The sequence below is a fragment of the Hoplias malabaricus genome, chromosome 15, assembly GCF_029633855.1.
Source record: "Hoplias malabaricus isolate fHopMal1 chromosome 15, fHopMal1.hap1, whole genome shotgun sequence".
NCBI lineage: Eukaryota > Metazoa > Chordata > Actinopteri > Characiformes > Erythrinidae > Hoplias > Hoplias malabaricus.
In genome coordinates, this window is record NC_089814.1 from 3277909 (window position 1) to 3349997 (window position 72089).

Consider the following 72089-nt stretch of genomic DNA (forward strand, 5'->3'; position numbering starts at 1 on the left):
GGCTAAGAATAACTAATGAATATATGGGAAACTATGGTGGCAAGGGCCAGAAGAGTGCAATGCTATAACTGTGCAACAAGAAAGTAGATACTTAAGTGTCAATACGTCAACACCTAGTATTCCTTTACAATATAATGATTTACATTGTGGGGACCTGCTGGTGGTCCCCATAAAAACAAACTTGACAAATTCTGACATAAACTGGTTTTGGTTCCCACATTTTTATATAATCCTGTTACACACACACACACACACTGCAAATATAAAGTGATATACTGAGATTGGATCAATATATCAATAATTAAAACTGAAATACCTACAACCACTACGTCACACCCTGTTACTGTATTAAATGCTGTGTGTTTGAACACCATTCTTAACAATATCACTTTGTATCATCCATGTAGTTTATATGCACTCGGTATAGTTTATTATACATACATTCGGTACAGTGTATTTTACTTTATACTCATTTAGAACTGTGTACAGGGGTTGGACAGTGAAAGTGAAACACCTGTCATTGTAGTGTGGGAGGTGTCATGGGTAAACTGGAGCAGCCTGGTGGACAATCTTCATTAACGCCACACTGCACCAGTAAGACCATGTGCATCCAATGGTTCAAACATTGTGTCCTGAAGACGGTGCCGTGTATCAGGACGACAATGCACCAATACACACAGCAAGACTGGTGAAAGACTGGTTTGATGAACATGAAAGTGAAGTTGAACATCTCCCATGGCCTGCACAGTCACCAGATCTAAATATTATTGAGACACTTTGGGGTGTTTTGGAGGAGCGAGTCAGGAAACGTTTTCCTCCACCAGCATCACGTAGAGACCTGGCCACTATCCTGCAAGAAGAATGGCTTCAAATCCCTCTGACCACTGTGCAGGACTTGTGTACGTCATTCCCAAGACCAACTGACGCTGTATCGGCCGCAAAAGGAGGCCCTACACCATACTAATACATTACTGTGGTCTAAAACCAGGTGTTTCACTTTCATTGTCCAACCCCTGTACTTTTAAACCCTTCCGGTACCGTGTGCTGCTCACACTAGTGTCTTTGGCTCCATCCAGCTCTAAATACATTATGTCGACTTGTATTTATTGCACTGTTTTTGTGCAATATAATGTTGTTGTTGTTGTTGGTGGGTTTTTTTTTTGTATTTATTGTTCTTTTTAACTCTCTGCGCTGTGTGTATTGTGTTGCATTGTTTTGGGGTTCTTTTTCTGTGTTGCACCATGGTCCTCGAGGAACGTTGTTTTGTTTCACTGTGTACTCATAAATAGCTGAAATGACAAAGCCTCTTGAACTTGAAGCTGAATTGCATGTTCTTTGGACTGCTGAAATGTAGTCAAGGCCCTTAAGGGAGAGGATCAATAGTCTCAATAAAAAAAGAAAATACTTTTGCAAGATCTGGCCATGTTTTTCAGCTGGGTCAGTGTACTTCTGGGTCGATTTAACAACACGGAAACACACTCACCTCGTCTGACCCACCTCCTCTGTCTACACGCATTTGCATGATGTCCTCTTGAACTTCACCCAAATCCTCCTCCATGACTCTACCAAGGCCTCTTATGAAACTGTCCGAGGTCAGTTCAGCAACCTGCTGCAGATCTTTGAAGTCCTCGGACCAAACATTTCCACTTGAGGTGTTTTACCACCTTAAAACACCATGTCTCACTTGATAACACATTAAAGACAAGACATTCTGCTCAATGCCACCTTAAAATCACCACATCACCTGAAAAAAACATCCCACTCAATACCACCTTAAAACACACAACATCCAACACAACACACTACTCTACATCCCCCTGAGCTTAGTCGGCAGTAAGTGTTGTACTATTTAAGGTGGAATGATAAAATACGTATAAAAAGCTTAAGCTTCACAAATTAACTGCTGGCACAACTTAAGGTGGAATGAGAAATTCTATTTAAAAGCTTAGGCTCCAGTAATATAGTTACACCATTTAAGGTGGAATGAAAAAAATAAAAACTTAAGAAGATTACACTTCACAAAAGAACCACTGCACAATTTAAGGATGAATGGAAATTCTATTTAGACACTTCAGCCCCAGAATGTAACAACTACACCATTTAAGGTGGAACAGAATGTTCTATTTAGAGCTTTGGGCTCCACAAACAGAGGGCCACTATTTAAGGTGACATTAAAAATTCTGTTAAGAAGCTTATGCTTAGAATGTGTTTCTTTTTTTTTCACTCTCATTTTCATCACCACATAACACACTACCTCCCCCTAGTGGCTGTCAAAGTGGAGAGTCCTGCAGTGCCCCGTGATTGAAAACTTTGGAATTATGTGGCTTTATTTATGACTTTCTTCAAATTTTTAAATTCTGGAGCAGAGAGAATAGCATTAGAATAATAACAGAAGGCAACACTTGCTGACACTGCAGAAGAGACAGTGTTGTATGCAGATGTTTTGGCACCCACTGCCCCTCTGTTGTACGATTACAATAAGAACCTTAAGGTTCTTAAGGTTCTAGCATCCTTTTTATTCTTTTGAAATTGATAGTTTTACTTCATCTGTCTGTGTGTGATGAATAGTTTCAGCAGAAACTCACTTCTCCACTTTACACACATCCCCCCGGTACCGGACTCGTGAGAGGCTTGGTGTCCGATCCGTTTCTCATTCTCTGCGGCTGGTGGAAATGTTTGAGACTGGGGGAGTCCTAGATTATGGGGGAATTAATGCCAACTTCCTTGGTGTCATTTTCTTTTTTATAGAAGTAAATAAGTACAATGTTTTGGAAAAAACGGCTATACATTTTATTTTAAAAGTCATAAAACAGCAAACAATCTGCTTTAAAAAAATCAGATTTTGGTGAATATTTACATAATGTAAACACTTAGAATAAACCAAACCATCCCTTTAACTGTGAAGAGAACCATTTCTCTTTGAGGAGAAAAAAGAAACACCACATAATAAAGACTTTTGAATATAAATCTGCAGACAGACGAATGTAAACACTATTTTAACGTACACTAAATTCTTAACAGTTTTAAACAACAGAGTATTTCTGGCCCCTTATATGTTTGGCCCTAATGTACCACGCTCTCGGTGGAGTCATGTGTCTCCTTGTGCCTTCACAGACCGAGACCCCTGGAGCCGAAGAGCTCTGAAACTCAGACACTCAAAGGTGAGGAGACCACCATCGACTCGTCAGCGTCATGAACCCATGTGCTCTACCTACTGAGGGTCAGTGTCTCGAGTGACTGTTGTTGTTTTATTTAAAGTAAATAGTGTAACTGCAATGTCAGTGCTGTAGGAGCTTCCAAGCACAGAGAGCAATAGCGGACGCCCTTCAGCGCTCTGTGTTTGTGTGTGTGTTGTTTCACGCTTCTTTAGCTGTGCCTCAAGGACACGTGACTATACCCCAACACTAAACAGAAACACTACTCTGGCATTTCTCACAGAAACAAGAAGAACTCAAGATTAATTTCCAGCTCCTGCTTCTGTTCCATCGTTTAATAAAATCCCAGTGGCACTGCTCTTTAAAACTACAACAAACACCAGTCCATGAGCTCCGAGTTACTGCATTTCTTCATTTCAAAGTTATGACAACGTTGAACAAAGTTAAAGAACATTACACTCCTTCAAACTGTGATTTCAATAAACGTTCTAAAAAATCAAATGGAAAAAAGCAGAGAATCTCTACTCTGTATTTTGCTGCAGTCGTCGGGAGATGAAGAGTTCCCAGGTCAGTCATCTGTACATTTCCTGATGTCTACAATGGCCCCGGCCCTGACTCGTCACTCCAGGTGCTGTCAGACTAACAGAAGGTAGCCGTTAGTGCTCTCCTCCAGGAACGTTGAGCTCTGGCTTCACATTCTCGACTTAGGCCTGTGCTAAGGTTTCAGCTCCTGTTTTGATCTCATATAGAGCTCGCCTGGGGAAGTAGCAATGGATAAAAACCAAGGCAATATCGGCTGAAAATCTAAATTTAAAAAAAGGAAGTAGTGTGAGTAAAAGAAGATGGTCACAGTTGTAAATCTGCACATGTTTCACTCTGTTTCAGAGGCCCTTCCTCTCCCCCCAGTTACTCCATGCAACACTAGCTGACGTAGCTGCTTTCTAACCCAACAGAACTGGGCAGTCGGTGCTCTCCTCCGAGCGTGCTGAGCTCCAGTGGTGATGTGTAAACACGGGGTTGAGTTCCCAGTTTCGAAGCGTCATGTGATAAATATTAAAATGTAACAAAATGAGGGTAAAATCAGAGAGAAAAGTAGGCGAAATGTAAACAAAATGAGGTGAATAAGGTCTGAGAGGCACTTGTGAATAAAGGAGGATTGTCACAGTTGTAGACTACACCTTTCCTGCTGTGCGCTGGAGTTCAGACTAATCCTTGTGTCATAGCTCATCCTTCTTCTGCCTGAAATCTTCTCCTGCTCTTGTTTTCTTACAGTTGCACACAGCGCTGTGGTCAGAGGGCTGAGGAACAAGCTCCATGTCGGGATGGACCGAGGGGTTCCCCACCTGCCGAGCGGCATAGGCCTAAAAAAACAGAAATACATAAGTAAATACATAAGTAATTAAAGTGAAGTGGTGCAGGACGTTCAAGTTTGGCTTCAGCTTTTAATTTCTGTGCTTCACGTGAAGTTAAATTACTCCATTTAATCAACTGAAATAAATATATCGCAAAAATGACAATAATAAATGCACCAGAGTAAACCACTCTGGCATTAAAGGGTTAAAGAGTAAACGTAGCAAACAACATTTCTGCAAGTGAGTAATATGTTTATAAACCGCTGGTCTCATGAGACGACGATTCTAACAGCTCTGCAGCCCCTGAGTGAATGAGTTTATGCTCCACAGAGCGGGTCCCCCACTGAGGGGCGGCGGTGTTCAGAACAAAGTTACGTCATGATTCACTGCTATCCCTGAGAATACCGCTGACTGCTCCTTTAACAGGAGAGGGGCGCGATGTTGGGGAGCGGTGTTCCTAACCTGGAGGACAGTGTTGTAGTAGCAGTAGAGTCTGTGGGGTTGGAGAACTTCTCTGGCCACTGCTTGTCCAGCTTTAGCTATGGACTCCGCCTCAGCATCGTTCTCCTGACAAAAAGAATAGACACACAATGTAAAACTGCTTTGTTGTTCTTGATATACTCCAGTATTATACCGTTGTCGTATCCCCCACCAAAGCTGTGTTCTCTGAACTGCGAATGGAAACATTTGATCCTGTAAGAGTCCAGCCAGGGCTTGGGCTGCCTGCAGTGCCAGCTTTGGCCACTGGAGGGAGGCAAAGTCTACCACCAACTGAATCAATCATCCACTCCTGTTTACCTGGGAACTGAGGAGCTGCGTCTAGAGCCTCTTTGCTTGCGCCCTTCAAGCTTTTTTTTCTCTAAAGCTGCATTTTATCTGTGTTTTTTTTTTTTTTATATAAAAAAAAGGGGGTCTGTCTCCTGGTTCTGCACTTGGGTCTTATTCCTTTTTGGCTCAACTCCAGAGACATGGGTTCGATCCCAACACAGTGTGGGGCACCAGAACCTGCGCTATGCACTTTTGGAGGAGGATAGGAAACCACCTGCTCCCTCACTCCTCCTCCCTTGCCTTCAACACTTTATATACATTATACATGAAGTTAAAGAGTTGGAAGCTGCACCAACATCCTTTTAAAGCTCATCTCTGGAGCTCAACACACTTGGAGGAGAGCGCCGAGTGGTTACGTTAGGGTTATGTTACTAAACCATAACGTGCTCCTGTTAAACCACTGTTGGCTGAAACTGGACGAGTCCGGTTTGTTGTGAAATGACCCTTTAAACCAGTCGAAAGCTGGAGTCCTCACCTTTGCCCACTTTATTTTCTGGATGAGATCGGACAGTGTCCTCTTCACAGGGAGGTAGTGTTCTCCTGGTCTTAGGTGAGTGTAGAAGTGTTCATAATACGGAGAGTCCTGCTTTAACACCACACTGTTCCCCAGCATCAGGTACGGAAACCTGTAAGCAGCCACTGTCCCGTCCACGTTCACCTGGTATTTATACTGCAGAGAAAAACAGCCTTAAACCTGCTCCAGGAGAGTGTAACCATCACAGAACCCGTCAGAACCTGTACATTTTAGAGCTTTTTCATTAGATCTGTGTTAAATCCATACCGGAGTTCAAAGGTTTTCACTGGACATCACTTGAGTGATTAATATCGTAGTTTAATATTTCAGAATTGTTGTTTTTTTTATGTTTTTTGCCTGTGTTTACCTTAAAGAAGTCAAAGAATCCCACGAGCGGAGCTTTCCCCAGGTCCTTTTCCCTCTCTCTGAAGAAGAAGAAAGCTGTGATCCCAGCGTCCAGCAGCTCCGGGTGTTTTTTGGACATGGAGACGAGTTTAAGACGCTCCTCGCGACTGTCTCTGCCGCGGAAAAACGCTCGCCCCGTTTTATTCACCCACGCAGGGCCTAGAGAGACACAAGGGGACAATGACACGGAGGTAAACAGTGATCAGGTTTCTCTGTGCTCTTTGGAGTGATGCAGCTCTATTGAGTTCCTCTGGGATCAGTTGGAGTGAGGTTTCTGATCCAGAACTAAGCTTCAAACGCTTATAATCCTGATCCAAATCACAGCCCCCTTTTCCCCATCAAGGATCAGAACGATCTCGTTGGTTTTGTCCCAGTTTTTCAAAACGTTTTCAAGTTGATCCAGAAATCGCAGGATAAGGATTTCTACATCTGGGTTTTCTGCTCTGAGCTCCTCTATGTGGCCCTCTGCTGGACAAATGATACTTTAGCACTTTGTGATCATTTTACAAACATAAAACACATGTTGGTAGTGGATTGGAGACTCAAAAGTGTCCGTAGGGGTGGGTGTGTGTCGCCCTGTGAAGGACTGGCGCCCCCTCCAGGGTGTGTTCCCAGTGATTCCAGATAGGCTCCGGACCCACCGCCGCCCTGAACTGGATAAGGGTCACAGAGAGTGAATGAATGAATGAGTGAAAAAACTTTATAACTTTATAAAACATACAGGATAAGAGCTCATTTTGTAGTCGTTCTGTGTCGGTTTCAGATTGTTATTTTCGGTATGAAGCTGTATAAATGAGGATCATGTAGATATTAAACTCATGTCTGCACTCGTCTGCTTCTCTTTGGAGACCCTCGAGTTCGTAAGAGACCCGGGAAATTTGTGCTTGGAGTGAAATATACATCCGTTCATGTTTTAATGTCCTCCACAGGCTTTAATTAATACTCTGTCTTTAACAGAGAGCTCACAGAGAAAAGGGAGGTTCTGTGACACAGCGCTGCAGTAAAACACCAGTCCGGTCCCATTCCTTCATTTAAAAACGAAGTGCTTTGTATGAAACAGATGGACATTTCCTTCTGGTCGGCAGCTGAAGCCTCGTCCTTTGCTGGTTGGTGGGTTCAAGAGCGTGATCTGTTCAGACTGATGTCAGATGTAGGTGACATTATAAAGACAGTGTGAACAGCACAAAAACATCAGAATCTTGGCGTGAATTCAGGTTTGGGCCACTTTTACCAGCTGTGTGAATGTAGCATAAGTCATTTCTGTAAAAAGTGTATCCTCAACACTGTCAGTCCACCTTTAATCCACCTCTCAGTGCGAGATAAAATCATCCTGTCATTTGGTATTAATTTCCCAAGATTTACAGCGTTTAATTCTTCTTAAACGTTAGAGTGGATTCCCCAGGACCTAGATCCAAATCTTCAGGATCAAAAACCCAAGTTTGGATGAAACTGCTTTAATGAAGTCAGTCTGAGTGCCATCAAATCCTCACAGAAACTTCTAGGGCAAATCCTTTTAAATGTTTTCTGCAGCAAAGAAAAACAAATTCCCAGTTTCTCCACTGATTCGTCGTCATGTTGTGAAACAGCTGTTATACTGACCCCTAGTGGCCTGGATGTGTCAGAGATTCTGTACTAAGTCTGTTATAAACCTGGACACATTCATGTGGGGGACTCTATGTTCTTTGGCGCATAAAACGTTTCATTCAAGGAATACATCGTTATATATGAGAGTTGCACTTTACAGAAAAGACACTAATAAATAAACGCTTTAATAAATAAGTCAGAGTAGTGTCAGGACGGCATCTTTACAGATGGAGAGAAATGAAGCCCACACCTGTGTGTCCCTGAACAGAGAGCAGGTCGTTAGAAACTCCTCTCATCGTCTCCAGAGTGGAGTGTGTGATGTCGTAGGTGGGAAGGATGATGTCCCGAGTCTCTGTGGAGCCACACCATGAAATTATCGGGACAGGTCCTGGAACGTCGTCCACTTTACGACTCTCCAGTGGCCAGTCACCCACATTAATATAAAACTCGACGTCCGGCAGCTTCACCTGGAAAACAGTAAACAGAGGGTAAATCACTTTCTAAACCACATTTGATTTGATTATAAACCAATCGCACAGGTCCCGCTTGGTCCTGTTCAAAACGGTCAGGTGTTTTAATGTATAAAAAAAAAAGACAGACAGACAGACAGTCACCCGGAGGAAACCCACACAGACACAGGGAGAACACACCACACTCCTCACAGACAATCACCCGGAGGAAACCCACGCAGACACAGGGAGAACACACCACACTCCTCACAGACAGTCACCCGGAGGAAACCCACGCAGACACAGGGATAACACACCACACTCCTCACAGACAGTCACCCGGAGGAAACCCACACAGACACAGGGAGAACACACCACACTCCTCACAGACAGTCACCCGGAGGAAACCCACGCAGACACAGGGAGAACACACCACACTCCTCACAGACAGTCACCCGGAGGAAACCCACGCAGACACAGGGAGAACACACCACACTCCTCACAGACAGTCACCCGGAGGAAACCCACGCAGACACAGGGAGAACACACCACACTCCTCACAAACAGTCACCCGGAGGAAACCCACGCAGACACAGGGAGAACACACCACACTCCTCACAGACAGTCACCCGGAGAAAACCCACGCAGACACAGGGAGAACACACCACACTCCTCACAGACAGTCACCCGGAGGAAACCCACGCAGACACAGGGAGAACACACCACACTCCTCACAGACAGTCACCCGGAGGAAACCCACGCAGACACAGGGAGAACACACCACACTCCTCACAGACAGTCACCCGGAGGAAACCCACGCAGACACAGGGAGAACACACCACACTCCTCACAAACAGTCACCCGGAGGAAACCCACGCAGACACAGGGAGAACACACCACACTCCTCACAAACAGTCACCCGGAGGAAACCCACGCAGACACAGAGAGAACACACCACACTCCTCACAGACAGTCACCCGGAGGAAACCCACGCAGACACAGGGAGAACACACCACACTCCTCACAGACAGTCACCCGGAGCAGGACTTTGTTGTTATTAAGTTATATGTAAGAAGTACATTAAAAGGCACAAGTCTAGAGACCCCAGTCAAACAGTGGACAAAATTAATCTGACATTTTTATCCACACATCTAAACATTTGAAATACTTTATTTGAATGTATTAATTTATTTTTTTGTAAGTGGTTGTCAGCATATAATAAAAGGTGAGACTGACTTTTCGTGCAAGAGAGAGCAGCATTTCGTCGGAGAACATTTTGAAGTCAGTGTATCGCCCGAGGCAGCGGCGGTGAAGCTGGTTGTTGAGGATGGTGTAGTGGATAAGGCCTCCTCTACTGGAGAAACGCTTAGGGACCTCCTCAAGGAGCCGGAGCAGATCCACAGATGGAAACGAGGTGAAATCCTCATCGATCTGAGGCTCTGAAGCAGGACACTGCATCACACTCCGCCAGGAGGAAGCATCCGCCTCGGGACAGTCACAGTACTCGTGATAAAGTGGACCTAAAAAGGAATATTCGATGAGGAAAAACAGTACAGAAATAGGAATGTGCCCAACATTTATTCACAGAACACTCCTTCACAACCGGGCCCTAAAAGAATCAATAAATCACTTTCATCTGCAGTGAGGAAAAAAAATGAAATTTTAAAAAATATTGTAATTATTTCACACCGTGACCTGGACCTTGGAGATAAACAAAATCATACATCGGGAAAGTGTTTACACTGCTGTTAAATTTAAATGTAAGGGGGCAGCATTTGTTTATTGTCTCTGTCCCACAGCTCCAGGGATCTGAAGGTTGTGGGTTCAAGTGATTCCTGATTGGCTCTGGACCCACCGCCACCCTGAACTGGATAAGTGTTACAGACCATGACAAAATGAATGATTTACAATTTTATTTTTACATTTACAAACCGTTTTCTGGTTTTCTCTCAGTGTTTATGAGGGGGATCTGTTTGGTACAGAGCTCATTTACAAAAACCAGAGAAAAGACAGCGATTTTTTTAATGACAATTTTGAAAATGACAGTGGAAAGCTCTCTCTAATATTTCTCAGAGATTTCTGTAAAAACAATGTGATTATTCACCCTGAGCCCCAGCAGATATCTGTGCTTTTTTTAATGTCACTGTATCTGTTTTCTTCATCAATTTTATATTTTCAACTGTAAAATAAACTGTAAAAGCTTGATCACTGACTGTTATCATCCAATAGTCTGAGGACGATCTATGAGCCACGACTGAACCTTCAGCATCTGGGCCTGCTCTCACTTACGGTGGCTGAATACCATCAAATCCTCAAAGAAAACGTGTCTTTTTCCAGTGTAAAGCCTTCCTCGAAGACGCAGCAAAAAAGAAAGTAACTGCTGATACGCTGCACATATTGACACGTGTTGATCTTGTTTCTTGTTCACGGTCACAGCACTGCACTGTTCCTGCCCCCGCCTCCGCAGTGTCCCATATATATATATTTTATTCCTTGCCCTTGCAGCAGTATTTTATCTTTTATTTTTTTAACACCCTCTCTATTGTGAGGTCTACTGTGTTGTGTTTGTTGCTACTGTCTGCTAAATTTCCTCAGGGATCAATAAAGTATCTATACCCTTTGTTTCAGAGGAAAATAAACCCACTGTACCTTTAAGGGTGTATGGAGACTTGGCCACTGGTTTGTCCTTATGGAAGATTTCCACCTTAAGTCCGTAGTCTGAGCTTCCGTACATCCGAAACCTGACGAGGAACGATCCGTCTCCTCTGTCCAGAGGAGGAGGGACGTGGATACGGACGTGTTCCTTCGGAGACAGCGAGGTTATTCTCACCCTGAACGAGTCTTTACCTGAAATAATAAATGAATAAAGATCAATCACTCCCACAATGTTTTAAGAGAAGTCTTTATTGTAAAGACATTGTTGGTTTTAAAGCAAAGAAAAGCCATCGCTGTCAGAGTACATCCTTGTTTTACTTTTTTGTTTTAAACAAATACTTTTAAGATTTTCATTAAGAGAGAAAATATACAAGAGGCCTGCCTTTACTCAAAACAATCAGTTTTAGAACAAAAACTTTGTGTGCCTCATGTATATTTTTAAATCATTCATTAATTCATTCATCTTCAAGCACTTCATCCTGATCCTGACACACATTCACACACTCACTCACACCTGTGGACAGTTTCACACACTCATCCAGTCACTCACACACACACTCATCCAGTCACTCACACACACACACTCATCCAGTCACTCACACACACTCACTCACACCTGTGGACAGTTTCACACACTCATCCAGTCACTCACACACACACTCATCCAGTCACTCACACACACTCACTCACACCTGTGGACAGTTTCACACATTCATCCAGTCACTCACACACACATTCATCCAGTCACTCACACACACACATTCATCCAGTCACTCACACACACACATTCATCCAGTCACTCACACACACACTCATCCAGTCACTCACACACACACTCATCCAGTCACTCACACCTGTGGACAGTTTCACACATTAACCCAGTCACGCACACACTCACCCAGTCACTCACACACACTCACTCACACCTGTGGACAGTTTCACACACTCATCCAGTCACTCACACACACACTCATCCAGTCACTCACACACACACACTCATCCAGTCACTCACACCTGTGGACAGTTTCACACACTCATCCAGTCACTCATACACACTCACTCACACCTGTGGACAGTTTCACACACTCATCCAGTCACTCACACACACATTCATCCAGTCATTCACACACACACTCATCCAGTCACTCTCACACACACTCATCCAGTCACTCACACCTGTGGACAGTTTCACACATTCATCTAGTCACATACACTCACACCTGTGTATAGTTTCACACACTCACCCAGTCACACACACACACCCATACCTGTGGACAATTTCACACACTCACCCAGTCACTCACACACACACTCACCCAGTCACTCACACCTAAGGACAGTTTCACACATTAACCCAGTCACTCATACATTCATCCAGTCACTCACACACACTCACTCACACCTGTGGACAGTTTCACACACTCATCCAGTCACTCATACACACTCACTCACACCTGTGGACAGTTTCACACACTCATCCAGTCACTCACACACACACTCATCTAGTCACTCACACACACACTCATCTAGTCACTCACACACACTCACTCACACCTGTGGACAGTTTCACACACTCATCCAGTCACTCACACACACACTCATCCAGTCACTCATACACACTCACTCACACCTGTGGACAGTTTCACACACTCATCCAGTCACTCACACACACACTCATCCAGTCACTCACACACACTCACTCACACCTGTGGACAGTTTCACACACTCATCCAGTCACTCACACACACACTCATCTAGTCACTCACACACACTCACTCACACCTGTGGACAGTTTCACACACTCATCCAGTCACTCACACACACACTCATCCAGTCACTCACACACACTCACTCACAACTGTGGACAGTTTCACACACTCATCCAGTCACTCACACACACACTCATCCAGTCACTCATACACACTCACTCACACCTGTGGACAGTTTCACACACTCATCCAGTCACTCACACAAACACTCATCCAGTCACTCACACACACTCACTCACACCTGTGGACAGTTTCACACACTCATCCAGTCACTCACACACACACTCATCCAGTCACTCACACACACACTCATCCAGTCACTCATACACACTCACTCACACCTGTGGACAGTTTCACACACTCATCCAGTCACTCACACACACACTCACTCACACCTGTGGACAGTTTCACACACTCATCCAGTCACTCACACACACTCACTCACACCTGTGGACAGTTTCACACACTCATCCAGTCACTCACACACACACTCATCCAGTCACTCATACACACTCACTCACACCTGTGGACAGTTTCACACACTCATCCAGTCACTCACACACACACTCATCCAGTCACTCACACACACTCACTCACACCTGTGGACAGTTTCACACACTCATCCAGTCACTCACACACACACTCATCTAGTCACTCACACACACTCACTCACACCTGTGGACAGTTTCACACACTCATCCAGTCACTCACACACACACTCATCCAGTCACTCACACACACTCACTCACAACTGTGGACAGTTTCACACACTCATCCAGTCACTCACACACACACTCATCCAGTCACTCATACACACTCACTCACACCTGTGGACAGTTTCACACACTCATCCAGTCACTCACACACACACTCATCTAGTCACACACACACACTCACTCACACCTGTGGACAGTTTCACACACTCATCTAGTCACTCACACACACACTCATCCAGTCACTCACACACACCTGTGGACAGTTTCACACACTCATCCAGTCACTCACACACACACTCATCCAGTCACTCACACACACACTCACTCACACCTGTGGACAGTTTCACACACTCATCCAGTCACTCACACACACTCACTCACACCTGTGGACAGTTTCACACACTCATCCAGTCACTCACACACACACTCATCCAGTCACTCACACACACTCACTCACACCTGTGGACAGTTTCACACATTCATCCAGTCACTCACACACACATTCATCCAGTCACTCACACACACATTCATCCAGTCACTCACACACACACATTCATCCAGTCACTCACACACACACTCATCCAGTCACTCACACACACACTCATCCAGTCACTCACACCTGTGGACAGTTTCACACATTAACCCAGTCACTCACACACTCACCCAGTCACTCACACACACTCACTCACACCTGTGGACAGTTTCACACACTCATCCAGTCACTCACACACACACTCATCCAGTCACTCACACACACACTCATCCAGTCACTCACACACACACACTCATCCAGTCACTCACACACACACTCATCCAGTCACTCACACCTGTGGACAGTTTCACACACTCATCCAGTCACTCACACACACACTCATCCAGTCACTCATACACACTCACTCACACCTGTGGACAGTTTCACACACTCATCCAGTCACTCACACACACATTCATCCAGTCACTCACACACACATTCATCCAGTCACTCACACACACACTCATCCAGTCACTCACACACACACTCATCCAGTCACTCACACACACACTCATCCAGTCACTCACACACACACACTCATCCAGTCACTCACACCTGTGGACAGTTTCACACATTCATCTAGTCACATACACTCACACCTGTGTATAGTTTCACACACTCACCCAGTCACACACACACACCCACACCTGTGGACAATTTCACACACTCACCCAGTCACTCACACACACACTCACCCAGTCACTCACACCTGTGGACAGTTTCACACATTAACCCAGTCACTCATACATTCATCCAGTCACTCACACACACTCACTCACACCTGTGGACAGTTTCACACACTCATCCAGTCACTCACACACACACTCATCCAGTCACTCATACACACTCACTCACACCTGTGGACAGTTTCACACACTCATCCAGTCACTCACACACACACTCATCTAGTCACTCACACACACTCACTCACACCTGTGGACAGTTTCACACACTCATCCAGTCACTCACACACACACTCATCCAGTCACTCACAGACACACTCATCCAGTCACTCACAGACACACTCATCCAGTCACTCACACACACACTCATCCAGTCACTCACACACACTCACTCACACCTGCGGACAGTTTCACACACTCATCCAGTCACTCACACACACACTCATCCAGTCACTCATACACACTCACTCACACCTGTGGACAGTTTCACACACTCATCCAGTCACTCACACACACACTCATCTAGTCACTCACACACACTCACTCACACCTGTGGACAGTTTCACACACTCATCCAGTCACTCACACACACACTCATCCAGTCACTCACACACACTCACTCACAACTGTGGACAGTTTCACACACTCATCCAGTCACTCACACACACACTCATCCAGTCACTCATACACACTCACTCACACCTGTGGACAGTTTCACACACTCATCCAGTCACTCACACACACACTCATCTAGTCACTCACACACACTCACTCACACCTGTGGACAGTTTCACACACTCATCCAGTCACTCACACACACACTCATCCAGTCACTCACACACACACTCATCCAGTCACTCATACACACTCACTCACACCTGTGGACAGTTTCACACACTCATCCAGTCACTCACACACACACTCACTCACACCTGTGGACAGTTTCACACACTCATCCAGTCACTCACACACACACTCATCCAGTCACTCACACACACACTCATCCAGTCACTCACACACACTCATCCAGTCACTCACACACACTCACTCACACCTGTGGACAGTTTCACACACTCATCCAGTCACTCACACACACACTCATCTAGTCACTCACACACACACACTCATCTAGTCACTCACACACACACTCACTCACACCTGTGGACAGTTTCACACACTCATCCAGTCACTCACACACACACTCATCCAGTCACTCACACACACTCATCCAGTCATTCACACACACTCCCTCACACCTGTGGACAGTTTCACACACTCATCCAGTCACTCACACACACACTCATCCAGTCACTCACACACACTAACTCACACCTGTGGACAGTTTCACACACTCATCCAGTCACTCACACACACACTCATCCAGTCACTCACACACACACTCATCCAGTCACTCACACACACACTCATCCAGTCACTCACACACACTCATCCAGTCACTCATACACGCTCACTCACACCTGTGGACAGTTTCACACACTCATCCAGTCACTCACACACACACTCATCCAGTCACTCATACACGCTCACTCACACCTGTGGACAGTCACTCACACACACACTCATCCAGTCACTCACACACACTCACTCACACCTGTGGACAGTTTCACACACTCATCCAGTCACTCACACACACACTCATCCAGTCACTCATACACACTCACTCACACCTGTGGACAGTTTCACACACTCATCCAGTCACTCACACACACACTCATCTAGTCACACACACACACTCACTCACACCTGTGGACAGTTTCACACACTCATCTAGTCACTCACACACACACTCATCCAGTCACTCACACACACCTGTGGACAGTTTCACACACTCATCCAGTCACTCACACACACACTCATCCAGTCACTCACACACACACTCACTCACACCTGTGGACAGTTTCACACACTCATCCAGTCACTCACACACACACTCATCCAGTCACTCACACACACTCATCCAGTCACTCACACACACTCACTCACACCTGTGGACAGTTTCACACACTCATCCAGTCACTCACACACACACTCATCTAGTCACTCACACACACACTCATCTAGTCACTCACACACACACTCACTCACACCTGTGGACAGTTTCACACACTCATCCAGTCACTCACACACACACTCATCCAGTCACTCACACACACTCACTCACACCTGTGGACAGTTTCACACACTCATCCAGTCACTCACACACACACTCATCCAGTCACTCATACACACTCACTCACACCTGTGGACAGTTTCACACACTCATCCAGTCACTCACACACACACTCATCCAGTCACTCACACACACACTCATCCAGTCACTCACACACACACTCATCCAGTCACTCACACACACACTCATCCAGTCACTCACACACACACTTATCCAGTCACTCACACACACACTTATCCAGTCACTCACACACACACTCATCCAGTCACTCACACACACACTCATCCAGTCACTCACACACACACTCATCCAGTCACTCACACACACACTCATCCAGTCACTCACACACACTCACTCACACCTGTGGACAGTTTCACACACTCATCCAGTCACTCACACACACACTCATCCAGTCACTCACACACACACTCATCCAGTCACTCACTCACACCTGTGGACAGTTTCACACACTCATCCAGTCACTCACACACACACTCATCCAGTCACTCACACACACACTTATCCAGTCACTCACTCACACACACACTTATCCAGTCACTCACTCACACACACACTCATCTAGTCACTCACACACACACACTCATCTAGTCACTCACACACACACTCACTCACACCTGTGGACAGTTTCACACACTCATCCAGTCACTCACACACACACTCATCCAGTCACTCACACACACTCATCCAGTCATTCACACACACTCCCTCACACCTGTGGACAGTTTCACACACTCATCCAGTCACTCACACACACACTCATCCAGTCACTCACACACACACTCATCCAGTCACTCACACCTGTGGACAGTTTCACACACTCATCCAGTCACTCACACACACACTCATCCAGTCACTCACACACACACTCATCCAGTCACTCACACACACTCATCCAGTCACTCACACACACTCATCCAGTCACTCATACACGCTCACTCACACCTGTGGACAGTTTCACACACTCATCCAGTCACTCACACACACACTCATCCAGTCACTCACACACACTCACTCACACCTGTGGACAGTTTCACACACTCATCCAGTCACTCCCACACACACTCATCCAGTCACTCATACACACTCACTCACACCTGTGGACAGTTTCACACACTCATCCAGTCACTCACACACACACTCATCTAGTCACACACACACACTCACTCACACCTGTGGACAGTTTCACACACTCATCTAGTCACTCACACACACACTCATCCAGTCACTCACACACACCTGTGGACAGTTTCACACACTCATCCAGTCACTCACACACACACTCATCCAGTCACTCACACACACACTCACTCACACCTGTGGACAGTTTCACACACTCATCCAGTCACTCACACACACTCATCCAGTCACTCACACACACTCACTCACACCTGTGGACAGTTTCACACACTCATCCAGTCACTCACACACACACTCATCCAGTCACTCACACACACACTTATCCAGTCACTCACACACACACTCATCCAGTCACTCACACACACACTCATCCAGTCACTCACACACACACTTATCCAGTCACTCACTCACACACACACTTATCCAGTCACTCACTCACACACACACTCATCCAGTCACTCACACTCTAACCTGCGTTGACATTTTCACAGTCACACTACAATCCAAACTCCAAAATCCAGTTCTCATGACATAGGCTTCACAAACACATTATTTGTTTATTGAAGTTTAAATAAACGTGTAACAGTCGTGTTTACCTGGAGACGTAGACATGTTGAGCCCATTCTCATCAACTGACTGGATGTAGAAATACCTTACAGGGAGCACACCTCGGGAATCTAGCCCTAAACCCCAAACTAAACTCTTCCCGGGACTAACCTCGGCTTTTTCCGATTGTAATAGATCTGAGTTTACTTTAATACAGAGGATAAAAGCGATGATACTGACTTTTAAACTCAGAGCCATCACTAAAACTCATTTACTTCCCTGTGGCCACTGACTGCGCCCCCCCTCTTCCTCCTCCCGCTCTGCTTTATTAACTTTAATGTCATAAAAAAACTGTTTCTGAAGTTTAAACCTCGGAGCCGCCGTGTGTGCAGCGGGAAAATAAATCCGACGAGTTTCACTAATCCAGAGAAAAAACGTTCCGCCTGAGAGAGAGAGAGAGAGAGAGAGAGAGAGAGAGAGAGAGAGAGAGAGACAGACAGACAGAGAGAGAAAGAGAGAGAGAGACAGAGACAGAGAGAGAGAGAGAGACTTAATTCCACTTTATTTAACAAATAACAAAAAGATAACAATTTAACAAACTCTCAGTCCACATATTAAACATTGAACACACACACACACACATCACCAAACCATTACATTGCCTGATCAGCACACCCCATGTTAAAAAAAAATAAATAAACAAAAATACATAATGTCCTTCAGATTCAGAACACTCCAGTCTCTCATCCAGCTCAAAGAGCTTGAATCCCCACTCCTTTTCTCCAACAAATGAGAGTCCAGTGGAGATTCCTTAGACGAGTCTGTCATAGTCCGTGTTAAAAATCAGACACAGAGAGAACACACCACACTCCTCACAGACAGTCACCCGGAGGAAACCCACACAGACACAGAGAGAACACTCCACACTCCTCACAGACAGTCACCCGGAGGAAACCCACACAGACACAGAGAGAACACTCCACACTCCTCACAGACAGTCACCCGGAGGAAACCCACGCAGACACAGAGAGAACACACCACACTCCTCACAGACAGTCACCCGGAGGAAACCCACGCAGACACAGAGAGAACACTCCACACTCCTCACAGACAGTCACCCGGAGGAAACCCACGCAGACACAGAGAGAACACACCACACTCCTCACAGACAGTCACCCGAAGGAAACCCACACAGACACAGAGAGAACACTCCACACTCCTCACAGACAGTCACCCGGAGGAAACCCACGCAGACACAGAGAGAACACACCACACTCCTCACAGACAGTCACCCGGAGGAAACCCACGCAGACACAGAGAGAACACACCACACTCCTCACAGACAGTCACCCGAAGGAAACCCACACAGACACAGAGAGAACACTCCACACTCCTCACAGACAGTCACCCGGAGGAAACCCACGCAGACACAGAGAGAACACACCACACTCCTCACAGACAGTCACCCGGAGGAAACCCACACAGACACAGAGAGAACACTCCACACTCCTCACAGACAGTCACCCGGAGGAAACCCACGCAGACACAGAGAGAACACACCACACTCCTCACAGACAGTCACCCGGAGGAAACCCACGCAGACACAGAGAGAACACTCCACACTCCTCACAGACAGTCACCCGGAGGAAACCCACGCAGACACAGAGAGAACACACCACACTCCTCACAGACAGTCACCCGAAGGAAACCCACACAGACACAGAGAGAACACTCCACACTCCTCACAGACAGTCACCCGGAGGAAACCCACGCAGACACAGAGAGAACACACCACACTCCTCACAGACAGTCACCCGGAGGAAACCCACGCAGACACAGAGAGAACACACCACACTCCTCACAGACAGTCACCCGGAGGAAACCCACGCAGACACAGAGAGAACACACCACACTCCTCACAGACAGTCACCCGGAGGAAACCCACGCAGACACAGAGAGAACACTCCACACTCCTCACAGACAGTCACCCGGAGGAAACCCACGCAGACACAGAGAGAACACACCACACTCCTCACAGACAGTCACCCGGAGGAAACCCACGCAGACACAGAGAGAACACTCCACACTCCTCACAGACAGTCACCCGGAGGAAACCCACGCAGACACAGAGAGAACACACCACACTCCTCACAGACAGTCACCCGGAGGAAACCCACACAGACACAGAGAGAACACTCCACACTCCTCACAGACAGTCACCCGGAGGAAACCCACGCAGACACAGAGAGAACACACCACACTCCTCACAGACAGTCACCCGGAGGAAACCCACGCAGACACAGAGAGAACACTCCACACTCCTCACAGACAGTCACCCGGAGGAAACCCACGCAGACACAGAGACACCACACTCCTCACAGACAGTCACCCGGAGGAAACCCACGCAGACACAGGGAGAACACACCACACTCCTCACAGACAGTCACCCGGAGCGGGAATCGAACCCACAACCTCCAGGCCCCTGGAGCTGTGTGACTGCGACACTACCTGCTGCACCACCGTGCTGCCCCTATTCGGAATGTACAATTCGGAAAAATGGTTCTCGAACGCAGATTACCCATAATCCACTGTGATTTGGCTAAAAACTTAAAATACCTGTAGGTGACAAAATATATCATTTACAAGTGTTTCTTACGTACAGTACATGTGTTGTTCACGTCGACATGCGAGTGAAATTTACTGACGCTAAATCACAGCTTAGGAATGACTCTATTAAAGAAACTGGTAGGACATCACATGTAGTTCCAGCTGAAAAACATTAGAAAACGACTGTTTAATGCAAAGGGTGGGTTGTTAACAGTAACAGGGAGGGGTTTAAAAGTCCAAATACTTGTTAAATGCATTTTACTTTACTTTACTTTTACTCTACTTCGCGGAAATTCATTTTTCACGGGTGGGTCTTGGAACGCATCCCGCCAAAAAAATGAGGGATCACTGTACAATATTTCTGTGTCTGTGATGTTAAGAAATAATTGTCTTGAATCCACAGTGACACATGGCCAGCAGAGTCACAGGGTTCCAGGGTCCTGGTGACTGTCTGGTATGTTCTCCCTGTGTCTGTATGGGTTTCCTCCCACGGTCCAAAATCACATGGTAAGTGGATTGGCGACTCAAAAGTGTCCATATGTGTGAGCGAAAGTGTGTCACCCTGTGAAGGACTGGCACCCACTGGAGTTCCCAAGGACTTCCCAAGGCCACAGTTAGGGAGCTGCATCTGATTCAAAATGCAGCAACTAGAACTCTTACCAGAACAAAGAGAACCAAGCGCGTCACTGCACTGGATGCGATTAAACACTGGATTCATTTTAAAGTGCTATTAGTGCCAGAAGTGTATGAACCCAGTAGACCCCTTCAGATCAGTCGGGACTGGTCAGCTTGCAGTGCCCCGGGTCAGAACCACACTTTCGGGCTCTATTCTGCCTGCATCTGGAACAGACTCCTAGAAGATATCAGATTTGCCACAAATATTACAATCTTCAAATCTATATTAAAGACCTGACTGTTCTCCTGTGCCGTTGAGTAGCGCTACACTTAGATCAACATTTAAACTCTATACATTTCTAATTTATTCAATTTTTTTAGTAGTATTTCAATAAATGCATTTTTTTATTTCACTCTTTTATTTGTCTTTTATACTTTAATTTGATTTCATTGTACTTTAATAGCTTTTAAAACCTGTTTTTTTTTTTTTTTCAATGCTGTGGCCCTAAAACTCTGTCGTACTTTGAGTTGCCAATGTCTTGCCTTGCCTTGCCCTTCAGGGTGTGTTCCCGCTTTGTGCCCAATGATTCCAGGTGGGCTCCTGACCCACCGCGACCCGGAGTTGGATAAGCACTTACAGACAATGAATGGATGAATGAATTTTATCCAAAGCGACTTACAAAAGAGGATCTAACATTCGAACTACAGCACAATTTATACAAAAATATCTTGCATTAAGTGCAATATGCCAGGAAGTGCATTAAAGAAAGACATTCAGTGCAAAAGATACTCTCGGAAGAGCTGGGTTTTCAATGATGAAATGATAGAGAGGGAATAATATCGTTTGTATCATTAATAAAAAATAAAAGTGTAAAATCACAAAATGTCATAAAAGCAAATGAAAGGTTAAAGAAATTCTGTGTCTGTTCCAAATTATAGAATGCACAGATTTATGAATATTTTGATCCTAAACAGGAAGTTCCTGTTGTGTATTCATAATTAAAAAAACTCAAACTGTTTTCGGTAAAACAACACAAACTTCAGCTTAAATAAAAGAAACAACAAAAAGACACGTAACTAACTCAAGTGTCAGGATTGACGTATATTTACGGTATGGGCAGATTTAAAAATAACGCCGTGGAACCAATATGATGAAGGGTACAGCCTCTGTAATTGAGACACAGCCGTAGTGTGTGTGAGCAGCAGTGCAGTCTAACTGCTGCCCGCCTGCTCTCCAATAGAAAACCTCCCATGGCAACGAAGACAGCGTCATAAAGCCAGCTGGCCAATAGCAGAACTACTGGTATGAAACTCCAGCCAATCCAAGCGCAGGGGGCGGGTTTTGCGAAAAAGGGAAACGGGGCTGTGTGTGAGGGAGGAGCAGAAGGAGAGCTGTGTTTTGGAGACAAATCAGGTGTCTTTCTGAAGGTAAAGACCTGAGTAAGACTTTTCCACATTGTTTACATTGTGTTTATAACTCTTTCTCACACAGAAACGGGGGCGGGCACGCTCTCTTTCTCTGGAAAAGACCGTGTAAAACTGGGGAAATGTCGGAAGTTAGTCCACACTGAGTTCAGTGTTTATATACACACTGTTTGAAGGTTTGACCACTCAACCCAATTCCAGTTTGTTGTTAAAGCAGACAGGAAGTTAACTACCAGCTAGTGTAAGTTAGCAGCTCCTATTACTTCCTCCTATTGTGGACACTATCTTGCCAGTCTTATGTCATCCGTATATGTCTGTGAGGAGTGTGGTCTGTTCTCTCTGTGTCTGCGTGGGTTTCCTCCGGGTGACTGTCTGTGAAGAGTGTGGTGTGTTCTCCCTGTGTCTGTGTGGGTTTCCTCCAGGTGACTGTCTGTGAGGAGTGTGGTGTGTTCTCTCTGTGTCTGCGTGGGTTTCCTCCGGGTGACTGTCTGTGAGGAGTGTGGTGTGTTCTCCCTGTGTCTGCGTGGGTTTCCTCTGGGTCACTGTCTGTGAGGAGTGTGGTGTGTTCTCTCTGTGTCTGCGTGGGTTTCCTCCGGGTGACTGTCTGAGAGGAGTGTGGTGTGTTCTCTCTGTGTCTGCGTGGGTTTCCTCCGGGTGACTGTCTGAGAGGAGTGTGGTGTGTTCTCTCTGTGTCTGCGTGGGTTTCCTCCGGGTGACTGTCTGTGAGGAGTGTGGTGTGTTCTCCCTGTGTCTGCGTGGGTTTCCTCCGGGTGACTGTCTGTGAGGAGTGTGGTGTGTTCTCCCTGTGTCTGCGTGGGTTTCCTCCGGGTGATTGTCTGAGAGGAGTGTGATGTGTTCTCTCTGTGTCTGCGTGGGTTTCCTCCGGGTGACTGTCTGAGAGGAGTGTGGTGTGTTCTCTCTGTGTCTGTGTGGGTTTCCTCCGTGTGCTCCGGTTTCCTCCCACACTCCAAAAACACACAGTTGGTAGGTGGATTGGAGACTCAATAAGTGTCCGTAGGTGTGAGTGTGTGTGTGTGTCGCCCTGTGAAGGACTGGCGCCCCCTCCAGGGTGTATTCCCGCCTTGCGCCCAATGATTCCAGGTAGGCTCTGGACCCACCGCGACCCTGAACTGGATAAGGGTTACAGATAATGAAGGAATGAACAGAAAATATATTGCATTGAAGGGTTAGTAGTACCAGTGTTGTGTAAATGAAGTACATTTACAATTACCTTTATTTTAATTTTGATATGTTAATACCTTGAATATAATACTGCCGTTAAATAAAGGTAATTGTAAAAAAATCAGTAAATATGCACAGAATTAAGACAAAACATACAAAAGAAAACTTATATACACAAATATATAATATAAAGATACCAAAATACATTATTTAAATTACATTTGACAGAACTTTATCAGGCAAAAATTTTAATACAATTACGTCCCGTGAGGGAGCTTTTAGAGGCATTAATCTCTTCAGGTTTCTGGTCTCTATCACCACTCCTGCGTTAATTGCAGTAGGTTATTGAGATCACCTGTCCACTCTTTGTGTTCATAGGGGTCAAACGTAGAGCTGGGTGAGGAATTTTAACTTTGATTACAATGAATGACTTTTTTGTTTGTGTGTCTTTTGTCCTCGTAGTTCACTGACAAGTGATGCACTGTAAATTTGCTCGAGGACTAAAGATAGGATGTGTTTTTCTTATGTTGCTGGGAGCTTGAAGGTGTCGTTTTTTGGGCCGTACACGTGTCATATTTGGTGACGTGATTGTGCTTCAAGTGTTGAAACAGACTGCTGGGATTAGCTTAGTCTCTGAAACTTACATTTCTTTATTTTCTGTGTGTTCTTCTCCATAAACACAAAACAACACCAAAAATAGTTCTTGTTAAATATAATAGATTTATAAAAGGATTAATGCAAACCAGCAGCAAACTCACTTGACCTTCTTGTTCATCTTTCTCTTCCAGAAAAGAATCACATCCCCTTTCAAGTCTCGTGCACATTGGCCAAGCTCTACTTTACTTCCACAGATACATCAGAAAATATCACTCTGCAAAATAAATCACAATGATAAAACCAGAAGAGTTTAAACGTGAGGAAGGAATCTCCAGTTCTCGGGAAGCACTCTCCACTGATAACGTGGCTATATCTGGAAGAGAAACACAGAAAGTCACGAACAAAGCCTCGCCGTCTTTTGACTCTTCAGATCGTTTGAAAGGACATCTTCAAAAGAATGATCTCCGAAAACGCACTGGAGAGAAACCGTATCCATGCTCAGTGTGTGGGAAGAGTTTTACTCAACCAGGTGATCTCCAAACTCATCAGTGCGTTCACATATCAGAGAAAGCATATTCTTGTTTGGAGTGTGGGAAGAATTTTAATCATCAAAGTTCTGTCAGAAAACACCTGCGCATTCACACTGGAGAGAAACCGTATCAGTGCTTAGAATGTGGAATCAGTTTTAGAAGGAGGGACACTCTCAAAGTACACCAGCTCATTCACGCCAGAGAGAAACCGCATCAGTGCTCAGAGTGTGGGAAGGGTTTTACCAAATATATTTATCTTCAAGAGCACCAGCACATTCACACTGGAAAGAAACTGTATTCCTGTTCGGAGTGTGAGAAGAGTTTTAGTCAAAAGAGTCATCTTCAACGACACCAGCGCACTCACAGTGGTGAGAAACCACATCAGTGCTCACAGTGTGGGAAGAGGTTTATCACACAAAGTGATTTGAAAACTCATCGGCGCGTTCACACAGGAGAGAAACCGTATTATTGTTCGGAGTGTGGGCAAGGTTTTACACAGCACAGTAATCTCCAAACGCACCAGCGCATTCACACGGGTGAGAAACCATATTCCTGTTCAGAGTGTGACAAATGCTTTAGTCAAAAGAGTCAGCTTCAAAGACACCAGAGCATTCACACTGGAGAGAAAACGTATCAGTGCTCAGAGTGTGGGAAGAGCTTTATTCAGCTGCGTAATCTTCAAACACACCAGCGCATTCACACAGGAGAGAAAATGTATTCCTGTTCGGAGTGTGGGCAAAGTTTTACTCAGCGGCGTAATTTCCAAACGCACCAACGGATTCACACCGGAGAGAAACCGTTTTACTGTTCAGAGTGTGGGAAATGTTTTAATCATCAGAGTTCTGTCAGAGAACACTTGCACGTTCACACGGGAGAGAAACCGTATATCTGTTCAGAGTGTGGGAATTGCTTTAGTAAGAGTTATACTCTCAAAATACACCAGCGCATTCACACAGGAGAGAAACCGCATCGGTGCTCAGAGTGTGGGAAGGGTTTTAGTAAACCGAGTAATCTCCAAGAACACCAGCGCATTCACACTGGAGAGAAACCGTACTCCTGTTCAGAGTGTAACAAGAGTTTCACTCAAAAGAGTCATCTCCAAACACACCAGCGCATTCACACGGGAGAGAAACCGCATCAGTGCTCGCAGTGTGGGAAGTGTTTTGTTAGACGAAGTGAACTCCAGAATCACCAGCGCATTCACACTGGAGAGAAACCGTATTCCTGCTCAGTGTGTGGGAAGAGTTTTCCTAGACGGAGGAATCTCCAGAAACACCAGTGCACTCACCCAGAACAGAAACAGTAACACTGAAAACACGTGATAGTACCTTCAGACATTAGAGTTTACTGTATGGGTGTCCTGCGGTTCTACAGTTTCTGCTCACGATCCAAAGACACATGCTAGTAGGTGGACTGACTATAACAAATTATCCATAAGTGTGACTTGTGAGTAAAATGTGTCTTGTGTTGGATTTGTACATGCAATTGGTGTGTTCCTAGCCTAGCGCCCAGTGACTCCAGGTATGAAAAAGTTTTTCTGCTGATTTTGTTGATTGGCAAATATTTGGAGTGTCAGGTTTGGTTCATTTATTCATTATCTGTAACCCTTATCCAGTTCAGGGTCGCGGTCCAGAGCCTACCTGGAATCATTGGGCGCAAGGCGGGAATACACCCTGGAGGGGGCGCCAGTCCTTCACAGGGCAACACACACACTCACACCTATGGACACTTTTGAGTTGCCAATCCACCTACCAACGTGTTTTTGGGGACCGTGGGAGGAAACCCACGCAGACACAGGGAGAACACACCAACTCCTCACAGACAGTCACCCGGAGGAAACCCACGCAGACACAGGGAGAACACACCACACTCCTCACAGACAGTCACCCGGAGGAACCCACGCAGACACAGGGAAAACACACCACACTCCTCACAGTCACCCGGAGAAAACCCACGCAGACACAGGGAGAACACACCACACTCCTCACAGTCACCCGGAGAAAACCCACGCAGACACAGAGAGAACACACCACACTCCTCACAGTCACCCGGAGAAAACCCACGCAGACACAGGGAGAACACACCACACTCCTCACAGACATTCACCCGGAGGAAACCCACGCAGACACAGGGAGAACACACCACACTCCTGTTTTTAGTGATGAATAAATGTTATAGCGCTACACTCTTTAAAAAATGTGATAAGGGTTTGTAGAATGATGCCATAGAAGAGCCTCTTTTGGTTCTATTAAGAACCATGTGAGTGTGAAAACCCTGTTAAAATTCCATCACTCAGTCCTAAGGTTCTTTACCCATATCAGCAAAAAAAAAAAAATTATGGATCCAAACATGGTTCTTTTATGGCATCACTCAAAGAACATCTTGTAGCACCTTTATAATTACTATATTGTAAATTGTAGATGAACCTGTTTATTTCTGTGGTACCTGTTGATTGAGGATGATTGTGTGTGCGCTGGAAGTGACTTTCTAAAGTGAACTCAAGAAAAAAAACATCTTTCAAGTATGGAAGTAAAAGATATACAAATGTGATTGTATCTTCATTAGTGTAATGTTGACTTTGCATTTTCCAGTCTTCATGAATCCAGCCCATATAACCTAACGTTTGATTTGAGCTAGGCTGAATTTGCATGTGATGTTGAATGACTGTCAGTTATCGTTTCCTATTTTTTAGATTTTAAAAATGATCAAAGACACATTTGTTTGGAAACATCACTCATATAGTGTTTAATCTTCACTAAGGGCAAATGTAAATGTATTTCTTGGATTAATGGTTAGAGAAGAGGGCTTCGGACTGAAAGGTTGTTGGTTCGGTTCCCACGACTCGCTGGAAAATTGGGGGTGGTGGGATTGAAAGAACAGCACTGTCCTCCTCTTTCAGTCCATGGCTGTTGGGCCCTTGAGCATGGACCGAACCCACAACTGCTCCTCGGGCGCCGGGGATGGCTTCCTTCCGCTTCACAGCCCCTAGTGCACTAGTGAATGTGTGTGTGTTCACTGATACAGATGATCACAGGTTAAATACAGAACACACTTTGCGTTGTACAATACAAAATTTTTGCACCTTATTATTGTTATTTTTATTAAAATGTTTAGGATTTTGTTAAAAAATGATGGTTCTCTTTGGATGTTCATCACCCCTAAGACTCTAATTCTAGAATTTTCCCTGGTGTGAGTGAATGGAAGAGTGTGTGACATTGTCAACATATGTGAGTGAGTAGGTGTAATTGCCCTCAGGTGTTAGTGTGTGAGTGACTGTAATACTGTAAATCAATGCATTTATTCACCACTAATGAAATTCATTCAAGCTTCCTGCCTTCCTTCCTGTCTCTTTGAATGACAAAAACCAACATGACAGTCATATGTGGTGCCTATTTCTTTAAAATAAAAGTCACAGATAGCAAGAAAACAGTGGACCGTGGTTTTCCCACAGAGGGTAAAGCTATATTTGCTGCATTTTAGCACGTTTCCAGTCAAATCTACTGATTTTTTTCCTTCTTAGTCTTTGTAAAATAACACTTTTATTACAGAACGGTCTCACCATTTTCAACCTGGTCACTTTATATCAGGCCTACTCCTTGTATTGTTTAAAGTTGTTGAGAATGTTTGTGTAAATTTATTTTACCAAATACTGTGTATTAAAATCTATCAGAACAATTAAAACTACCAATCTGTCGGGTCGGATGGTGGGTCATCTCAGCCACGTGGATGTGCCTATTATTGGGTTTAAACTCATGTAGCTAAAGATTATGCCCAGTCCTAGTCCATGTCCTCCTTTCACTGGCAAATCACAATTCCAAATGCTGAGTAGTCCAGGACTAGGCTTAATTCCTGTTTGGGAAACCACCCCATAAAATCTACCCAGCCGCCTTTGAAGGATACAGCCTCTGTAATTGAGACACAGCCGCAGTGTTTGTGAGCAGCAGGGCAGTCTAACTGCTGCCCGCCTGCTCTCCAGTAGAAGACCACCATGGCAACAAAGGACAGCTTCGAAACGACAGCTGTCCAATGAGGGAGCCGCTTGTATGAAGCTCCAGCCAATAGCATCGCAGAAGGCGGGAGTTGTAGGAGCGGGAAACCGGGTTTGTGTGTGAGGGAGGAGCAGAAGGAGAGCTGTGGTCTGGAGATAAATCAGGAGGTGTTTTACTGAAGGTAAAGCCTTGTGTGAAAGACTTGTATATACTGTTTACACTGTGTTTATAAATATCTCACAGAAACGGGGATGGACATAATCATTCTCTGTAAAAGATAGTGTAAAATGTTGGGAATATGGGAGCTCTGTCCACATTGAGCTCATTGTGATATTCACACTGAGGGAAGGGATGAGTTTTTAATACATCCCTAACCAAGTCCAGTTTGTTGTCAAAGCAGACACTAGAAAGTAAATTACCAGGTAGAGCTTAGTGCTGTGTCCAAAATGGCTCCTTATTCATTATTCCCTTACTCACTATACAGTGCACTATTCAGTGGCGGTTCCTGCCAAATCCCTAAAGGGGGGCAGTTGTTGGTGTAACTGCTGAGGTGACCTCTTCACTGGACAAATTAAGAGCTAGCCATCTAGACAACTGACACATTGCACTGTACAAACTAATCAGGAATCTAACTTGACTGTTCTTTAACAAAGAGTTTTATTTCTGTGGTCACCTCATGTAGAAATACCACCAGCAACCACCAAATTGTCATTGAGTAGCCCTCACGGATGTTTTGAAGAGAGACCAGCTTTATCACTTCTTATACAAAATTCTATACATTTTTTACTCTTCAGTCTTCAGATGTTATTTTAGGTGCAGGAGTTCCAGAATGAAGAGTATTGTGAAGTTTACGGAATTCATGCTAACCAGGTCTGTAGCTGCTCTCTCTGGCTGCTCCGGGTATTCATACAGGGTTGTGCCCAAAATGAATCAATGCCCTATTCATCACTTCTAGTGCTGGGCAATATGAGCGCAAACCAATACCACAATTAATTGTACATTTTACAATGATTACGATTATTGAATGTTTTTTTTTTTTATTATTATAGTCAAAACACAGCACGTCCAAACGAAAAGCGCTGTGTTTTTCTTTGGTACTAGCTGCTCCAGTCACGGGGTCTGCCTTGGTATTTAGGTTGCTTCCATGTGGCAGATAGGGGCAGAATCATGTGACTAGAGCTTGGTAGCATGGTTTTAAATGGACAGTACATGACAACAGTGGAGACATAATAGAATAAAAAATAACACAATGTAACACAATGTTTGTTCAGAAGTTATAACTGTTATATGTTACATGTTACACAGGTTATAACTTATATACACTGCTCATGTATAAACTTAATAAACTTTCCTGATAAACTTTGATTTTGTGACAATGGCCTACACTAGTTTTGTAATTATTGAGATAAAACACGAAATTGACTTGTGTTTTATCATAGAAACAATCATTGTTTTAAACCACTTATCCAGTTCAGGATCGTGTGGGGCCGGTGCCTACCCGGAATCATTGGGCACAAGGCAGGAACACACTAGAGAGGGCACCAGTCCTTCACAGAACACAATCAAGAATTCATTACAAATATGGAATTATTCTGAAACTCAATCAATGCTGCGTATAATATCTCAAAAATGTGTATATTTTCTGGATTTACAACTGTTCTGTATATTATTTTCTCAGAAAAGGCCAGTTCTTTCTGCAATAGTGTGCACTTGTATCCAGGTGTTCTGGCGAGTTGTGCTTCCTTGGCGAAATGTGCTACTTTGCAGCTCTGCTCATGCTCAGACCAAAGTTTTTAATGTTTTCATGTGTTTTTCGTGTTAAATATGTTTTTCTCCGGTGCATTACACAATCGTAGTTCACTGTTATTATTTGCTTGAGTGTTCCAAATCTGTACACATCAAATTCAATGTTTAAAAACTGTAAAACCATTTCTTATCACCATAGTAATCATATAATATCTTTAATAAGGGGATATCTTCTGCTGTGTGTGTGTGTGTGTTTGTGTGTTGCCCTGTGAAGGACTGGCGCCCCCTCCAGGGTGTATTCCTGCCTTGAGCCCAATGATTCCAGGTAGACTCTGGACCCTCCGCCACCCTGAACTGGATAAGGGTTCCAGATAATTACAGGTTACAGATTAGCTTTCTGTTCATCTGCGTATATGCACATGTATAGTTTTGTACTGGTTCTGGTATTGGTCCGATGTGACTCACACGTCATGCCAAAGTAGCAAACTTAATTGGTCTTTTTGCATGTCAGTCACATTTCTTTTCCTGCAGTAGAAAGCGGTTCTTGGCCACGTTACGTGGTGAAAGGCACCAGACTCTCCCTCGAGAGTCAGGCAACATTTTAATCAAAAAAACCCTTTTTATAAATTTTTGAGGATATGTACTCACCATTTGCTGCTCTTAAACTCTGTTTGTGCTGGAAAGCAACGGACTGATTTTATATTTATTTTCCTCTTATTCAGGGAAAAGCTGGAAAAGTCTTCTCCTGCTCCTATTGTCCGAGGCATCTCTATGTTTTTTTTCCACAAATACGTCAAGAAACATCACCCAGAGGAATATTTCACAATGTTGAACCCAGAAGAGATTAAATGTGAGGATACAGAGTATGGAGACTCCAGTTCTCAAGAAGCACTCTCTGCTAATAATGTGGCTACATCTGGCCGACAAAAACAGAAAGGTACAGACAAAGAGAAACCCTTTGACTGTTCAGACTGTGGGAAGGGTTTACAGCGACAGAATAATCTCAAACACCATCAGATTGTCACCGGAGAGGAACTGTATCCATGCTCAGTGTGTGGGAAGAGATTTAATCATCAGAGTTCTGTCAGAAAACATATGCACATTCACACAGGAGAGAAACCCTATTCCTGTTCAGAGTGTGGGAATTGTTTTAGGAAAAGTTATACTCTCAAAATGCACCAGCGCATTCACACCGGAGAGAAACCGTATCAGTGCTCAGAGTGTGGGAAGAGTTTTACTAAACTAAGTAATCTTCAAGAGCATGAGCGCATTCACACTGGAGAGAAACCGTACTCCTGTTCTGAATGTGAAAAGACTTTTACTCAAAAGAATCATCTCCAAACACACCAGCGCATTCACACGGGGGAGAAACCGCATCAGTGCTCACAGTGTGGGAAGTGTTTTATTAGACGAAGTGAACTCCAGAATCACCAGCGCATTCACACTGGAGAGAAACCGTATTACTGTTCAGAATGTGGGAAGAGTTTTACGCGACTAAAGCCTCTCCAAATGCACCACCGTATTCACGCACGAGAGAAACCGTATTCCTGCTCAGTGTGTGGGAAGAGCTTTCCAAGACTGAGAAATCTCCAGAAACACCAGTGCACTCACCCAGAACGGAAGCAGTAACACCAAACATACTTGGGTGTACCTTCAGACGTTATAAATAACAAGATTCATGAATGTGTTCCTTGTGAGTTTATATTCTCCCTGTGTCTGTGTGGGTTTCCTCTGGTTGCGCCGGGTTTTTGAATTGTGGATGAACCTGATTACTGAGGAGGATCCTGTAGATTGAGGATGAATATGATGATTGTGTGTGTGCTTTAGAAGATTATTTCCAAAGTGAATTCACACAATATTTACTGAAGGACATATCTTCTTAAGACGGAAGTGAATAAGCTACCATTTTCTTTGTATCATCATCAATGTAATGTTACTTTAGCATTTTCCAATCCTCATGTATCCAGCCCATTTTTCCTGGACATTCAGCTGTGCTTTATTGCACGTGGTGTTAAACGACTGGAATGGAGAGAATGGGCAGTGATTAAGGAAATGAGACAGAGCTGATCCCGTTCAAATACGATGTTATTACTGATGAACTGAGCCAGTTACAATGCTTGCCATCAGCACACCCTTAATATACCCAGGCCAATCACAGGTGCACTCATATATGACAATTCTGTCTATTTAGTTGCATTGTGAATGTTTAAAACCGGCTTATTTATGCTTATCTGTTTATACCTGCTGCATATTTGTGATTATGAATTACATTTTTGGGTCACCTTCATTATCACCTTACTCTCTGGGCTTATCAGCGACAAACTTCTGTTTGTTTTTAATTAATGTATTTATTTTAAACCAAAAATTACTTTTAACTCTGTTTATGGGTGCTTGAGTAAAATTTACTCATTTATTTATTGTCTGTAACCTTTATTCTGTTCAGGGTTGAGGTGGGTCCGGAGCCTACCAGGAATCACTGGGCACAAGGCGGGAACACACCCGGGAGGGGGCGCCAGTCCTTCACAGGACGCCACACTCACACACCACCTATGGACACATTTGAGTCACCTATCCACCTACCAACTGGTGTTTTTGGACCATGGGAGGAAACTGGAGCACCCGGAGGAAACCCATGCAGACACAGGGAGAACACACCACACTCCTCACAGACAGTCACCCGGAGGAAACCCATGCAGACACAGGGAGAACACACCACACTCCTCAAAGACTGTCACCCGGAGGAAACCCACGCAGATACAGGGAGAACACACCACACTCCTCACAGACAGTCACCCGGAGGAAACCCATGCAGACACAGGGAAACACACCACACTCCTCACAGACAGTCACCCGGAGGAAACCCATGCAGACACAGGGAGAACACACCACACTCCTCAAAGACTGTCACCCGGAGGAAACCCACGCAGATACAGGGAGAACACACCACACTCCTCACTGACAGTCACCTGGAGGAAACCCACGCAGACACAGGGAGAACACACCACACTCCTCACAGACAGTCACCTGGAGGAAACCCATGCAGACACAGAGAGAACACACCACACTCCTCACAGACAGTCACCTGGAGGAAACCCACGCAGACACAGGGAGAACACACCACACTCCTCACAGACAGTCACCCAGAGGAAACCCATGCAGACACAGGGAGAACACACCACACTCCTCACAGACTGTCACCCGGAGGAAACCCACACAGATACAGGGAGAACACACTACACTCCTCACAACCCACAACCTCAGGACTGTGGAGCTCTGTGACACTGACACTGCCTGCAGTAAACTGCCCAGTATAAGGTCAATTAAACCCATCAGGAATACAACCCCTGGCAAAAATGATGGAATGATGGAGTTTTGGAAACACTGATGTAGTGAGTAATTTAGGGAATAAAGAGTAAGGAGACATTTCGGACAGTGTTCAGTGTTCTGTGTGAAAAACAGTGCAGTCTAACCTGCTGCCCGCCTGATCTCCAGTAGAAAAGCTCGCATAGCAACGACAACCCCGGTCTCAATGGCAGTTGGCCAATTAGAGAAGAGCTCATATGAAGTTCCAGCCAACCGTGTCTCAGGGGGCGGGATTTGTGGGAGCGATGCTGTATGAGAGGGAGAGGAGCAGAAGGGGTAACTGTACTGGAAATAATTCAAGTGTTTTACTGAAGGTAACGATTTTCCATACTGTTTTTAATTCTCTCTCACACACACACACGGGGAAAAGTAGGCACTGTAACCTGGTGGTCTAATTTTACTGAACTCTGCCAGACGGGAGAAATGTGAATGTGAAATGACTACAGTTAGCCCTTGGCTCAGTTTTTGGAGTCCAGTAAACGCCAGCAGCTATAAGTCAAAAATGTCGGAAACGTTTGCCTTTTGAAAAGCACGACACATTTGTATTTGTTTTCGGCTGCCGCCACCTCCGAGCTAAGGGACCGTCTACAAACTACACCACACAGTAGAAACGAAGGTGACGAACAGCGGGGGGGAATTCTGTATAAAATGTAAATCAGGATTTTTGAGCTACAAATAATAATAGAGCTGTTTTATAATTATTGCTCTGTTGGGGTCACGGGCCAGCAATGGTTAAATTTACCAATGTAGGAGGTGTAATATGACATGTGGGTTACAATTGATCAAATACAACTTCTTCAGAAACAATATCATCAAAGTTTGGAAGCTTTTGAAATATGTAATGAAAAATGTATCCGCACTGGCCAGTTACGGTTAAATTTACCAATAGGGGTAGTGTGTCTTTTGGGTTACACACATTTAGGTTCAAAAAGGTTCAAAAGCTATTGAAATGTATTCTCAAAAAGCCATCACCATGGGCCAGCAATGGTTACATTTACACTACACCCTTATATCGGTATGTCATGTGGGATACACTTGATAAAATAGTATTATTATTAGGGGTCCAGGCACTAAAGATGCTGAAGCCCTATTGTTTCTGTTCTGTTTTTTCATCTTCTGCTTCTTTTTCTCTGAAGAAATGCGATGGGCAGCTTAAACTGTAAGGCCTACAGACTTGATATTTGGTCAAAAGGTAGTAAATCCATCTATTTTCTGAAGCCCGTGGGAAAGGACCTTGTGCATTTTCATAACACATGGCAAAAACATTTTTTGAGGTACAGCTGTATTTGTGAGATGCTTGAAAGGCAGGCCGTTTTTAAGCAGAACCTGGAAGTCACACAGTGATTTTAGATACATATTCAACATATTCAAAATTCAACATATTTTATATAATTGGGATCTTAAGATTCTCCGGATGTCCATATTGTGTTTTTATCCAGGGACGAGTTTGTGCTTAAATATATGTGGGTTAAATCTCACCAGTGCTTTCAAAGCACACAGTTTGTTATGCTCTCATCAGCCCATCACCCCTCCCTCTTCTACACACACACACACACACAAAGAGTCTGAGAGGGGCCCACAGCTACACCTCCCTCTTTCTCTATCACCTTCCCAGAGACAACAGAACACCAAGGACCACCTTTAAAATATACACAACTGGCCCAAATCAAACCAAAATTGGTACAATTGTATGTCATTAATCTGAAGTGGTGTGTCAAATATGATCAAATTGCATGTAAATGTGTTACCATTTGACAGTTACTAGTTGCACAGGGCTCCAGTTTCCTCCCACAGTCCAAAAACACACATTGCAGGTGGATTGGCGACTCAAAAGTGTCCATAGTTGTGAGTGTGTGTTGCCCTGTGAAGGACTGGCGCCCCCTCCAGGGTGTATTCCTGCCTTGCGCCCAATGATTCCAGGTAGGCACTGGACCCACTGCGACCCTGAATTGGATAAGGGTTACAGATAATGAATGATGAGATAGTTGCACAGGCTTATTATTGATTATGGTGCCACCTACAGATGCAATAACAGCCAAAGGACAAAGACATTTTTGAAGCCCTTGGGAAAGGAGCTTGAACATTTTCACAGCTCTATTTCTGTGTTGTTGAGAAGGCAAGCTGCACAGCTGGAAATCACACAATAAAGAAAATCAACAATTTATTGATAATTATTAAAGTCCAGGTTCTAAAGATTCTGGCGATACCACATATGTCCATATTGGGTTAGAATCCAGTGGCAAGTTGGTGCTTAAATACACAGGGGTTTAATCTCACCGATGCGTTCAAACCATACCTTAGGTATGATTTAGATGTTGGTGTTTTAAACCTCTCGGTATCACTGCGGGACTCAGAATAGTCAACACGCCATCTCAGAGTGTCCTGTGTCCACTGATGAAGGCCTAGGGGACAATCAACCCAATTCAGTCTCAGCATTGATATCTATAAGGTACGTCAACAAGGTAGGTGTGTCTGACAGTGTGGACAGTGAGTTGACCCTGGTTTTTAAGTCTCCAGCAGCACTGCTGTGTGTGATCCACTCATAAATGTGCAACACACACTGACATCACCACAAAGTCAGTGTAACTACAGCACTGAGAATGATCCACCGCCCAAATCATATCTGCTCTTTGGGGGTCCTGAACTTTAGGTGAGAATCCAGGATTCTCAGGATGGGGTCGTGTGCCTGACACATTGGGCGTCTGAGCGAATACTGAGCTTGAGCCCTGTGAGTTGTAATCTTCTCAATGAGTTCATATGCACTTGGGTCATCAGATAATGAGAAACCTCTTTACCTGAGTCTGGCAGTAATTTAATTTCCGCTTTGCAAAAGTCAATGCCACAGAAAGATTCACTTCTTATGTGGGGAGTTTAACTTGACACAAACTTACCGCCTTGGATCTTTCAGAACTTGTGCCAAAACGCTATCTAGCGAGTTTTTGTTCTAGAAACATAATAAACATAGCCCCAGAAAGTTTAGAGGGTCTACTTTTCAAATATCTAGAGATATAAAAGAAATGTATTTTTACCTGGTTGTTATAGAAAGATAAGTAACAGTTCCCTCTCAGAGACTCAGACCCTTGATGACCCACCCATTCGTATTCATATCATAATAGCATGCTAATCCGGCCGCTCCTATTGGAGGATCACGACGTGTGAAAACGCTCATTTTAGCCGTGTTTTAGCTGTGTTTTCTCACCGAGAGCGGAGCTGTCACACATTTCATCTTCCTGAGGAGGAACGGCTTCATTTTTCTGATGAGTAAGTGAAATATAATAGGCTTGTTTTTCTGCAGCACGATTGGTGCTGATTGGCATGGGATGGTACGCTACTTCAGTATCGATTCCAGACGGATTTTGTGAAGATGACGGTGAATGTTTTGTAAATGAGCATAAAACATTTATAAATGTTTTGTAAAAGTTCAGCTGATAGAGAAGAAAAAAACAGCTCGTAGAAAGTTTAGGGGCTTTGTTGCATTTCAACAGTCGTCTGAGGTTCATATGTAAGACTCTGATGCTCCAAAGCAGTTTTTGTTGTTGCTAAATAACTAGAATACCAATATTTACACCTAAATGGTTCAGTTGTTCTCACTGATGGGATGGTGGCTAATGGGTCATTATCTCTGACGATGGGGAGGGGATTTCTCACCTGTGTCTCACACCTAGCTCGTGAAAAGTCAGTGTGTGAGCCACAGGTTTAGAAAAATAGAAGAAAAACTAATTAAAACATCAGAAAGCTGTAAACACAGAGTTCAGAGCTCTGAATCTTCATAAATGTTCACGGTGTGTTTTCTCACTATAAATCAGCTCCTTTGAAAACAGGTTGTTGGGAAGTCCATGTTTAGAGTGAATTTAAACCGAACACAGATGAATGGCACAGACTTCTCACATTATTGTTGCTGAGTTTGGGCTGAAAATTAGCATGTGTAGCCATCAAAAGCGAGAATATTAATGATGACAGACGCCATAGTTTACTGTCTTCACTGGTGCTGTCTCTGAAAATAATACAGTGGTGAACCCTAAATCATGATTGAAAAATGTCTGCTATTTATGTTTTTTTATATGCATGGGCATAGTTTGTGCATTATATACTTAGCCAGACACACGGATATCGGCTAAAAAGTAGATTTGAAGTAGGTCATGTAGTGGATTTGTGGGTAGATGAAGTAAAACTTTTGCCTGTAGCCCATTGGCCTATAAATATTTAGCTTAATTAACTTTAACTTTGACTCATACGGATGCCGCCAGGCTTTCTGATGAAGGACCCACACTCATGGTGTTTATTTCAGTGAAAGCCTAATGTGCAACAAGTAGAACTGTGAGAGCTGGGGAGCTGTGCCGTGTTCAGTCCATGAAACAAAAAACTACATGCGAATACACAATGAGTAAAAAGCGCCTAACTTTACCACCATCATTTTTTGTGGTGAGACAATTCCTGTTAAGAGTCCTGCCAGTGAAAAAGCAACAAGCTTTAATCGTGCCGAGTTGAGTCATGTAGAGCCGTTATTTGGTTCTAGCTGCCAACAAAAAATACATTAACTTAAGAAAATACTTAAACTTGAACACAAACACATTGGCATCGCATATAAAATGTTGTATATAATCAGTCTATGACCCCACTGGGAACACTGGATCAAAACCAAGACACTTTCCTGGCTCTGGCACTGAATTTGGCCCAGTAGCCTTGCAGTGCCCTCATTAATGACGTGTCCTTGGTTCCCATTAAACAGATGCAAACATGAAACGTTTCCCTGATAACAGCAAGGTACTAAGAACCATGAATTGAACCCTTCGTTTGGTCTAAAAGGCCAGCAGAGGTTTCTGTTACGTTTACCAGATCAAGAAAGCTGCAGCCTGCCTTGACCTCTTTTCTTCTTTCTCTTTCAGAAAAGGATATTGTTACTTTACAAATTTAAATCCTGATCCCTGAGTCCAAGACACCTTTACTTTACTTCCACAAACGCATCAAGAAACATCACCCAGAGGAAAATATCACGATGATGAATCCAGAAGAGATCAAACGTGAGGATATGGACTGTGGAAACTCCAGCTTTCAGAAACCGCTCTCCACTAAAGTTACTACATCTACCAGACAATCACAGAAAAGCACAGATAAAGGGAGACTTTTTAACTGTTCAGATTGTGGGAAGGACTTTACTAGAATGAGTATTCTCAGAGGACACCAGCGCATTCACACAGGAGAGAAACCATATTCCTGTTCCAAATGCGGAAGGAGTTTTACTCTAAAGAATACTCTCAAAGTACATCAGCTCACTCACACAGGAGAGAAACCTTTTTCCTGTTCGAACTGTGGGAAATGTTTTACTCTAAAGAGTGCTCTCAGAGAGCACCAGCACATTCACACAGGAGAGAAACCGTACTCCTGTTCGGAGTGTGGGCAGAGTTTTGCTAGACCGTGTTACCTTCAAAGACACAAGCGCATTCACACTGGAGAGAAACAGAATTGTCAGAAGGGTAGTCTTCAGGAACACCGGCGTATCCGTACACGGGAAAAACCTTACTCCTGTTTGAAATGTGGGAGATGTTTTACTCTGAAGAGTAGTCTTAGAAAACATCGGCGCATTCACACAGGAGAGAAACCATACTCCTGTTCAGAGTGTGGGGTGAGTTTTGCTCAGAGTTGTATTCTTCGAGCACACAAGCGCATTCACACAGGAGAGAAACCGTATTCCTGTCCGGATTGTGCACAAAGATTTAGCGTAAGGAGTAGTCTCACTAAACATCGGCTTGTTCACACAGGAGAGAGACCGTATTCCTGTTCAGAGTGTGCGCAGAGCTTTAGTCGAAGGAGTAGCCTCAGAACACACCGGTTCATTCACACAGGAGAGAGACTGTATTCTTGTTCGGAGTGTAAGCAGAGTTATACTAGACAAAGTCATCTCCAAAGACACATGAGCATTCACACGGGTGAGAAACCGTATTTCTGTTCAGAGTGTGGGAAGAATTTTTCTAGACTTACTTACCTTCAAATACACAAGCGGATTCACACCGGAGAGAAACCCTATCTGTGCTCGGTGTGTGGGAAGGGCTTTACTAAAAAGTTGCATCTCCAGAACCACAACCTCATTCACACTGGAGAGAGACCGTATTTCTGTTCAGAGTGTGGAAAGAGTTTTACTAGACTGAGTTATCTCCAAATACACCAGCGCATTCACACCGGAGAGAAACCCTACCTGTGCTCGGTGTGTGGAAAGGGCTTTATTACAAAGTATCATCTCCAGACTCACCAGGACATTCACAATGGACAGAAACTGTATTTCTGTTTAATATGTGAAAAGAGTTTTAGTCAAAAGAACAATCTTCACAAACACCAGAGCGTTCACACTGGGGAGAAACTGTATCAGTGCTCAGAGTGTGGGAAGAGTTTCAGTAGACACAGTACCCTCCGAGTTCACCAGCGCAGTCACACAGGAGAGAAACCGTACTCCTGCTCAGAGTGTGGGAAGAGCTTTACGAGAATTAATAATGTCCATAGGCACCAACGTATTCACACAGGAGAGAAACCGTATTCCTGCTCAGAGTGTGGGAAGAGTTTCACTAGACAGAAGAATTTAAGTTCACATAAGTGCATTCCCTCAGAACAGGAGCCGTAACAGCACAGGCGAGGGTGTATATTTAGAGGCTTGAATGTGAAAGATTCATAAATGCTTTAGGAAAGTGATAGACTTCCTGGTGTTCTGTCAGTTTTTTTTCTTTTGTTGTTTTTGGGTGTTTTGTAACAGGAAATGGAATTATTTATATTGATTAATAACATCAAAGTAGTTCTAGGGATGGACAATACGGCCATAGTTTATTAGGGCTGGCTCCAAATATTCAGATATTTGTTTGTTGGGTAGGCATTCGGTTTATAATTTTGAGATTCGGATATATATATAATTGTTTTGGGATAAATGTGGCTGTAGATAAAGGCAACCATCCTTGTCAACATAAAAGTCTTGAACTAAGCCTAAAAACGCTACAGCAACCTACTTATAATGACGCATGGCAAAGCTACAGTTAATTTTTGTCAGCTTTACACCTCAAAGAAGCTCTGGTTTATTTGTGTTTACTTAGTGGCACCATGTAGCGCACAAGTTAGCGAACGACTCGGCGAGCGGAGCCATGCTGGGAGCCAAAAAAGTGCAGCTTTAATTTTACAGCGGGCACTGAGAGCTGATTTTCTGAATAATAGGACTGACCTACCCTCCTCTGGTCAATCTACTGGTAATAACAGTTAGGAGTCATATAAAACAGCATAATACGCTAAAACACCACACGTACAACGAAGCGAGGCGATGCTACGGTTCATATTGTCAGCTTTGTGCATGAAATTAGAGCACCTCCACTCAAACTGGTTAAATTGTGTATACTCGGTGCCCTTAGTTAGCAAGCTGGTTAGCTAAGTGGTTAGCGAGCGAAGCTGTGCTTTGGGCCACAGCGCAGCCTGAACAGAGGGATATTAAATCAGGGATTGGAAGCAGATTTTGTTAATGACAACAATGTACATCACCTCAAGTATTCGAATATTCACCGAAACCCCGTCCGAAGCTCCAAAGCCCAAAAATGGTATTTGGGACAGCCCTATAATTTATATCACAATATAGTTCTTAATATTGAACAATACAGTCATTCTGATATTGTTACGAACAACATAAATGCCACAGAAAAACTACAAAGTACAAACAAGGAACATGACATTACCTTCAAACATAAACCTCTTGGCTTTTCAAAGTTAAATATTTGAGCTAACTTTAAAATTGAGTGCAATGAACTGACAGCAGCGCTCTGTAGTGAACGTCAGTCAGTGACAGATGCTGTAAATAATTTATATTGAAAATGTGTTTAAAAATCAAATCTGTCATTTTATTTTGTGATATTTGTTGTTAATGCATCGTTGTCCAGCCCTAAGTAGCTCTGTTAATATCTGTATTATGGCACACATCATTCAGTGGACTACTGTTTTCGTATAGTGTCATGTTTGAGGATTTGTTGACATAAGTGTGCAGTTCTATTAAACACGAGGAGGAACATTTGTTAAAGAGACTACACTCTCAGAAATCAAGGTACGGTACGGGTACGTTATTGTAACTAAAGGAATGAAATAAAAATGTAAGAGTTAAAAATTGAAGTCATGTTCAGTGCTCAGCACCCACCCAAATGAACAGACGAGCTGAAAACCAGCAAAATATGTCTGTGGTTTATATATTCGTCTTGTATATGGATGCCCTCCAGGGTCAGTAATGGAACCAGGATGGGTTAAAAACAGGGTTGATGGGGCAGTCTACCTGAAAAAAAAAAAAGTAAATTATTTGGACCTCATAGGGAGGTAAAGGGCTGACCACATTAATTTGTTAAAGGCAGCCAAACAGTGTCCCAAAAGCAGACAGAATATTGACCCACACAGAGCCCATGGCCAACTCAGACCCAGGAAACCCATGTTCAAAGCACATAGGCCTGGACCCCAGCAAGACACCTGTAATATTACCTCATCATAGGTAACACGACTATTTCTCATTGGTTCTCTCTTATTTCTTGAAGGGAATGATAGTTCTTATGGTCTATGAACAAAAACACTGCATGAAAAGAGCCGTTTAATCTAGGAATTTCAGACAAAATGGAGACGGTCGCCAATGACCTGAAATCATAGCTGAGATAAATCTAACAATGGCTTCATTAATGGAAAATAAAAATATTAAATTTCAAAGCCTGTGACATAAATAAAGAAATGTAAGTGACATCCAAAATTCAGAGATTTCAGTGGATAATGTTAGAGTTTCCTTCTCCACGTCAATTATGTTTAAACCTCTTGGACTAATATTTAATGAGTTTTATATTTTTCAGTGATATTGTGTGTAACATTTGAAACATTTGAGAGATGTTTGTGTCTTGATTTTATAAAATGTTCTCTCTGTGTCTGCGTGGGTTTCCTCCGGGTGACTGTCTGTGAGGAGTGTGGTGTGTTCTCTCTGTGTCTGTGTGGGTTTCCTCCAGGTGACTGTCTGTGAGGAGTGTGGTGTGTTCTCCCTGTGTCTGTGTGGGTTTCCTCCGGGTGACTGTCTGTGAGGAGTGTGGTGTGTTCTCCCTGTGTCTGCGTGGGTTCCCTCCGGGTGACTGTCTGTGAGGAGTGTGGTGTGTTCTCCCCGTGTCTGCGTGGGTTTCCTCCGTGTGACTGTCTGTATGGAGTGTGGTGTGTTCTCCCTGTGTCTGCGTGGGTTTCCTCCGGGTGACTGTCTTTGAGGAGCATGGTGTGTTCTCCCTGTGTCTGCGTGGGTTTCCTCCGGGTGACTGTCTGTGAGGAGCATGGTGTGTTCTCCCTGTGTCTGAGTGGGTTTCCTCCGGTTGCTCCGGTTTCCTCCTACAGTACAAAAACACACGTTAGTAGGTGGTTTGGTGACTCAAAATTGTCCGTAGGTGTGAGTGTATGTGTGTGTGTGTGTGTGTGTGTTGCCCTGTGAAGGACTGGAGTTGTATGGAGCCCTGTGAGGACTGGGTGTATTCCCGCCTTGCGCCCAATGATTCCAGTTCCCTTGAACTGCACCTCTCCAGGTGCTGCAAATTATACCATGAGCACCACTGTCACACTTCTAGGCAGTGGTCACTCCTCTGCTTACGAGAAGGAATATAGACCTACTTATCCTCAATGGAATTCTGACTTGTCATTTTTCTCCAATGATTTACATGGAATTTCACTTTCTCATATCTGTAGTTACATATTTATTAGTAAGAATGTAAAATATCGTTCTGACTGTCACAAGGAGACAAGACAGAGGAAGCATGTGTGGAGATGAGTGACATTTTATTATTATACAAAAAGGAAGACACAAAAACAGAAACACAAAAACATGAGCAACAAACACTGACCAACAGGACAGGGCTTAAACAACAAGGGGTAAATGTATATACCTTTAAACTCAGTCACATGACTGCTTAACAGCTCACAGGTGTAGGGCGTGGCTAATAAGAGGAAATACAGTGCGCACAAAACCAAAACACAGGAATCCGGACACCAACCATTAAAAATGTGCATTCATTCATTGTCCGGAAGCGCTTATCCAGTTCAGGGCGGCGGTGGGTCCGGAGCCTACCCAGAGTCAATAGGTGCAAGGCAGGAACACACCCTGGAGGGGGCACCAGTCCTTCACAGGACTCACACATTCATTCACACCTACGGACACTTCTGAGTCTCCAATCCACCTACCAATGTGTGTTGATAGAACACACCACACTCCTCACAGACAGTCACCTGGAGGAAACCCACGCAGACACAGAGAGAACACACCACACTCCTCACAGACAGTCACCCGGAGGAAACCCACGCAGACACAGGGAGAACACTCCACACTCCTCACAGACAGTCACCCGGAGGAAACCCACGCAGACACAGAGAGAACACACCACACTCCTCACAGACAGTCACCCGGAGGAAACCCACACAGACACAGGGAGAACACTCCACACTCCTCACAGACAGTCACCCGGAGGAAACCCACACAGACACGGGGAGAACACACCACACTCCTCACAGACAGTCACCCGGAGGAAACCCACACAGACACGGGGAGAACACACCACACTCCTCACAGACAATCACCCGGAGGAAACCCACGCAGACACAGGGAGAACACTCCACACTCCTCACAGACAGTCACCCGGAGGAAACCCACGCAGACACAGAGAGAACACACCACACTCCTCACGGACAGTCACTCGGAGGAAACCCACGCAGACACAGGGAGAACACACCACACTCCTCACAGACAGTCACCCGGAGGAAGCCCATTAGTGTCGGTCGCGAACGAACCGGTTCAAAGAGCCGGCTCTTGTAAGTGAACGATGAGAGCCGGTTCCAGTCTAAGACCGGCCATTTTTTTTTGTAATGCTTGTCATTCAACCAATCAGAAAACAACAAGCAAAGGTACCAATCAGCAAAGGATTATACCACCAAGCAAGGAGGGGAGGGGTGGGTGGCATCCGTGTATTGTAGCAACATCAGTACCTTCTGAAAGAATCTTTTCAAAAACTGAGCAGATAATAGTGATGGGAATTTCGGCTCTTTTTGGGGAGCCGGCTCTTTTGGCTCGGCTCTTCATAAAGAACCGGCTCTTTCGGCTCCTAAACGGCTCTGTTTTACCACTTATTTTCACTGGTACAGAATATTACCTACATTTTACATGACTATATGGACAAAATATTATTGTTCAATATTAAAAATAATAAATAGTGTTGCAATGGCCAATTGTTTTTATGGCTGTCTTGTTATAACTCACTGACTGCACTCACACATTCAATTGTATAAATAACTGGATCTTTATGTAAACACCTTAATAAAAATCACTTGTAAACTCTGAAATACAGCCAATGGAACCCAAAAGGTAGGTATTACAAAATAGCTTATTAAATTAAATAATCATCCATTTCTGGGAAATAAAATAAATAAATACTCTGCAAAGTGCAAAACAGCAGCATTCAACGGTAGTGATTAAAACAACCACAACTGTCAACACACACTTACCTGATTTAACATTTTCTGTATTTACTTAATTTTTACATTATTTTATTTCTATAATTATTTACTGAACTCATTTACAAATAATAAAACAATAATAATTAAGTAAATATTTGTAAATTGGACTGCCCCCTGGAGTCCGTTCTCTGTTATAGTGCACTATATATACTGAGTAATGAAGGGAGTAAGGAGTCATTTCGGACACAGCTAATTTCTGTGAGCAGCGGTGCAGTCTAACCTGCTGCCCGCCTGTCGTCCAGTAAGAAAGCTCACATGGCAACGCGGACCTCGTCTCAACGGCTGTTGGCCAATCAGACAAGAGCTCATGTGACGTTTCAGCCTATCGTATCTCAGGGGGCGGGATTTTTGAGAGCGGGACTGTGTGAGAGCGGAGCAGAAGGAGATGTGTGTGCTGGAGAAACATCAGGAGGTGTTTTACTGAAGGTAAATATTTTTTTTCACACTGTTTGCACGGTTTATAACTCTCTTTCTCACAGAAACGGGGGAGGATATGTTCTCTCTATCGAAAGGAAGGTGGGAAAAGTGGGAAATGTTGGAGCTCTGTCCACACTGAGCTCAGTGTGATATTCACAGAGAAAGTTAGCTACTGAACAATGAAATGGAGGAGTTTGAGGAAGGGCTGCCATGTGAGAGACATTGATGTTCTTGGTGGTAGAAACCTGTACATAGTCTGGTGGTCTTATGTTTCACTCCTATAAACTGCCAGATGGGAGAAGTGTGACGAGGCTAATGTTAGCTCTTAGCTGTGATTCTGGGAGATACAGAGGCTTAACTAGTGTGACCAGACGTCCTCTTTTACCCGGACATGTCCTCTTTTTTAGACTTAAAAAATGTCCGCGCGGAATTTCACAAACGTCCTAGATTTTGTTTTTCTAGAGCTTACATAGAATTTCGAGAAGTTTCGTTCACAAACTAGTCCCGCCCTCCCCTACTCCGATTGGTTCGCTTGAGTGAGAAGGGGGCGTGGTGAAGTAGCCTAAAATCTTCTGATTGGACGGTCTGACTGTAGAGCTACCGTTATTGGTCGATAACCTTCTCTGTAAACATTTAATTGGTCAGTCCGCACGTCAGTAGTCGCCCCCCACCCCCCGGGAGACGTGTCCTCTTTTTCACCAGCTCAGATCTGGGCACCTTAACTACTGAACATCAAAATGGAGGAGTTTGAGGAAGGGCTGCCATGTGAGAGACATTAATGTCCTGGTGGTAGAAACCTGTACGTAACCTGGTGGTCTTATTTTTCACTCCTGTATACTCTGCCAGACAGGAGAAGTGTGACGAGGCTAATGTTAGCTATTAGCCGTGATTCTGGGAGATACAGAGGCTTAACTGTTAGATTCGAGACCTTTGTACTAGTCATATTTATTAAGTTATATGTGAGGAATAAACGCCCTGGTGGAGGTGTAGTTTCCTTAGTGCCTCTTTTGTGTATATACATTGAACCTTGGACACTTGTATCTACATTCACTGTCTATTTTATCAGCTCCACTGGCCATACAGGAGCACTCTGTAGTTCTATACAGAGTGTAGTCCAGCAGTTCTTTGTATACATTCTTATCCCTGTTTCACACCGTCTTTCAATGTTGAGGACACCCAATCACCATGTGATGTATCTATTTATTGCCTTCAACTCTTAATCCATCCCCATGTTGAACATCATTGTTCCCACCACTATTGTTCCTCCCTTCTCTTCAACCATTTAAGCCCATGGTGGGGCATGACTCTATGCGCACGCTTCCAAGCCACTCAGAACTCCAGCCCAATTCCAGTTCGCACAACCCCTACCCCTTGGGAGGTGGTCCATGCTAGCAAAGTAGCATAAAAAATATTGCCTTTTGCTCAGGGGACTATTTTATTAAGCTTAGATATGACAATCATGATTTTAATAATAATAAAAAAATACTATTTGCTGTTTCTAGTCTGTTTGCACTCTCCAAACTGATGTAACATGTTTACGAAGCCCTAGTGTCTGTAAATACGTAAAAAACCAAATTGTCTCGGTCCAGTGTGCTAGGCTTTCTCTCTCTCTACTCACAACAGAAAAGAGGCATTTTGGAGGATCTTAGACAATGATGAGACCACCAAAAGTTGAAAAGCATGAACTGCAGTGAGGAAATTCCTTTATTCTTGCTTCACAAGTGGGAAACACTGACTTATTTTTGCTATAGTTGGAACTGACTCTAAATTTGGGAGAGTGCGAAGCGCCTGAATCACAGACCTAAAGTACTAAACCTGTCTTACTAATCTTACAAACTCGATTACAAAATGAATTTCTGTGGTAATTCAAACAAAAGATAACTGGAAGTTAGAGACAAGTTACACTTCAGCCACATACAAAACATTGTTTTCCCCCTAAACACAGGATTTCACATAAAAAAAAACGTGGAGATTCTAAATACAACAAACCAGAGAACAATGTTTCCCCACCCTCGTAGACGTCCACTTTAAGCTCGCAAACACGGGAGCGAATGTCTGTGCTTAGACCTCACTCTCAGTGATGTGTAACATAAATAACAGCGTATGTAAACATTTATGTTAATACCACATCCACATGTATAAAGAATTAACACACTCCAGCAGCAGACTTGCTTGATTTTATCTTTTTTGTTCTTTCTCTTTCAGAAAACAATCTTTTGGGGCTGTACTGCCACAAATACAGACATCACCCAGAACAATGTGTCACAATGTCACAACAAGGAAATGTTAAATGTCTGGATATGGATTGTGATCCTGAGGTCTCCGTTTCTCAGGAACCATCCTCCCCTAATGTTACTACATCTGTGGGACAAACACAGAAAAGTACAGACACGGGTAAAACTTTTGACTGTTCAGTCTGTGGAAAGACTTTTACTCAGCAGAGTTATCTGAGAAAACATCAGCGCATTCACACAGAAGAGAAATTATATTCATGTTCAGAGTGTGGGAAGAGTTTTAACCACCAGAGTTCTGTCAGAAAACACCTGCGCATTCACACTGGAGAGAAACCGTATCAGTGCTCAGAGTGTGGAACCAGTTTTGGAAGAAGGGATTCTCTCAGAATACACCAGCGAATCCACACAGGAGAGAAACCCTATCAGTGCTCGGAGTGTAGGAAGAGTTTCGCTATACTAAGTCACCTCCATGATCACCAGCGCATTCACACTGGGGAGAAACCGTATCAATGTTCAGAGTGTGAAAAGAGTTTTAGTCAGAAGAGTCATCTTCGACGACATCAGCGCACTCACACTGGAGAAAAACCATATCAGTGCTCAGAGTGTGGGAAGAGTTTTATTCAACAGAGTAATCTCCAAGCACATCAGCGCATTCACAGCGGAGAGAAACTGTATTCCTGTTCAGAGTGTGGGCAAAGTTTTACTCAGCAGGGGAATCTCCAAGCACACCAGCGCATTCACACTGGAAAGAAACCATACTCCTGTTCAGAGTGTGAGAAGAGTTTTAGTCACAAGAAAAATCTTCAGAGACACCAGAGCATTCACACTAAAGAGAAATATAAGTGCTCCGAGTGTGGGCAATGTTTTACTCAGCAGATTAATCTTCAAACCCACCAGCGCATTCACACTGGAGAGAAACCATACTACTGTTCAGACTGTGGGAAGAGTTTTAATCATCTCAGTTCTGTCAGAAAACACCTGCGCATTCACACTGGAGAGAAACCGTATCATTGCTCAGGGTGTGGAAAGAGTTTTGCTGTACTAAGTAACTTCCAAGAGCACCAGCGCATTCACACTGGGGAGAAACCATATTCCTGTTCAGAATGTGAAAAGAGTTTTAGTCAAAGGAGTCATCTTCGACGACACCAGCGCACTCACACTGGAGAGAAACCGCATCAGTGCTCACAGTGTGGGAAGTGTTTTATTACACAAACTCATCTCAAAACTCACCAGCGCATTCACACAAGAGAGAAACCATATTATTGTTCAGAGATGGAAGGGTTTTACGAGACGGAGGCCGCAGCCTATGCACCACAGTATTCACACACGAGTGAAACTGTATTCTTCCTGTGGGAATTCCAGGATGTGGGAAGTTTTCCTAGACTAGGGGATCTTCAGACATATCAGTTCACTCACACAGAAGAGGAGCAGGAATACTGCACAAATGTTCCTTCAGACATTTGAATTTTAGAGATTCATGAATGCATTAAGAAAATGATGAATACTGACTTGCCCTGTGAAGGACTGGCGCCCCCTCCAGGGTGTGTTCCCACCTTGCGCCCAATGAATCCATGTAGGCTCTGGACCCACCACAACCCTGAACTGGATAAGGGTTACAGATAATGGATGAATGAATGAATGCATTAAGAAAATGATGAATACTGACTTGCCCTGTGAAGGACTGGCGCCCCCTCCAGGGTGTATTCCTGCCTTGCGCCAAATGATTCCAGGTAGGCTCCAGACCCACTGTGACCCTGAACTGGATTATTGGTATACACATTTACTATAGATGCTAAAACATTTGGAGTAACACAGATATGTTGAGAAAACTTGAGCCTGGTGCTGTCCATGACTGGACTTCAGGACGAGTACTCCACCCTACAGGCCCTGACTCAGCCCTGAGGGGTAATTACTTCTTCTCAAATCCTCCAGTTAGGAAAGGGTATGAAGATTTACCACGTTACAAAATGTTCTTCCTTCTGCTGAGTATAATTAAGCATTTCCACCAGGATTTCTTCAAGTCCTTACATTAAACAACACAGAAAACTATTGAATTATGTGACAATAACATAATTAACAGAGGAATGTTCATGTTTTTTAGATAGAGAGATAGATACTTTATTGATCCCCAGGGGAAATTCACTAAAAGTAATTACCTATTTGTTGCAAAAACAAACCTGACACTATATTTGGGAGGTGTCAGAACAAAATCATCAGCAAGTCAGTCTTCATTCATCCATTATCTGTAACCCTTATCCAGTGTAGGGCCTGTAGTGCAGAATGACGAATGTGCATTCATTTCTAATAAGAAATTTGACTTTTTGGGACCTAATCTGCAGAAATCTGTCATCATCAGTGACCTTCCTTCAAACCCAACATCCCTCTTTTCACCCTTTCCCCAGGATCATGGGCCCTGATACATTCGGTGCCTAAAAGTCTGCACCAGGAATCGTAAAAATGACAATAAGCTTATTTACGACGGGACCAGCTCCCCTCAATGGAATGCAGAGAGACACAAAGGCTCACATTAATGTCCCACGTTAATTCAGATTCCACTCACACATTATAAAGACTGTTAAAACTAAAAGAATCACACATTCCTTAATTCTTTAATTTCCATAAAAAGTTTCACATGGTAAACAATGTTGCAAGATGTAATTCCAGTTAGACGATAATTAGAAATTATAATCATGTTTAAAATGACCTTTTGTATGAACTTCTATAGGAACCACAGAGATGTTCATATATATGTTATTTGGTTAAGAATTATGTAAAACATGGTTTTGTTTGAATGATATTATTTTGTTAAGCTATAACCTTTAATAGGGGCGGCACGGTGGCGCAGCAGGTAGTGTCGCAGTCACACAGCTCCAGGGACCTGGAGGTTGTGGGTTTGATTCCCGCTCCGGGTGACTGTCTGTGAGGAGTGTGGTGTGTTCTCTCTGTGTCTGCGTGGGTTTCCTCCGGGTGACTGTCTGTGAGGAGTGTGGTGTGTGCTCCCTGTGTCTGTGTGGAGTGTGCTCTCTGTGTCTGCGTGGGTTTCCTCCGGGTGACTGTCTGTGAGGAGTGTGGTGTGTTCTCTCTGTCTGCGTGGGTTTCCTCCGGGTGACTGTCTGTGAGGAGTGTGGTGTGTTCTCTCTGTCTGCGTGGGTTTCCTCCGGGTGACTGTCTGTAAGGAGTGTGGTGTGTTCTCTCTGTGTCTGCGTGGGTTTCCTCCAGGTGACTGTCTGTGAGGAGTGTGGTGTGTTCTCTCTGTCTGCGTGGGTTTCCTCCGGGTGACTGTCTGTGAGGAGTGTGGTGTTTTCTCCCTGTGTCTGCGTGGGTTTGATCCGGGTGACTGTCTGTGAGGAGTGTGGTGTGTTCTCTCTGTGTCTGCGTGGGTTTCCTCCGGGTGACTGTCTGTGAGGAGTGTGGCGTTTTCTCCCCGTGTCTGTTTTTTGTCAAGCGTCTTAAATTGTATGTTAACACTACTGGTGGTTCTAGTCTAAAAGAACATCCAATCAGAGGCAAGAAATGTTCCAATCCTCAATCCCTGAGGACCAATCTGGCCGTCAAGACGGGTTTCCTGAAAACTGGTTTAAAATCCAGTGACGCAAAAAGTCTTCCAGACAGGCTCTTGAAAAGACTGTCATGGCACCTCAGCTGCTCAGAACAAACCCAGAACAGAGAAAGAGAATGTAGAGAGAGAAAGAAAGAGGGTGAACCTGCTTCCAGCCCGGAAGCTCAGCTAAGAGAGCCCAGAAATCACAACAGAAATGTTATCTTTATTTTAGTTTAATCTAGTAGTAATATTTGAAAGCTATAGTTTAAATCCAGCAAAGCTTGATGCAACACCCAGAGCATGAAAGAGACCTCAGGCCTCTGACCCTCAAAGGGGTGTGACAAGAGCTCCAAAATCATTACGGAAAAGGCCACATGCTCCCTCAGAATGATCACCTTCTGAGGTGGCGTCTCTGAGCAAAGGCCCAGGAGAGACCTGCATGGACGTGACTCACACAAGGAAGAAGATCAGCGACGAAGGAGAATCCCCACATGCACCTTTAGAAAGCCACCAGCTCCGATGGAGTGGTCGCCGTGTCCAAGGCTTTGTCTTTGACCAAAAGCCAAATGGAAGAAGAGGTGCAATGCTATAAGGCCTGTATTTGCGAGAAGCTCCAGAAAGTCCTGCAAGCCATCTCCACTCTCCTCCAGGGATACGCAAGGTCACATGGTTTCATTTCTTTCATAGCTCAGTAGATTGGTGCTAAATGCTTTGCTGGGATAATCTATAGCCTTTTTTTAGGATTTAGAGTCGTTATCATAGAGTAATTCCCTCATATATTGATCTCCCTCATGTATCGCTGTAATCCTTTTCATTATATGAATGTATAATCAATATTCATTATTTGATACTAGATTTAATAAAGCAGTTGTATGATAAAACCAGTCCTTCGTTATTTGTGTGTGTGCACCTTTCTTGTACAGAACTATTGCTTTTGGGTCAGATTACATTTCGGAGCCAAGAACCTACAGTGGGTTAAAGAGCATAATTCATTAATAATAATTAATTCTAGATAATCCTGCTATATTATGTGTAATGTCACTCAGCATGACAGCCTGCCTGTCCAAGCTGAGACTGGACCGGTAAAGACCCTGCATTTTACTTAATGGCTCCCAAACATGGAGCTTAACAAAATGAATTAAATAATTAATTATTGTTCAAATAATAATTATCACTGACTAAACTAAAAGCCCGTATGTGCAACACATTAAAGTACAGGCAACATTTGCTCAGGATTTTTGATGACCCCCAGGGTCAGTGATCACATCTGTAGCAGATTTATCTTTTATTAAGATTTAAATCTTAATTTTACATCAAGAAAAAGTTAGGGAAATGCCTTTTATAAACGTAATTTCTCAGTAATTAGGTACACATTTTATAAATCCTTATAATGGCTTTAAATGAGCCAGATTGTAGTATGTGTATTAGTACACTACATATTAAAGGGAATAAAATCTTAAATCATTTTTTTGTTCTCCCAGTAACACTGTACGAACAGAGAGATGATGCCCCCTCCACAGAAATCCAAAGACCACCATCAGGACCTTAATGACATTTTATTCAAGGTTCTATATACAACCCCAATTTCAATGAAGGTGGGACGTTGTGTAAAACTTAAATAAAAACAGAATACGATGATTTGCAATTCCTTTTCAACCTACATTCAGTTGAATTAACTATAAAGAAAATATTTAATGTTCAAACAGATAAACTTTATCGTTTTTTTTTTGCAAATATTTACTCATTTTGAATTTGAGGCCTGCAACACATTCCAAAACAGTTTGGACAGGGGCTACAAAAGACTGGGAAAGTTGAGGAATGCTCAAAAAACACCTGGAAACAGGTGAGTGTTATGACTAGGTAAAGGGTGCATCCCTGAAGGGCTCAGTTGTTCACAAGCAAGAATGGGGTGAGGTTCACCACTTTGTGAAAAACTGCGTGAACAAATCGTCCAACAGGTTAATAACGGCGTTTCTCAACGTACAGGAATTTAGGGATTTCATCATTTACAGCCCATAATATCAACAAAAAATTCAGAGAACGCCTGTGACCTTTGATCTCTCAAACAGCACTGCATTAAAAACCGACATCATTCTGTAATGTGGCGGCACGGTGGTGCAGCAGGTCGGTGTCGCAGTCACACAGCTCCAGGGTCCTGGAGGTTGTGGGTTCGATTCCCGCTCCGGGTGACTGTCTGTGAGGAGTGTGGTGTGTTCTCTCTGTGTCTGCGTGGGTTTCCTCCAGGTGACTGTCTTTGAGGAGTGTGGTGTGTTCTCTCTGTGTCTGCGTGGGTTTCCTCCAGGTGACTGTCTGTGAGGAGTGTGGTGTGTTCTCTCTGTGTCTGCGTGGCTTTCCTCCGGGTGACTGTCTGTGAGGAGTGTGGTGTGTTCTCTCTGTGTCTGCGTGGGTTTCCTCCAGGTGACTGTCTTTGAGGAGTGTGGTGTGTTCTCTCTGTGTCTGCGTGGGTTTCCTCCAGGTGACTGTCTGTGAGGAGTGTGGTGTGTTCTCTCTGTGTCTGCGTGGGTTTCCTCCGGGTGACTGTCTGTGAGGAGTGTGGTGTGTTCTCTCTGTGTCTGCGTGGCTTTCCTCCGGGTGACTGTCTGTGAGGAGTGTGGTGTGTTCTCTCTGTGTCTGCGTGGGTTTCCTCCAGGTGACTGTCTTTGAGGAGTGTGGTGTGTTCTCTCTGTGTCTGCGTGGGTTTCCTCCGGGTGACTGTCTGTGAGGAGTGTGGTGTGTTCTCCCTGTGTCTGCTTGGGTTTTCTCCGGTTGCTCCGTTTTCCTCGCACAGTCCAAAAACACACGTTGCAGGTGGATTGGCGACTCAAAAGTGTCCGTAGGTGTGAGTGAATGTGTGTGTGTGTCTGTGTTGCCCTGTGAAGGACTGGACCCACTGCGACCCTGAACTGGATAAGGGTTACAGATAATGAATGAATGAATGAATCATTTTGTAATGGATATTACCACAGGGGCTCAGGAACACTTCAGAAAACCATTGTCAGTGAACACTTCATTTACAAGTGCAAGTTAAAACTCTACCAGGCAAAACAGGAACACATTAGAGGGGACAAAGTCCTGACAAATACATTGCTGCAAGAAGCACGACATAAATATCAAAATAATTATATAATTTTAGTAATATAATTAAAAATGTTTAAAATGCACATTTAAATAATGATTGAATAGATCACGTCAAATAAGCTTTAATTTCACATTTTAATAATATAATAAAATTTAATTAATTAATTCTCCATTTAATTAATTATTTCTTTATTCATTTAATTATAATATTTTCACAATAAATCCCCCACAGACTGGGAGTCTGTCCGTCAAAATATTATGATATCTAATAATCCAAAATGTGTTTCTATAAATATTCTGACTTTATTCTCTGAATCATTCAGATGTTTTTTTTTTCTAAATTTTACAGAATTTAATCTCAGAAATATTCTGACTTTATTCTCAAAATTAATTTGATTTTATTCTCAAAATTCTGACTTTACTTTCAGAATATCTTTCTTTAGAGTGCAATGGCCCTAAACAGTAAATGCGATGTGTCACTTCAAATAAGAAGTAGTTTTAAATTAATTACAATATTTGTGTTCAGGGCCATCACTAGAGATTAATGATTAGGGGACTAAGCTTTAACCAGGGCTTAGACATAGCAGCACATTTCTTTGACAATGTACAGATTAAGCAAAGCCACGATATCGTGGTATCACTTTTCTCTGGATAACTTTAGGGTAAGAAAGTATCATTGACACATGTTGAATATTAGAATTATTTAAGATGCTAAATATCATTATAAATAGAATATATAAGTAAATGTTTTAATTGTTATATATATAATTTTATATTGTGGTTTATACAGAAACCACAATATTTTCACACTCTATTCATGATTCGCATTGTTTACTGTGTATGTTGCTGAAATGTGAATGCGTCATATGCTGTGAGCCTCATATCAAAGGTGATTGCTGTTGGTTTAAGGCTGATTCCTTCTGAGAACGTGTACATAAAGATACTCATCACAATTAAGAGAAGATGCTTATGGACAATTAATAATAAATGCTTCAGGAATTAATAAACTTGTGTATGCCTTTACACATAACACATATATCAATTAAATGATGCATAAATATGATACATAAAACAATTATTATTTGACACAAGAAAGAAAGGGGCTGTTCTGGATAAGTTTAATTAAGTTATTAGAATTTGGAAAATAATATTTTTTTGTTAATGATTATGAGGTGATTTAAATGTTTACATCAAGTGTGGTCTACATAATCTTTGGGAATGTGTGGTGAATGCGCATGCGCAGACGTTCCCGCCTGGGCAGAGCGCTGTTGTTGCTCAGCGGCGGAGAGACTGTTGTCCACAGGAGAGGACCGTTGCCTTCAGGAGTGAGTAACTTTACACACGCAACCTTTACACCCTTTAACGTTAAAAGAATTTGAGTTATTTACAGCCGACGATATCCGTGCAGATGGCGAGGAAATGTGTCTCTTTAAAACAAGCCGCGGCGAATTTTACTGTGGAAACAACGTTTTCTCCCCGTTCACAGACACTGATCTGAGGTAAATACACGGAGACACTCTGTGTGGACTGCTTAGATAAACGGATACAGTCTGTACGTACTGATTAATGCTGTGTGGGTCACAGGAGCGAACGGTGTGGTGTATTTTACTAAATCTCTGCAACAGCTTCCATTCCCCCTCATCCACATATTTTCTGTCTCATCCGGTCCAATGTCACAGAGCCCTCTACAGAGGAAGAGCAGTAACGTCTGATATTATTTAGAGTCCATCTCAACTGCGTATGAGCCCCTTAAACACAACAAGACTGAGGTAAATACACCGTGGTACAGTCTATTTGGGGTAGCAGAATACATTTACCCTTTATTTCTCTTTATCTGTAAAATACTCTTTGAAGGAAAGTGGTGTTCACTACATGAGTCTTTCCCTTTTTCACAATCTCTGACAGATTTTTTTTTAATCATTCATTCACTGTCTGTAACCCTTATCCACTTCAGGGCGGTGGTGGGTCCGGAGCCTACCCGGAATCACTGGGCGCAAGGCAGGAACACACCCTAGAGGGGGCGCCAGTCCTTCACAGGGCAACACACACTCACATATTTACTTACTCACACCTACGGACACTTTTCAGTCTCCAATACACCTACCAACGTGTGTTTTTGGACCATGGGAGGAAAACGGGACTCCCGGAGGAAACCCACGCAGACACAGGGAGAACACACCACACTCCTCACAGACAGTCACCCGGAGGAAACCCACACAGACACAGAGAGAACACACCACACTCCTCACAGACAGTCACCCGGAGGAAACCCACGCAGACACAGAGAGAACACACCACACTCCTCACAGACAGTCACCCGGAGGAAACCCACGCAGACACAGGGAGAACACACCACACTCCTCACAGACAGTCACCCGGAGGAAACCCACGCAGACACAGAGAGAACACACCACACTCCTCACAGACAGTGACCCGGAGGAAATCCACGCAGACACAGGGAGAACACACCACACTCCTCACAGACAGTCACCCGGAGGAAACCCACGCAGACACAGAGAGAACACACCACACTCCTCACAGACAGTCACCCGGAGGAAACCCACGCAGACACAGAGAGAACACACCACACTCCTCACAGACAGTCACCCGGAGGAAACCCACGCAGACACAGAGAGAACACACCACACTCCTCACAGACAGTCACCCGGAGGAAACCCACGCAGACACAGAGAGAACACACCACACTCCTCACAGACAGTCACCCAGAGGAAACCCACGCAGACACAGGGAGAACACACCACACTCCTCACAGACAGTCACCCGGAGGAAACCCACGCAGACACAGGGAGAACACACCACACTCCTCACAGACACAGGGAGAACACACCACACTCCTCACAAACACAGAGAGAACATACCACACTCCTCACAGACGGTCATCCGGAGGAAACCCATGCAGACACAGGGAGAACACACCACACTCCTCACAGACACAGGGAGAACACACCACACTCCTCACAGACACAGGGAGAACACACCACACTCCTCACAGTCACCCGGAGGAAACCCACGCAGACACAGGGAGAACACACCACACTCCTCACAGACAGTCACCCGGAGGAAACCCACGCAGACACAGGGAGAACACACCACACTCCTCACAGACACAGGGAGAACACACCACACTCCTCACAGTCACCCGGAGGAAACCCACGCAGACACAGAGAGAACACACCACACTCCTCACAGACAGTCACCCGGAGGAAACCCACACAGACACAGAGAGAACACACCACACTCCTCACAGACAGTCACCCGGAGGAAACCCACGCAGACACAGAGAGAACACACCACACTTCTCACAGACAGTCACCCGGAGGAAACCCACGCAGACACAGAGAGAACACACCACACTCCTCACAGACAGTCACCCGGAGGAAACCCACGCAGACACAGAGAGAACACACCACACTCCTCACAGACAGTCACCCGGAGGAAACCCACGCAGACACAGAGAGAACACACCACACTCCTCACAGACAGTCACCCGGAGGAAACCCACGCAGACACAGAGAGAACACACCACACTCCTCACAGACAGTCACCCGGAGGAAACCCATGCAGACACAGAGAGAACACACCACACTCCTCACAGACAGTCACCCAGAGGAAACCCACGCAGACACAGGGAGAACACACCACACTCCTCACAGACAGTCACCCGGAGGAAACCCACGCAGACACAGAGAGAACACACCACACTCCTCACAAACACAGAGAGAACATACCACACTCCTCACAGACGGTCATCCGGAGGAAACCCATGCAGACACAGGGAGAACACACCACACTCCTCACAGACACAGGGAGAACACACCACACTCCTCACAGACACAGGGAGAACACACCACACTCCTCACAGTCACCCGGAGGAAACCCACGCAGACACAGAGAGAACACACCACACTCCTCACAGACAGTCACCCGGAGGAAACCCACGCAGACACAGAGAGAACACACCACACTTCTCACAGACAGTCACCCGGAGGAAACCCATGCAGACACAGAGAGAACACACCACACTCCTCACAGACTGCAGAACCTAAAAATTTACAGAGACAAAGAGGGAGAGCGAGAGAGAAAGAACATACACAGTGCAGTGTAACAGCAGGAAAGAAAGTTGGTGCTCAGACCTCTCTCATGAAGAGAGCAGAGCTGAGAATATAAAGACCTTTATGTTACACATACCATATTTATCATGAAATCAATGTACATCAGCAGCTGATATATTTGACTAATTTTCTTCTTTCTCTTCTAGAAAAGAACCACATCTCTTTGCAAGTCTCCTGCTCCTGGTGTCCAAGACAACTCTACTTTACTTCCACGAATTAATCAAGACACATCACCCAGAGGAATATATCACAATGTTGAAACAAGGAGAAATTAAATCAGAGGACACAGAGTGTGGGAACTCCAGTTCTCAGGAAGTATCCTCCACTAAACATGTTAATACATCTGTCAGAAAAACACAGAAAAGTACAGACAAAAGGAAAACGTTTGACTGTACAGACTGTGGGAAAAGTTTTACTCAACAGTATATCCTCAGAAAACATGTGCGCATTCACACAGGAGAGAAACCATACTCCTGTTCAGAGTGTGGGAAGAGCTTTAGTCAGCAGAGTAATTTCATTACACACAGGCGCATTCACACGGGACAGAGACCGCATCAGTGCTCACAGTGTGAGAAGGCTTTTCTTACACGAGACCGCCTCCAACGACACCAGCGCGTTCACACTGGAGAGAAACCGTATCAGTGTTCAGAGTGTGGGAAGTGTTTTAGTCAGAAGTGTTCTGTCAGTAAACACCTGCGCATTCACACAGGAGAGAAGCCGTATCAGTGCTCCGAGTGCGGGAAGAGTTTTAATCAAATCGGTCCTCTCAAAACACACCAGCTCATTCACACTGGAGAGAACCCGCATCAGTGCTCAGAGTGTGGGAAGAGTTTTAAGAGACATTATCACCTTAAACAACACCAGCGCATTCACACCGGAGAGAAACCATACTCCTGTTCAGAGTGTGGGACGAGTTTCAGTCAACAAGTTGCTCTCAAAACACACCAGCGCATTCACACCGGAGAAAAACCATATTCGTGTTCGGAGTGCGGAAAGAGATTTAATCAACACATTACCCTCAAAACGCACCAGCTCATTCACACTGGAGAAAAACCCTATTACTGTTCTGAGTGCGGGAAGAGATTTACAAGACTGAGGATTCTACAAATGCACCACCGCATTCACACAGGATAGAACACATTTTGCTGCTCAGAATGTGGGAAGACGTTTCCTAGACTTCTACTTCTTCCTTCGGCTGATCCAGCTAGTTATGCTGGATGCCCTTCCTGGCACTTTGTGCTTTGGCACTATAACGCAATGAATTTCAGTGGCTAGGTTCACACACTCACAACCGTGGACAATATTCCAAGTCACCAATCCACCTACCAACGTGTGTTTTTGGAGCGTGGGAGGAAACCAGAGCACCCAGTGGATACCCACGCAGATACAGGGAGAACACACCACACTCCTCACAGACAGTCACCTGGAGGAAACCCACGCAGACACAGGGAGAACACACCACACTCCTCACAGACAGTCACCAGGAGGAAACCCACGCAGACACAGGGAGAACACACCACACTCCTCACAGACAGTCACCTGGGGGAAACCCACACAGACACGGGGAGAACACACCACACTCCTTACAGACAGTCACCCGGAGGAAACTTACGCAGACACAGGGAGAACATACCACACTCCTCACAGACAGTCACCCGGAGTGGGACTCGAACCCACAACCTCCAGGACCCTGGAGCTGTGACAGAGACACTGCCTGATGCTCCACCGTGCCGCCCTAAGAATTTTCCTATACTGAGGAATCAAAAATAGAAATGTATTCAGCCAGAACCATGAACCAGAGCCAGAAGTGTAACACTGTACAGATGTGGGTGTACCTTCAGAGGCTAATGCAAAAGATTCATTAAGAAAGTGATTTTGTTTTGTGAGATGGCAGATTTTGACTGTCAGGTTTGTATTTTACAGTCAAATGAAATTATTTTCGATGATTTATATCCTGTATCGCTATTGAGTCTGATATTGACGTCATTCCCTTATCTGATTTTGGACAGACAAGGCCCGATCCACTGACTGATGCCTATTCCAGTCCACAGCTTGCGCTGAACCATGAACTGGCTGTAACAATATCACATCATGAGACACACCAACGATCCACTTTACATTCCACATCTTACACCGAACCTGCAGCAACTTCGGTCTGTAAATGAGGCCCAGTCAACAGGGCTCTTGTCTGTGCCAGCCTCCTGTTCACATCAGAATGGCATTGTAGGTTTGCAGCTGTTTACATTAGCAGAGTGTGTTTGGGCTCTCATGACCGGTCTTAGGACCGTGTTTGTGTGTGTGTGAGAGAGAAAGAAGCTTGTCTGCTGTCGGTTATATTGCGCTCTACTGAATGTTTAATAAAGGAAATTTACTACGAAGATACAGTGAAAACGTGACACACAGAGCATGAAGAGTGAGGAAAAGAACAAGTAAAACAGAAATTAAAAATGAAAGACATTTTTGAGCCGATCATTGTGTGGGTTTAGGTGTTAAACTCAGCGATGCACTGTAACTAACACTAATTTATAATGATTTAACTTGTTGATGTGTAGGAGAGAGTGATAGGAAAATCAGTGTAACTTTTATCTATGGGCTAAATGTTAGCTACCAATACAGATGCCCACCAGGTAAATGATGGAACCAGGATGAGCTGAACATAGGGCCCACCTGAAAACACAATATCTATAAGATAAACCACTGTGGGCCAGACATGAGTATTTCCATTTTACACCAGGCACAAATAAAGAGAGATCATCTTTTTAAACCTGCTTCTCAGTTGTGATATACTGTCAATGTAGAACCTCACATTGAACTTCAAATTAGCTTGAATGTAGCATTAGCGTGTAGTCGTACTAGATATTTCTTATTTGAAGAAAACAAAATCTCTACTTCTGTTGATAAAGTACGTGTTTCCCTAATAACTCCATGAAAATGAACATAACGAGGAGCAGTCTGATCTGTGAACAGTGGCAAGTTCAGTCTGCCACCAATGACCTTAATTTAGTGTTAAGAGGAATCCAACAGTGGTGTCCCCACCTCCAGCTCTGTGGGGGAGTACTTCACCGCCAAAGAAATCAGGAACTCTGCAACTGTTTTACACGTTTTAAACTGCGACTGATGTAGAAACTTAACTTATACCTGAATAATAAACAGCTGAACACGTTGCTGTATTGTGTACAGCATTCTGCACAAAGACTATATGGGTACACTAAAGTCACAAAGAATTTACTCAGAATGCCTTACTTTCCTATGGGTCAAGCTGGTTTTCCGTTTTTTTTACAGAAAATGTAGGCTTTATTTATTTATTTACATTATTCCCGTCTCCGTTTTTTTCAGTTATTATGCTACACTAAATGTATTTAATATTCACTTCCCGAAATCACTTCATACTACTGCTCAGTAGGTGGCGGTAATGCACCTTCTGTTGGCCTGCCATCCGCCATTAACCTGAAAGAGGACGAAGAAGAGTGCGCATGCGCAGGTGTTGCCGCCTACAGTAGCTCAGCGGTGGACTCTCCACAGGAGAGAGGAACGCTATAGTTGAGTAACTTTACAAACACAAACACAATTAACACCACTTTCTGTCTGTCCTTTACAACTTTAAACAGCCGAATCCGAAAATGGAGACATTTACAGCTATCGATATCCGTGCAGATACGGCGAGATAATCTGTTTAAAACAAACAAGACGAAATTATCTGTGAAATCAACTCCGTGTCTCTCTCGTTACCGGACAGTGATCTGAAGTAAGTGTGTGTAAACAGAGGTGAATACAGAGACACAGGCAGTGCGTCCTGAGGCTCAACACGTTTGTAAAAGGCCGTTTATAGGAGAGTGCTGTCTTCACATTGTGACTTTTCCTTTTCCACATTTAATAACAGAGGATTTAAATGATCAGTTGTTCTGAAGATCATGGTTGACCTTGTTTTTCTAAAACCCAATGCAATGTCAGATCTATCTTTCAGCAGTGTAGGGTTAGACAAGTGGGAAATACATGTGTAAAACTGTCATATTCAAATGTATTGAGATGCACCTGTGTGTGTGTATATACATATAATTATTTAGTAAACTTAAGCCTTAAACAAACCAGGATGTGTTTTATATTTTAGACTCTTCAAAGTAGGCACCTTTTGCTTTGATTACAGCTCTCTCAGTTCTCTCAGTCAGCTTCATGAGGTAATCCCCTGAAATGGTTTTCCAACAGCGTTGAAGGAGTTGCCAGAGCAGTCCAACTCATCCCAAACCATCTCAAGTGGATTTAGATCAGGTGATTGTGGAGGCCAGGTCACCTGACGCAACACTCCATCACCCTCTTGGTCAGCTAGCCCTGACATAGCCTGGAGGTGTGTTTGGGGTCATTGAAAAACAAATGATGTCCCACTAAGCACAAGCCAGTTGGGATTGCATGTCTCTGCATATTGCTGTGGTAGCCATGCTAGTTAAGTGTGCCTTGGAATTTGAATAAATCAACAGCAGTGTCACCAGCAAAGCACCCCCATACCATCACCCTTCCTCCATTCTTCACACGTAGGAACCAACCACTCACCTCATCTGCGTCTTACAAAGACACGGTGGTTGGAACCAAAAATCTCAAATTTGGACCCTTCCACTGGTCTAATGTCCATTCCTTGTGTTCCTCGCCCAAGCCATTCTCTTCCTCTTGTTGTTCATCTTTAGAAGTGGCTTCTTTGTAGGAATTCGATCATGAAGTCCAGATTCACAGGGTCTTCTCTGAACGGTTGATGTTGAGATGTGTGGGCTACTTTAGGGGGTCTCTTATCTGGGGTGCTGTTAAATTGCGGTTCCTGAGGCTGGTAACTGATGAACTTATCCTGTGCAACAGAGGTAACTATTAGTCTTCCTTTCCTGGGGCGGTCCTGATGAGTGTCAGGTTCATCAGAATGTTTGATGGTCTTTGCAACTGCATTTGAGGATACTTTCAAGGATATTCTTCCTTTCCTAAAAGTAATTATGGACTGTTGTTTTTCTTTATTTAGTCGAGTAGTTCTTGCCATAATATGGATTAGAACATTACTCAAATTGGGCTATTCACGGTTTACCACCTCTACCTTTTCACAACACAACCGATGGTCTCAAACACATTAAGAGGGCTAGACATACAAGTAATTAACTCTCGACGAGGCCACAGCCGTTCACTGAAAACCGTTCCAGGTGACGACCTCATGAAGCCGACTGAGAGAACGAAGAGAGTGTGTGACGCTGTCATCAAAGCAACAGGGGGCTACTGTGAAGAGTCTAAAGTATAAAACGTAGTCTGCTTTCTTTAGCACTTCTCTGTTTATTTACATTTATGCATTTGGCAGACACTTTTATCTAAAGCGACTTACAAAAGAGGATCTAACATTCAAACTACAGCACAATTTATACAAAATACCTTACATTGAGTGTAATATGCAGGAAGTAATAAGTGCATTAAAGAAAGACTTTCAGTGCAAGAGATACTCTCGGAAGAGCTGGGTTTTCAAGGATTTATTGAATGCTGAGAGGGTTTCTGTTGCTCTGATAGTGCTCGGAAGCTCGTTCCACCAGCGTGGTACCAGAGATGAGAACAGCCTCGACTGACCTGTACGGGGAGTTGGTCGTGTTAGTTGGCGCTCCTTTGAGGAACGAAGAGGGCGGGCGCTAGCGTATGGTTTTAAGAGTCTATTGAGGTGTAGATGGGAGCAGAACCAGTGAATACTCTGAAGGTCATCATTAGTGATTTAGTTAAATCATTAGTGATAGTTAAATTTAATGCGAGCAGCTAAGGGTAGCCAATGCAGCTCAACTAATAGGGACATGACATTTTATCTACAATGCCAAAAATTTTTAAATAAAGATTATGATTGGTTATATATATGTGTGTATTTTATATATACTTTTGACAGGTTATATATATATGTATGTGTGTGTGTGTGTGTGTACATGTACTTCAACTGATTCCGTTTTTAAAATTGAGTTTTAATTTTAGAGTTCAATTAATGAGAATGAGTGTAATTTTCTGTCTGTCATTTGTTATAAATACCACAGTATAGGCTCAGAACGTTTTTAATTTTGTAACTTAACCCACAAAAAATGCAACATTAATTTTATGAAGTTGCTGGTAACGGTGCCACAAAAACACCTTAAACTGACTTATGACTGATGCTAGCATAAGGTGTGAAAATATCTCATAACAATTAAACCTCTCCCACTCCTTAAACGCATACTGTATCATGTTTCTAAAGTGTGTTTTCATTCCATTCTACTTTTTGACATCTGTAGTGAGGACAGATGAATGCATTTACTGACATCACAGTTCAGTTCAACTTGTAGCTGTTAGTGGGTGTGTTTGGCTTCTTTGGGAAGGTGTTTGGACATGTGTAAGGTATTATTCTCTCGTTGTTTATTGTGTGACATTTGTCCAGTCTCTGTAATTATTGGCAATATATATATATTATGTCTCTCCATAATCTGCTCCAACATTGAAACTCCATGTAGTGCACTCAAGGCTTTAACCTCAGATCCCAAGCCCTGGAGACAATGCTGGTACTTAGACCTCTCTCTCAAGGATGTGTAAAACACAATGGAGAATATAAATATTTTCTGTTACAAATACCAGATTAATAAAGAACTTAATGCTCACCAGCAGCACATTCACTTTTGTCTTTTCTCTTCCAGAAAATAATCACGTCCATTAATAAGTCTTCACCGACTCCTAGTCTCCAGATCGGCTCTAACTTACTTTCTCTAATAATACACCGGGAAACCCAGAGGATCACCTAGAGGAATATATCCCAATGATTAAATGTGAGGATGCGGAGTGGGGTAATTTTAGCTCTCAGGAACCATCCTCCACTAATCCTGTTACTACATCTGGCAGAAATCCACAGATATGTACAGAGAAAGAGAAATATCTTGACTGTTCAGACTGTGGGAAGAGATTTACTCTAAAAAGTACTTTCAGAAGACACCAGCGCGTTCACGCGGGAGAGAAACCGTGTCAGTGCTTAGTGTGTGGGAAAAGTTTTCGTCAAATCAGTAATCTGAGAAAACACCAGCTCGTTCACACCAGAGAGAACCCACATCAGTGCTCAGAGTGTAAGAGGGGTTTTAGGACCCAGTATCGTTTAAAAAAACACAAATGCATTCACGAGGGAGGGAAAGCACATTGCTGTTCAGAGTGTGGGAAAGGTTTTTAGAAAGCTGAGCAATCTCCAAGCGCACCAGCACGTTCACACTGGAGAGAAACCGAATCCGTCTTCAGAGGGTGCCATCGGTTTTAACCAACACGTTCACACTGGAGAGGTTAAATGTGAGGATATGGAGTGTGGAAACTCCAGTCCTCGGGAAGCATCCTCTGCCAGTTGTGTTACTACATCTGGCGGAAAAACACGGAGAAGTTTAGATAAAGTGAAATCTTTTGAATGTTCAGATTGTGGTAAGAGCTTTAATCGACAGAGTAACCTCAAACGACACCAGCGCATTCACGCAAGAGAGAAACCGTATCAAAGCACTGTGTGTGGGAAGGGTGTTGATCAGAAAGGCAATTTCCAAGAACACCAGCGCAGTCGTAACGGAGAGAGACCGTTTTCTTGTGCAGAGTGTGGGCAACGTTTCAAAAGACAGGATTATCTCAAACGACACCAGCGCATTCACACAGGAGAGAAACCACATCAGTGCTCACAGTGTGGGAAGGGTTTTCTTGCACGAAACTGTCTCCAACGACACCAGCGCGTTCACACTGGAGAAAAACCGTATTCCTGTTCAGAGTGTGGGATGAGTTTTTCTCGGCAGTATACTCTCCAAACTCATCAGCACATACATATCGGAGAGAAACCGTATCAGTGTTCAACATGTGGGAAAAGTTTCTTCAAAAAAACCTATCTTCAAACACACGAGCGCATTCACACAGGAGAGAAACCATATTCCTGTCCGGTGTGTGGTAAGAGTTACAGTCTTCAGAATTCGGTTAGAAATCACATGCGCATTCACAATGCAGAGAAACTGCATCGGTGTGCCGAGTGTGGGAAGTGTTTTATTCACATCAGCAAACTCCGACGTCACCAGCATGTACACACTGGGGAGAAACCATATTGCTGTTCAGAGTGTGGGAACTATTATAGTCAGAATTCTATCAGAAAGCACATGCGCATTCACGCTGGAGAGAAACCACACCAGTGCTCAGACTGTGGGAAGGGTTTTCTTCAGAAGAGTTCTCTCAAAACACACCAGCTCGTCCACACCAAGAAACGGTATCAGTGCTCAGAGTGTGGGAGGAGTTTCACAAGACCCAAGAACTTCCAGAAACATCAGAGCATTCACACACTAAAGCAGTAATAAAACGGCTCCGGTACCTTCAGATTTTTAAAAAATTCAAGAATTTAAGCAAGTGTTGAGACGTTCTGTGGATGTTGTCTGGGAAAGATTGAGTGTCTGATAAAATTAGGGATTAATAAACAATAATATAATCGTTAGTTATATCATTTAAGGGACTGTTCTCTGGATTATATCGTGTGAAGATTTTGAAATGTCTTTGGGGGACCTCTTTATTTAAACTCAATATGAGGAAGAACATTTTATAACGTGTGTAGTCCTTCAGACCCTTCCCCAAGAACAAATCTAATGATTGTGGATGTATCTGATGATTTTTGTTATTTTTAATCATATCTGGCTGAATTAAAGCAGTCTAAATGGATTAAACTTGAGGTTTTCAAATGTTTTTTTTATCTTGAATATTTGGATCTGGATTCTGTATCCAACTTAACCTTTAAACAGAATTAAATGCTACAACTGGGCTTTTCAAATCTTTAAGGTGAAATAATGTGAACGGTGGCAAGTTCAGGTCAAGAGTGATTGTAGTTCTATTTGTAGTTGTAATTTATGCATGTTTCCACTGCAGAGCAACACAAATTCGTTGGAAATGTATTGCAATAAAATCAGGGTCCGTATCATTAAAATCTTTTTCTTATTTAAAAAAAAACATGTCTTTGTTCAATGTACAGCAAAATATATTTTCCATGTTTAAATAAAATAAAAAAGTATCACTATTTCAGTGTCATTAACAAATAACTAAACTTTCGGTCCAAATTCTAATGAATTACTAATGTAAAAACATACATTATATCAATTTTTTATTATATATTTGGCTTTATTTATTTACTCAACATTGAACAAAAGTAAATGATAAAAATACTAAAGCAAAGACCCATCCCTTAGACAAAAAGCTCCAGTCTCTAATTGTGTGTATTATTTGTAAATTTGAACAGTAAAACTATGCACCTACAAACACCATTTAACAAAAAAATAGTTTAAAACGTGCAAATAAACAGCAAAAGCAGCAACCAGTTGACAGAGACACTCCAGATACTTGGATTCAAATGTATAGATAAATGCATTAAAAAATGATGTTAATTTTGTGCTGTTGGCAAGTTTTGAGGGTCCACTTTGTGTTATGTAACAAAAAATGTATTTATTTTTAGTAAAACACACAGGTATGACACTGTACACTGTTTTCTGCACTGTGTAGTGTGTGAGGGTATGGAGACCTCTGTGATGATCATGTGTAATTGTTCTCAAGATGATGAACATTTTGTAACATGGAAAGCCCTTTAGACCCTTCCACAAGGAGATGAATCTACAAATCTGTGGTCCCAATAATAATCCAAATATCGACCTGCACAAGGACAAAACCCATGCTAAAACGAAGTAGCTCATCAACTCAAATGTTTTTATTCTTCATCTTCGTACATTTTTTAAAATAATCATTTTAATATTAATGTAGAACATGAATTTGATAATAATAAATGCTCATTTTAATTTAAATCTGTTGTTTAATATATGTACAGAAAGTTAAAACCTATATTTCCACATATTTTTGAGAATGTTGCAGTATTAATTATGCATTGCAGTATGAGTAATGTTTTTAAATTACCAAACAGTAGGGATCTCCTTCTGCAGCAGCAAGTGTCAGGGATCAGTGGAAACCCAGATCTGGATTGGTATGTTCAAGAAAATATGCCTACAGAAATATGAGCAAAAGATATTCATTCATTTTCTGTAACCCTTATCCAGTTCAGGGCAGCAGTGGGTCCAGAGCCTACCTGGAATCACTGGGTGCCAGGCAGGAACACACCCTGGTGGGGGCGCCAGTCCTTCACAGGGCTACATACACTCACATATTCACTCACACACACCAAGGAACACTTTTGTTGAGTCGCAAATCACCTACCAACACGTGTTTTTCGAGCGTGGGAGGAAACCCACGCAGACACGGGGAGAACACACCACACTCCTCACAGACAGTCACCCAGAGGAAACTCACCTAGACACAGGGAGAACACACCACACTCCTCACAGACAGTCACCCGGAGGAAACCCACGCAGACACACGGAGAACACACCACACTCCTCACAGACAGTCACCCGGAGGAAACCCACGCAGACACAGGGAGAACACACCACACTCCTCACAGACAGTCACCCGGAGGAAACCCACACAGACACAGGGAGAACACACCACACTCCTCACAGACAGTCACCCAGAGGAAACTCACGCAGACACAGGGAGAACACACCACACTCCTCACAGACAGTCACCCGGAGGAAACCCACGCAGACACAGAGAGAACACACCACACTCCTCACAGACAGTCACACTGAGGAAACCCACGCAGACACAGGGAGAACACACCACACTCCTCACAGACAGTCACCCGGAGGAAACCCACGCAGACACAGGGAGAACACACCACACTCCTCACAGACAGTCACCTGGAGCTGGATTTGAAACCCCAAGAAGAAACAATGAAATAAAGTAAAAGTTTTAGTAAATAATTAAAATCTGATATGAATGTGAAATATCCTTTCACCTCATTTAAGAATCAGAAAACAATATATTTAGACTCCTGTACAATTTATAAAACACTATAATTTAAAATACATTTCAAAGCAATATATATGAGCAACTGACTCTAAAACCAAGAAAACTTTAATCTTAAATGTGTCAATAACTTTAGTTGTTTACGCCAATCCTCAAATAGCAGTGAATTTTATTTTAAACCACATCAGTATTTTTTGTACTTTAGAAATATGAAATTATTTATTCACCGTTTTGACCGAAACCTCGCAGCTGAATCGGTCTTAATTTAAATATAGTGGTATTGTCATACATACAATTTTGGCTCTTGTTTCTTTAAATTATAGTGTGTGAGAGCAGCAGTGCAACCTACCCTGCTGCCTGCCTGCGCTCCAGTAGAAAATCTCCTATGGCAAATACGACGGCGTCTCAACGGCAGCTGGCCAATCAGAGAGCCACTGGTATGAGGTTTAGCCAATCGGATCTCAGGCGGGCGGGAGCTGTAGGAACGGGACTGTGTGTGAGGGAGGAGCAGGAGGAGAGCTGTGTTTTGGAGATAAACCAGGTGTTTTACTGAAGGTAAAGATCTGTGTAACACTTTTCCACACTGTTTACACTGTGTTTATAGCCCTGTCTCTCTCAGAAACGGGGGCAAACATGTCCTCTCTCTGGAAAGGAAGGTGTAAAATGGGGTAAATATTGAGCTCTGTGATATTCACAGAGACACAGTTACTGAACTGTGTAATGTACAGTGTGTTCATCCACAGCAGCTTCCATCTGATTAAACACTGCTGTGCAGTAGAGACATTACAGTCTGTGTGTGTTCTAGCAGCCTTGGTGTGTTTGTGTAGAGGGACAGTAACGTTTTCTTCTTTAGTAACGGCATTTTTAGTCAGTCATCAACTACAATCAGTGTGATGGATGCCTAAAGAAACACACTCTTAGCTTAAAGCATGCCCTTGATTTGACCAAGGCCCCAATTTGAGTTTTTGAAAAATATATGCAAAGCCAGTCTGGACTTCCCTGGGGCCCTAAGCAGAATTCTGATAAGGGCCCCTTCTATCTGAATCCTGTGAATCAAAATGTGACCATTTTTGACGCAAACTCTATATTATGCCTAATTTATACAATACTGTTATTAACTGAGTTAGTGTTGCTGTCACATAACTCCAGTCCTGGAGGTTGTGGGTTTGAGTCCCGCTCTGGGTGACTGTCTGTGAGGAGTGTGGTGGTTTCTCTCTGTGTCTGCGTGGGTTTCCTCCGGGTGACTGTCTGTGAAGAGTGTGGTGTGTTCTCCTTGTATCTGTGTGGGTTTCCTCCGGGTGACTGTCTGTGAGGAGTGTGGTGGTTTCTCTCTGTTTCTGTGTGGGTTTCCTCCAGGTGACTGTCTGTGAAGAGTATGGTGTGTTCTCCTTGTATCTGTGTGGGTTTCCTCCGGGTGACTGTCTGTGAGGAGTGTGGTGGTTTCTCTCTGTGTCTGCGTGGGTTTCCTCCAGGTGACTGTCTGTGAAGAGTATGGTGTGTTCTCCTTGTATCTGTGTGGGTTTCCTCCGGGTGACTGTCTGTGAGGAGTGTGGTGGTTTCTCTCTGTTTCTGTGTGGGTTTCCTCCGGGTGACTGTCTGTGAGGAGTGTGGTGTGTTCTCCCTGTGTCTGCGTGGGTTTCCTCCGGGTGCTCCGGTTTCCTCCCACGCTCCAAAAACACACGTTGATAGGTGGATTGGCGACTCAAAATCTC

At 43.8% G+C, this 72089-nt stretch overlaps 4 protein-coding genes across 7 annotated transcripts in view; 3 read left to right on the top strand and 1 right to left on the bottom strand.

Moving 5' to 3' along the window:
* Nucleotides 1-2784: 2784 nt before the first annotated feature.
* Nucleotides 2785-21838, bottom strand: poglut3 (protein O-glucosyltransferase 3). Of its 2 annotated transcripts, XM_066645849.1 has the most exons (10): nucleotides 21805-21838; nucleotides 18588-18980; nucleotides 10937-11134; nucleotides 9524-9807; nucleotides 8089-8305; nucleotides 6217-6413; nucleotides 5811-6005; nucleotides 4970-5074; nucleotides 4334-4516; nucleotides 2785-3911 (listed from the first exon to the last, which is right to left on the bottom strand). In XM_066645849.1, the coding sequence occupies exons 2-9, from the start codon at nucleotides 18793-18795 to the stop codon at nucleotides 4373-4375; spliced, it is 1548 nt and encodes a 515-aa protein (XP_066501946.1). In that variant the 5' UTR covers nucleotides 18796-18980; nucleotides 21805-21838; the 3' UTR covers nucleotides 2785-3911; nucleotides 4334-4372. The 2 variants fall into 2 exon arrangements, with proteins under 2 accessions (XP_066501946.1, XP_066501945.1); XM_066645848.1 differs by having other exon boundaries at nucleotides 2785-4516.
* Nucleotides 21839-23090: 1252 nt separating this feature from the next.
* On the top strand, nucleotides 23091-53154 carry LOC136667916 (zinc finger protein 665-like). 3 transcript variants are annotated; one of them, XM_066645086.1, is made up of 5 exons: nucleotides 23091-23187; nucleotides 25155-26724; nucleotides 32261-32727; nucleotides 39767-40006; nucleotides 40487-43423. In XM_066645086.1, exons 2-5 carry the CDS (start codon nucleotides 25255-25257, stop codon nucleotides 41202-41204), a joined length of 2895 nt encoding a protein of 964 aa, XP_066501183.1. In that variant the 5' UTR covers nucleotides 23091-23187; nucleotides 25155-25254; the 3' UTR covers nucleotides 41205-43423. The 3 variants fall into 3 exon arrangements, with proteins under 3 accessions (XP_066501183.1, XP_066501180.1, XP_066501181.1); XM_066645083.1 differs by lacking the exons at nucleotides 23091-23187; nucleotides 32261-32727; nucleotides 39767-40006; nucleotides 40487-43423 and adding an exon at nucleotides 23320-23425 and having other exon boundaries at nucleotides 25155-29385; XM_066645084.1 differs by lacking the exons at nucleotides 23091-23187; nucleotides 25155-26724; nucleotides 32261-32727; nucleotides 39767-40006; nucleotides 40487-43423 and adding exons at nucleotides 46458-46540; nucleotides 48737-53154.
* A 6648-nt stretch (nucleotides 53155-59802) lies between these two features.
* LOC136668691 (zinc finger protein 79-like) lies at nucleotides 59803-62362 on the top strand (the record flags this gene model as incomplete). The annotated part of the gene is made up of 1 exon (XM_066646366.1): nucleotides 59803-62362. A coding segment is annotated over one exon (849 nt), but the record flags the coding sequence as incomplete, so codon positions are not given.
* Nucleotides 62363-63017: 655 nt separating this feature from the next.
* Nucleotides 63018-72089, top strand: part of LOC136667918 (zinc finger protein 420-like) — an 11747-nt gene continuing 2675 nt past the window's right edge. Inside the window, exons 1-2 of the mRNA XM_066645088.1 lie at nucleotides 63018-63262; nucleotides 66177-67822. Coding sequence (XP_066501185.1) covers nucleotides 66819-67822 — 1004 coding nt within the window. The 5' untranslated portion in view covers nucleotides 63018-63262; nucleotides 66177-66818. The remainder of the gene's footprint in view (nucleotides 63263-66176; nucleotides 67823-72089) is intronic.

Bases quoted from the DNA above. Each gene is read 5' to 3' on its own strand.
- poglut3 (XM_066645849.1), bottom strand. From the start codon at position 18,795: ATGGCTCTGAGTTTAAAAGTCAGTATCATCGCTTTTATCCTCTGTATT. The intron at 6,006-6,216 runs GTAAACACAGGC...TTTTCTCTGCAG, and splicing joins GATTCTTTGACTTCTTTAAG to TATAAATACCAGGTGAACGT. The intron at 4,517-4,969 runs GTTAGGAACACC...CTGTTTTTTTAG, and splicing joins ACTACAACACTGTCCTCCAG to GCCTATGCCGCTCGGCAGGT.
- LOC136667916 (XM_066645086.1), top strand. From the start codon at position 25,255: ATGATAAAACCAGAAGAGTTTAAACGTGAGGAAGGAATCTCCAGTTCT. The intron at 26,725-32,260 runs GTGTGTGGGAAG...GTCACCGGAGAG, and splicing joins AGAAACCGTATTCCTGCTCA to GAACTGTATCCATGCTCAGT. The intron at 32,728-39,766 runs GCCTCTCCAAAT...GAGTATTCTCAG, and splicing joins AAGAGTTTTACGCGACTAAA to AGGACACCAGCGCATTCACA.